Source organism: Onychostruthus taczanowskii, unplaced genomic scaffold (genome assembly GCF_017590055.1).
Source record: "Onychostruthus taczanowskii isolate IOZ18803 unplaced genomic scaffold, ASM1759005v1 scaffold131, whole genome shotgun sequence".
In the NCBI taxonomy this organism is placed as follows: Eukaryota; Metazoa; Chordata; class Aves; order Passeriformes; family Passeridae; genus Onychostruthus; species Onychostruthus taczanowskii.
Window position 1 is genome coordinate 365,348 of NW_024498474.1, and position 72,089 is coordinate 437,436.

The window sequence follows — 72,089 nt, forward strand, 5'->3', positions numbered from 1 at the left end:
TCAGTCAAGGATAAGGAAAAGGATACTGCAGAAGGGCTCAAATCCCAACAGTATTATCCAATAAAAACTTATAATAAAGAACACATAACATCCAAAAAAAACCCTTCCCAGGAAAGCACCTGCAGCTCTCTGGGAGACAACAAAAATGTTGCTGTGCTTACCTTCTTTTGTTGTTTTATTTTTTTCAGGAGATATTTGTTTGTTGATGAGGGTTTTTTGAAGGTCGCACAGCCCCAAGAGGCAGCAGAAAAACTTTTCCCAAGAATCCGGTGCTCCTTCCCGGCTTGCCAGGATAGTAACGCCAGGTGGCAGCACAGCCCCACCTATGGACGGCAGCGGGAAGAAGTAGGGGGATTGGAAAACGGGAGGAAAAAAAAGATGAAAAGGAAAAAAAGCGGTGGATGTCTAACGGGCTGCCTGCAGGAAAAGCAGCTCTGCTGTGGGAATACCTCCAATGGGATGCTCCAGCTTCCAGCCCTGGGAAAAAAGCAGCCTGAGATGCCAAAGGGCTGGCACAGAGGACAGGGATACATGGACACGGATGTAGGATGCTGACACATGTACAGGGATGCACACATGAAATACAAAGAAAAAAAATTCTTATTTTTAACCAGAAACACACATTACTGTAAATTTCGAATAATGTTATGAACTTGGATTTGGGATCTCAAGCTAAAACACCAGCCAGGAAAATGAGCAGATTTTGGTTTAGTTTAGGTCTTTTAAACTGCCTTTTAAAAGCAAAATAGCACACTTTCTGAGGAAAGCCATCCTTTGAAACAGATAGTGAGAAGTAAAGGTGATGCTGGGAAACACAGAGATATTTTCCCAGCCCAGAAAGATCCCAAAGTGAAGTGGAATGGGTTTTGCAGTCCACATGTGAGCCAGGAGGGGCTGGCTGCAAGTTTATCAAGCTGCAGGGTGAAACCAAGAAGCATTTTCTTCCTGGGATACCATTAGAAAGCCACTAGCCTAAACCACAGACTGAATCATGGAATTACTGAACAGTTTGGGAGGGAAGAGACCATACAGCCCATCTGATTCCAGCCCCTGCCATGGGCAGGGACACCTTCCACTACACCAAGTTGTTCCAAGTGCCATTCAACCTGGCCTTGGACACCTCCATGTTCTCCAGGCCAGCTTTCCCTTCACCTTTCTGGTTTTGTATCACAGAATAGTTATTTGGCTGAACTCCCTCCCTTCCCAGGCCTTTTCCCTGTCTTTGCTGCGTAACCTCAGCTCCTCCCAGCCTTGGTTTGTCCGTGGGACAGAACGAGCTGGGAATTGGCTTTTCCTTCCCTGAAATCCAGTGCCAACAAACCCAGGGGTTCAGGGATGCTGAGAGCAAAGAGCAGCACTCCAACACCTGAGTGGTGGAGCAGCCTGTCCAGAGAGGGGCTGAGGAGACTCTTTCCCTGGGGATATTCAAACCCATCTGGATATAATGCCCTGGGGAGGGCAACTCCTGTCAAGCAGGGATGTTTCTGGGAGGTGGTTGTGTCTTCATTTTTCTCATGGAGTGAGGCAAAGCATGAGGAGAAAAATGCAAATAAAGGCAGTGAGGAGAGAGTGAGGGGTCAGCAATGCTCCAGCAGTTATGGGAATATTGGTGTTCAGCTCAACTGAACTTGCCCAAAAATGTCAATAAGAGCTGTTCTGGCTCGCATGACCGGTCCCTTGCCATGGATAATAATCTCTCACACCACACCTGACATTCCTTCCCATGGCCCTGCACTGGGCAGGGACTGCTCAGGGCTCTCACCCAGCTCCAGCCCGGAGAATCAGTTGTGCTCTGCCAGGAAGTTTCTGAACCATGCACACTCGGGAGGCTGAAGGAACTCTCCCTTGGCACCCAAACTGTTCCTGGACACTGAAGGGGGGCCTCCATTTCATACAGACCATGATTTTTCAGGTATTTCAGTCTCAAATATAGTTCAAAATGAGTTTGTAGGCTTAGGCAAGAGAAATCAGTCTTTAAAAACTGACCAGAATTATACATTGCTTCAGTCCCTCCAGCCTGAACAATGATATTTTAACTTGGCCTGAACAGCCACCCACTGGTTGCCACCCACCCAGCTCCTTTATTCCCCACTCCCAAAAGTGGGATGTAGACCATGTTCCCAGTGCTGGTGTGACAAAAGGGATCTCTCATTCCAGCATCCCCACCTTGAGGGCTCCTGCATGGCCCAGGGCACCTGCCTTCTCCTGCATCCCAGGCAGGAGCAGAGGGCCGGAGATGAGGAGCCCCCTACACAGAACATCACCCAAGATCAACCAGCAAGTGGTGGGAATAGTCTTTCCTCTGTCCTGGAGCAGAATTGGGAAAATTCAGAGCACTAAAGACAACCACTAAATAGCCTGGCCAGAGGAAGGCCACAGGGGTCACCTTTTGGGCAGGACAAGGACCTGAAAAATGTGCAAGGACACAGCAGGAGCATGAGGCAGAAGTGACACAGCATGGGGGGACAGTCCCAACATGAGCTCCCGAGCCATTCCACAAACAAATTCCTCATGCTACAGGATGGATAAATAAAGGGAGATGTCACACTTGCCTTCCCTCCCTCACCCCTCAAGAATTGCCTCTGGGTTTTCTCTCTGCCAACACACCAAGGTGTGCCCTCACCAGGGAAGCCACCCAGGTGGACATGTGGTGACTCCTGTGACACAAGGAAGAGCGTCCAGCTTTTCCCACCTTTCCTCCCACACCCAGGAACAGCAGGACTGCCCAGAAACCATCCATAACAACAGATCTGGTGAGATGGTTTGGGTCTGCGGGACATTTCCTGAAGATGAAGAAATGATCTAAGAAAGTAGTAGCAAGAAAAGTGGTCACAGGTCTGGGAATGATAACCTGCCCCAAAGTTGCTCTTACATTATTTGGTCAGTGATGACAATTTGTTACTTCTGAAAAGTTGTTTTACCTATAATGTTACTTTAACCTTCTTAAAAGTTTTTTCTATACCTCCCCCTCTCATTTTTATACAGCAATCCCATCAGGCTCCCACAGATAGATGGGGATGTTTCCTGTTGTTACCTTGAGATGCTCTTCTCTTCACATCCACTAAATGCATACTTTAAAAAAAAATAGAAAAAGAAAATTAAAGAAGCTGATTAATCTTTCAGGAACCCCAAGTATCATGCACAGGTGTGGATTTGTTTGCCTTTTTGGGAAAAGCATGGAGTCACTGAGTCCTGCCCCTCATTACATGTCATTCCTCACCCATTGGTTTCTTCACTGTTCCATCTGCTGTTGGGAGGCTGCTCTGAAGGAGACAAACAGGGAATGACCTCGGGCTTATTCCCCTGGAGTTATTTTTAACCCGGATCTTCTCACCAGGTTCATTTGTGGTGCAGCTCCACGCAAAGGAGATGTGTCTGCAAAAACCAGGAGCCATTTGCAGATCATGGCAGGAGGGGTGGCCAGTGGGAACAAGTTCTTGGAAAAGAATGGATGAAGCTCTTGTACCTGAGTAACACAAGCAATGGGATCCAGGGAATAAACTATTCCCCTTGCTATACCCAACCATCAACCACACTCCAAGTTCTTATCGTTTCATCTAAAAAACCAAACTCCAGCATTCTTTTCCAGTAACAGCAACGCAGATTTCAATCATGCATCTCCCTGTCACGCTTTTCTCAGCACCACCAAAAGACCCAAGACTGCACCTTTTCCCAGACCAGAGGCTGCAGAGCCAAAAACAACAAAAAGAAAAAGCTAAATAAACATTTCTTTCATCAAGAAGCTCATGGGTGAGGCCTGAAGTATTGAAAGGTCTTATCTGTAGTGAAATCCAATGTCCAAACTTAAACCTCGGCTTGGAAAGGCTCCCTGGGGTGAGGCCACCTCCACCCCAGAGCCAACAGAGCCCAGGGAGGACAGAGAGGATGCACAGGAGCTTTCCAGACCAGAACTGGGATGGAGCTACTGGAACAGCTTAGGGTATCACCAGGTGAGTTATCCTGAAAAGCAGAACTGGGAGGGCAGGGAAATGCCAAAGGGACTCAACACCTGGCAAGCTCAGAAACAAACATACAGGAAAAATGCTGCTGAGGACAGCTGATGGACCAAAAAGGGAAGATACAGAAACATTCAGAAAAAGATGTATAAAAGCATAAAAAAGCAGCGCATGACAGAGCAGAACCTCTTTACAAATACAAGCACATGCATTAATTCCTGACAGAACTCTATTTTCCCTACAAACATATTTGCTGTCTCTGTTAAGGCTTCCTCATTGGGCATCTCCTGGATCTGAAAACTGTTATCCTTGCTGTACATATCACAGGAGCAGAAAACAGGAATTTATTCAAAGCCTCTGAGATTATCACATCCCTGCTGCTTCATTTCAAGAAGCAAAGAGCTGTTTGTGTTTAGAATGAGAACAATTTCTTCCCATCAGGCTGTCAGAGGAGTTCAGTGCATCTTTTTGCAGTGAGCTTGGACAATTCCCAGGTGAGCTTTGAGGAGCACAAGTAACACAGAGATATTCCAGAGGGTGCTGAACATCCCTGTGCCCACTGCAGCTCATCTCCAACCAGCCCCTCAAGTCCAAGCATCCTCCTGACCTTTGCCTCTGCTAGTTTTGAACACCTGCTGTAATTCTGCATTTTCTTGCAGCACCAGCACACACAAAATGCTGCTTTTATCTCTCCCAAGTTAATTATAATACTGCACAGCCCAGCTGGTGCAACACCATGTCAGGAGAAGAGCAACAAGGAATTCTTCCAGTCCTGGAAAGAAACATCTCATTGTCACCTACAACCCTCCAGGATTCCCAATCCCAGCTTCACCCACTTGTTTTCCAAAATCTAAGATCCTCTATAAAAAAAGAACACTGTCTATATTGATGCATATGTGCAGCCAGCTACACTCTTTACAAGTCACTTCCCCATTTTATGAGATCTGGCAAGGCTTTTTTCCCAAACAAATTAAACTTGTAGACACTAAATTAAAATTTTGACTGTTAGCTTGTTCTAACAAGCTTAAGTAGGTAGAAAGGTAGTAAAACATTTATAATAATATGAAGCTCTGGTAAAATCTGATGCCTGCACAACAAAATGAGGGAACCAAGACGAACAGATGAGCGTAAAATAACTGTGTCCATTACTATCAGTACAGAAATGTACAAATTGAGATTATTTCAGTCTCTTAATCTGGAGTAAAAATGTCTGTAAGAAGTTCCTTGCATTACAAGTATTTGCCTGCCAAAAATCCTGGTACTCATCTGCAAAAGTCAAAGTCTATGTTGTTTCTTGTCTTAGTAACTATTCCCCACCAGTTCTTACTCCCAGAGAAATCATAATTTCATTAAAAAATGATTAAATTTAACAATTAATGCCACATGCAGTGCAATTCTGCTAAGTCAGTGCTTCTGTTTTCCAGAGACCAGCACTCCTAAACCTATGGAAAGCTGGTGCTTGTGCCTCAAAAACCCACCTGACACACTTGAATCCCAGCCCACACTGTTCTTTTAAGGAGCAATTCCTCAACCAGCTCAGGAACAACCCAAAGAAGGTTTGGCACTCCTGGTCTTCTCTGTTCAATGCCTACTAACTAATATTGATCAGAGGGCTGACTGAAGCCTCAGTCCTGACACTGTGATGCAATCTGGAGATACACATGTATTTTTAAACCCTTTCTTTAACATTCCTCCAGCCATCTGGCTGATTTCAACACTGGCTGGGCACCAACAGCCATCACTGCTCGATTCTGTGTCTGTCTAAAACACAGGAACAATTTGCTTACTGTGGCAAAGAAGGGATTGAAATAAGCATAGCAACAGCTTGTGCTTGAACTTACAAGGAAGTCGAAACACAACAGGTATTTCTAGACATGAGGTGGATCAGCCTCATCAGGAATTTGGCAATACAATGACACCAGCAACTGCCTCCCCTTGCAAAAGGATTGCAGCACGTTTGTATCCACAGAGACTACTCAAGAAAGCAAACCATCATCTCAACTAACATCACTGTGAAAAACCTTTCAGCCCTGCTTTTGAGGTGAAGAGTTTACCACGTACAGGAAAAGAACAAAACACAAACCACCGTGCCAGCTATGTCCACCAACCTCAAAATATTTGAATTGTTTTTAAGAAACATAATTAACCATTTTCTCTTTCAATTCGAAGCTCCTACAGGAAACAGACCTACAAAAACCAGCAATATTTTTGATTGCAAATACATATCATGCACCACAGTAAACACTGAGAAGAAAAGTTGTGTGTACCCCAATAAGCATCCACATTTAAGTACACACACACGGTGGGTACTTGGAGACAACCAGCATTCAGCTGTCAAATACATATCATGCATCACAGTAAACACAGAAAAAAAGTTGTGTGTGCCCCAATAAGCATCCACATTTAAGTACACACACACGGTGGGTACTTGGAGACAACCAGCATTCAGCTGAACAAAAATATACTTCCAACAACAGAATTTCTCTATTAAATCCATGTTTATTGCTTAAGTTTTATCACAGTGGAGATTAAATTATGCTTAATCATCCGGTCAGTGCTTTTGTACCTTCTTTAATGCCAAAAAACCCCCACATTTTAAACCAAGTCATTCATACACTCGAAGTCTTCTCACCATCCCACCATTCATCGCCTCTGTGTGCTCCTGTAGTTGCCACGGGCTGCGAGATTGTAAAAAGGTATAGCTAAGAGGCTTATATTTATAATACCATTTTTTTTTTTTGTTCAAGTATTCAGAGAGCAGCACGAGTAGCTGCCCTGCGTATTAGAGACACGTCTGCACTGTTATTTATTGCTGTAGGACCGAGGCTCCTGATGGAATGGCGATGAAATTTTGCATCACTGTGTATGAAGATGAGCTCAGCATCCCGTCATCATCCCAACTCCTCCCATGTTAGTGAGCGACACAAGGCAAAACGGGCTTCCCTCCCTTCCCTTCCAGCCACGGGACCTCGAACTACAAATAAATAAAGCGTACACTCACAACGTGTGTAGTGCAAAATTCCAAGTAAACAGAATGACACGGAAATAAAACTCAAGAGTTGCCAACTTTGGTTCAGCGGGGCAGCAAGGATCCCACGCCCGGCGTTCCCGCCCCGGGAGCACGCACCGCCGCCAGCGTCCCGTGTCGGCGACAATGATTGAAGGAGACTGTGGGAGGCAGGGAGGGGGACACGAGGCCACCTCTGCATGCCAGGTGGCCAGGCCTCACCCCACACACACCACCAGCCCCGGGCAGGACGGCCGGACACCGCCCGCGGCGCGGAATTCCTATTGGCAACTACGTGGAACATGGATTGCGTGGCCCAGACTAATAGAAGGTAATGTTTCTGTTTCTCCAGATACAACCATTGAAAGAGAACATCTACAACATTGCGATTCAGAAAGAACTTAATGAGAATTAACAGGAAAGACATTCAACTCTGGGGGAGCGCTGTGTGGGGGCCGTTCCCTTCAAACAAACCCCAAGGAGTGGTTCGAGTCTTGCACAGCTCTGGGCCATCACAAAACCTTCTGCACTAAGCACAGAGCTAGATTTTTGTAAGTTCTTTTTTTTTCTTTTTGTTGCTGTTGTTTCACTTATTTTTCCTAATTATGCAAATCTACTTCCCACACAGCCGTGTTATTTGGAACTGAAATAAGACTCCCTAATGTTTTTGTGGCATAAATTCTGTATGCAGAGAAAGGCGACAAAATTTTGTCTCGGTTAAAGTTAGGACACGCTGGAGACTTACTCAGGACCCTTTTCTCCAAAGTACTGGCAGCGAGCAGAAGAGTCATGCAGCTTTATCAGTAAAACGAGTACATATTTTTGCCATTTTTCTTCAGTGCTCATTAAGAGTGTTACTATTTTTTTTAAACGTTTGTTTTCTCAGTCCACAACTTGCTATTTCTCGCATAAAGACTGGGGGAAAATCACTTTTGTTTTAAACAGCATTCTTACACAACAGGTTGAACCTTCCACAAAGGAAACACAGAACTAGCACTAGAGAGTTCTCTCAGCTAAAAGGATGGAGATATTAAAATAATAAAAAAATAAAAGGAGAACACCTCTGCAAATAAAAAGAAACCTCTCCTCGTTTGGGACACACACACTGAGCTTTTAAAAGCTGAAAATTCATAAATACGGTCATTGTATAGAACTTCAGAGAATTAAGGCTTCTAAAAACTTCAGTGCCAAAATAACCTCTCTGCATATCAGTATTAAGAATAAAATATTTTCCATTTTAGGTTGTGCTTGCCTTTTTTTTTTTTAAGACTTCTCTTAGTTCCGTAGAATTTTGTCACATAATATTACATACTGAAGGGGAGTGTTAGAACTGCTTATTGAGGTTTTAAGTAGTTGTTAGACTAAGTTACAGCGATAAAATTCGATTACTGATCTGATTCATTACTACTTTACATGGGGCTCTTGGCTCATTTCACCTTTTTTTCATGCTTAATGTGCCCGTTTCTTCTATACTTGCCATTGGGGATCCCGTTCTGGTAGTGTCCATTAACAGCGCTATGTTTGTCATTGGACCAGAGATGTTTGCTCTGCTTGCAGATTAACTTTGCCATCCTGGCCAAAACATAGTAAAGTAAGGCAGCACCCACTAGTAGGACCAAGGCAATATCCAGTAAGAAATACTGAAAGAGGGAGATGCTGTAAACAGCAGCACGTAGATGCTGGGCTCCGTTGTGGCGCAGGATGTAATTGATCCAGTACACAGTCCGGTTCACGGGGTGTCCAGGCTGGTCCTTGTGGATCTCCGACAGCCTCCGCGCCCGCTGCCGGTAGCTGGAGGGGAGGGAAGCAAACAAGGAAGAAAGGAAAAGCTGTCACCTCGTGTCACTGTGCTACTGAATCACCAGAGAAACGCACAACAGAGAGAAACCTGGGGTTGATTTTGCAATAAACCATTTCCGCCCGGGTCCAGAGTTTCGCCCAAAACTTTTGGTTTTTCACCCCGGCAGCTGATCCTGCCAATTTCTTCCTCTCCTGTCTGCAGCTTATTTACACAGGACTTGCCTTTCCACCAAGGATAATTGCACAAGGGGAAGGTGATGCAACTGATGTTATCAAGGCCGCTATCAACATTCCCCCTCTCTGCCGCTGCCCTGCTGCTTGCTCCTGACAGGAATCTCCTTTCCCAGAAACACTCAGCTGCCATGAAAGCAAGAAGCATCAATAGCACCACGCCCCAAAATTAGGGTTAGCCCAATACAACATGCTGCCAGATAACCCCTCACTAATTTTTATCTGGATATGGGTGGTATTACGAGCCAGAACAGAAAAATAACACTAAATATAATTTTTTTATAACAAAATCACAGAGCTTAGAGTCACTCTTCCTGATTACTCCCCATTTTAGATAAAACCCAAACTGTGTGCATGTATCTTGCACCAGGCCAGTGGTATTATGAGCCAGAGCAGGAAAATAACACTTCAAATATAATTTTTTTATAATAAAATCACAGAACTTAAGAGTCACTCTTCCTGATTATTCCCCATTTTAGATAAAACCCAAACTGTGTGCATGTATCTTGCACCAGGCCCTGCAGGCAGCACCATAGCCAGACTTGCTCGTGTGGAGTAATCGAAACAGACACAAAGGGACCTTGGTCTGCAACACGGAATAAGTTGGGACAGGTTTGTTTCCATAACCTCTGTGCCCTCCACATGGCAACTGCTACCAAGAGCAAGCAAGACAATTGAGTTTTGGTGCTGAGCAACTAGCCCAGCACCCACACAGAAACCTCAGCTCTTGGGTAATCTTGGGAAATAGGACAAACACCCGGACTTGCCTCAACTGTACGCACAAATAATAAAACGCAGTTTTTTCCCACTGCACAAGGGCTTCCTATCCATTCACACCCCATCACTCATTCCATACCTGGGGTCATTAATAACTTTTACTAGGGCTTCATACAGCTCACTCTCAGTCATGGTCTTCCAGTTGAGCAGGATTCCCATCCCTTTGGCCTGCACACGGGTCATGGTGTCGTAATGGTCTCCGAAGAGGGGAATGCCCACCACTGGCACCCCGTGGTACATGGTTTCAAAAATGCTGTTCAAGCCTCCGTGACTGAGGAAAGCCTTAATGTTAGAGTGACCTGGAACCACAAGAGGCACGAAAGTTACAAAATGCACTTCCATCTCCTTTACAAAAAGTTGCTGAAGCACCCGGGTACAACAAGTTTATCACCACGTTTCTATAACTGCAATTCAGGCAGGTTAGAATTACTGCAGCTTGTTCTGAAGTTCTACCTAAACTCACTCTGCTGAAATTCTTCATGCATTAAATCATTTCCTTATACACTGAGAGAGAACAGCCAAAGTAAAGAAGGAAAATTCTCATGTGTATGAGTTGTGTAAAATGATTAATGGATTAATTAATATGCATTGCCTACTCCTCAGGAGCTGCAGGTGGTGACTCCAGCAGGTTCAGCAGTACACTTGAGCAAGGGGGAGCACAGTTTGGTATGGGATATAATTTTTTTTACGGCAGGACAACTGATGTCTCACTCTCCCTAAAGTTTCACATGCCTTACTTGAGCTTAGCAAGACCTGACAATCACAGCAACAGCCTCATGTGATGGAAAAATCAGCCTGCCTGCCTCAGAGCAACGCTGTAACCAAAACAAATCTACCTGCTCCAGGAGCCACCTGCCTACTCACTCCCTTCTCCAGCTCACACACACACTGATGCTTAGTGCACTCATCAGCTCCCATCACAGCTGTTTTGGGAACACACAAACACCCAGGTCTCCCAGAAGCAGTCAAATATTCTGTGGCCTCTCAGATCTGCAAGGGGCTCAGGTATCGTTTGACAGGGAAGACAAAGAAAAATAAAATATCAAGTTTCATTTCCCCCTGAGGACATGAAGCACCTCAGTTCAACAGAATGGTTATCAGCTTGCATCATGTACCCAAGCTCTGGTAGAGATTTCTTGTCTTTATAAAACAGTATTTACAGACTCCTAAAACTTACTCTGATGCTCAGTGTCATGACTCCTCCTTGAACAGTACTTGAACTTAGGTAAAACATGAAATTCGTATGAGGGAAAGACAATTAACGGAGAGGCATTCAATTCTCTCTTCAGATCCTAATTTAATATTCTTGCTCCATGACTGCCATGACAGAAATTATCCTGGCTTCACAATAACTGCTAATTCAGTGGAGTATTTTTGAAAGAACAAACTGAACTCAAGTGAGAATAAGCAATAAATAATGGAAACAGATACTCACCAAGGAGGTCATTTTGTGGCAACCATTCGATCAGCTTGGTATTGTTGCCTAAATTCCTTGGTTTGTTTCCTGAAAACCTAAACCAGCAACATGAAATGGAAACAGTTATCAAAGCCTCCCAAGTAACTACTAAAGGATAGGGTTGTTTTGTTCATTAGAGAGGACTGGAACTGCAACTTCAGAAAGAACCAGCCACACTTTCCCAATCAAGCAAGACATGCATTGTTGGAACTCTGGTTACCCAGCAAAGAATCTACAACACATCTTTGCAACTGGCTTGTACTTCTGTATGTCAAAAAAGCCTAAATTATTTATGCTAAGTTGTATAAAAGCAATTAATTATGTCACTGGCTTGCCCTCCCTAACCAGAAGGGCATAAAATCCATAAAAATCCCTTGATTTAGCATCATGATATGATTGCCAAGCAGTACTCATCACTTTTCTGTCCAATACACAAGTCCATGATCCATGGAACAAAACCAAACCCCAAAAAAACTCCAAGTCATATCTGACTGATACTTAAATAGATAAATTTTAATAGAAGGCTTTAAATGAAATTGTTGGGTTTGCATTAAAAAAAGCTACCCTCAAAAGAAATCCACCAGATTGATTTACTACAAAACAGGGATGCTTCCTAAAAAGGCATATTCCAAGGAAAACATGGCAAAAGGACAGAAGAAAATCAGTAAGATACGTTTAGATTATTAATTAGAAGCCAAGCAGTATTGTGGGATTCATAAGAAAACAGTGGCTTACTATAAACCAAAACTATGCCACCTTTACTACCACAGATTCTGTGCCACAGCCTTAAAAAAATCACATATTTCCTGTTCTTTAGTGGGATTTGATCCTTGAACTACAGACAGCGGCAAGGAGATTCCCTAAAATATTGTGGGGAACAGGCCACCAAAACTGTTAATACAGCTCCAAGACTGTGGCAGGGTTGTGAGACACCTACTTAAGGTGTAAGACACTGAATATTTGGGAAAAAAAAATGGTTCACATAACTCCACCAAATTATATCAGTGATGCTTGGTGTGAAGCAGAGCTGAGTAAAGAGTGTTTCAATTTTCACAGAGAGTTGTGAGCACCACTCAAGATGTTTTCAGAACTAAGAACACTTCTTACTGATTCTGACTCCTGAAAATTTCTCTTCCTTCAATTTCTCACAGAGAACAAGCAACTGAAAAATGGAATAATGAAAAAGCCTGTGCTTACACATAAAAAAGGACAAGGGCCTAAAAAAGTGAGGGAAAAGGGGAAGAAGGAAAGAAAATGGAGGCTTTTCATCATCAGGATTAATTCTTGAGCCCTGGGGTAGTTCCTTCATCAAAAATAGAGTATGTCCTAAATGTTCTAATCTTTGCTTGTTTTCACTGTCCCTAATCCTTCCAAGGACACCAACTCAGCCTAGGAGCGTAACCACACCTTATTCTGCCATGAAAATAACTGCTTCTCCTTGTTACTGGGACATTGCAATATTTTCATGCCAAGTGTTTTTCAGGAGCGTCGCATCGTCTGTGCCACTCAGGCAGTCTCAACTCCAGCTTCGGTAACTCCAGTGGGAAACAAGCACGCTCCAAACCACCCCAAGCTGCTCCAACCCTGCCCTTACCTCCAGATAACCCTCTGGGGCAGCCTTGCCAGGGCGTGTGCCAACTTATTGGCGATGTCTTCCGACAGGTACTTGACTCCAGCGCCGAAGGAGACGAGGACAAAGCCGTTCTCGTGAGCGCCGTTCACCCACGCCTGCAGATCCTGCGGGAAACAAAGTCCACACTGAGCACCGCAGAGGCAAGGCACGGGAACAGTAGGCAAAGGTGGCTGAGAAAGAGCAGTTGGTGGTGCCTTTGTTGCTTCAGAAGCCAAGGTTCACGAATCCCAAGCATTCTAGAAGCCACTGTGAACAATGGCTCGAGATTCAGAATCCAGAGCAGAGGCCACGAACAGCAAAACCCTTCCACGTTTGTTTCAGCTGCACTGTTAACCACCAGTGGCTTCAGACAATTTGTCCCTCCTTAACTGAGAAGCTGACACACATTCACAAGTTAACAGGCTGCATTTTAACTCAGCAAGACATGCATACATGGATCTCATAGTACCAGCTTTGGAAGCCCTGCATAGGAGAGGTGTGAATGATCCCGGGATTCAGTTGTGTCATTTCCAGGCTTTAGCAAAGGGAGAGTGCTTCAAAAGCCTTGCTTTGCTTTCATTTGTATAAAACAAATAAACACAACATGAAAGAAGCCAGAGCTTCTAAAGACACTGTCAGTTCCTACTGCTCAAGGAGTAAAGAAAACATATACCTTTTGCTTTTTAATGCATAGATTTAAATTCTGGGTTTTTCCCTAGCAGCAGAAACAATCAAAAAAAAAACTAAAACTGACATATCAGTCAGAAAAAGAATATCTCAGGATATGGTTTAATTCTGCCCTCCTCAACTTTAAGCACAAGCCTGCCCAGCACCAGTGCAGCAATAGGAAATGAGCAAAGAGCAAATGAAGAGCTCACAATGTGCCTCTTGTCCTGGTAATAAATAGGAGGGCAGACAGTAATGGAGTAACGCCGTGCTATCGTATCCGAGCACAAAATCCAGCACGCTGCACCGGGGGCGGTGCACAAAAATATTTCCATTTCCTTTAAAATCCACAGCTCGTCCTTCTCCAGTGCACTCTTGTCCTTTTTTTTATTCATGTGGAGGGAGAGGGAGAAGGCAAAGGAGGGGAAGTGGCTCTGACCTGCCTCGAAGCTGAATCATTTATTAGGGGCTGAACTTGTGACACGAAAGTTTCCAAGTGGTTTTGTGATTTATTTAAAGCTCGTCCTTGAATCTTACTTCAGGACCTAAGGCACACTGCAAATGTCATTGTATTACAGTCACTGCAGTGCTTCAGCTAGTTACATCTTGAAATCTTTCCCATCAGCTGTTTAAAGCTAAAGAGAAAAGAACTTTTTGCGGGCTCTAGGACAAACCATCCTGAAAAGCCCAATTTTCACAGGTCCTGCTCTTCCCAGGGCACTCACCCAGCCAGAGGGGCAGATTCCTGGAGGTTTCCCAAGTGCCTTCCTGATGACACCGCCCTGCCAGAGGTGCTCAGCAAGCCACAAACAAGGTATTGGTGCTGGCTCTCCAACATACAAACGGGGCAGAGCTTGGGATGCAAAGGTCAGGGCAGCCTTGCCTGCAGTGACTGAGAGATGCAGTTCAGGACACTGAGGCAATGTGGCAGGCAACAGCAGCACCTCCTGGGCTGCAAGAAAGCCAGTGCCAGCCTGGAAGAACCCCATGAGATACAGACCTAGAAAGACAGGCTTGGGAGAGCATGCTCCAGCACCGCTTCCTCCAAGCTCAAGCATGGTCCATGCTGATAAGCAGGAGGTCATCAAAGGTGGCAGGAAGATAAACAAAGATTTAAAAAGAAAAGAAAAAAAAAAAGGAAAGAAAGAACACTTGAGTCAGAAACAGGGACAGGTGGAATATCCAGGCACTGCTTGAGCTTTCAGGGATGGGGATGTGGTTTGGAAAGCCAAAGGTAAATGGGACAAGGGACCTCATGTCAAAAAGTTCCAAGTGCTTCCTGCTTTTTTCACTTCAGCCTTTATTGGTTTGGCCTTTGGCAATGCCAGGTCCCTCAGAGCAGAGGGAAAGTCTAAATAAACTGGACACAGACTGCTTACACAGGGCCTAATAGGATGAATTCAGAAATGCCAGGTGTCTGGAAACTGGTGTGGAATGGGTGGGGAAACAGGATAAATAGCAAGTGCCACTTGTGCTTTTACAGAGGAAAATCCATGGAGCAGTCTACTCAGCCTCAACTTTATCCCTAGAAAGTGATGGAAAAGAATCCTGGACCATCCTGGCACCAGAAGGTCCTACCTGTAACAACCTCTCCTTGGCCAGACACTTGACTTCTGCCACTGGAGATGAGCCTGTTCTAGCTGAGGACGGGCTCCCAAAGCCACTGCTCCTCTGTGCTTTAGGAGAAATTCCAGGAGACTCCACAGATCCCATGTATTCACACAGTAACAATAATGCTTCATTATAGGACCACAGAGGAGGTATAAATATTTCCCTGTAATGGGATTTCTAAAATAGCATTCAAAATATCCCCATGTACAAGAAAAAATAGCTGCTAGGTATTTATAATTTTATGTAGATGAACAATAATTTTTAAATGAACTTTGTCACCTACAGACTTCTGCATTTTGTTGTGCAACAGCAAAGCAGCCTGCTCTGTGTTGTTACGGTGGTTTCATGCCCAAGCCTCTCTAATTCTTCCCTTTGAAAGTAATCCCACTGCTTCAGTGGAACATAATATGGACAAAGGTGAATTTTAAATCTTGACAAGATTTGTCCTTGCAAGACAAGATCCTACCATCAGGCCGAAAGCATGGGATTTTTTGTCACATAAAATGGGATTACATTTTAAAAAAAACTGGAATACAAAATAAAATAGTTTGTATCAACAGAGCCTTAATATCCAGACCACAGCTGGATGATGCCTGGCCAAAGCTGAAGCAGAGGAACCTGATGTTGCCCTTGGTGTTCCCTTTAGAAAGCTAAATTAGCAAGAATATAATTAATTCCTCAGGGTGAAAACTGCCCAGTGCCAACCTCAGGAAGACCCAGAGAGTTTCATCTCAGCTTGCTGTGTTTTGACATCACCTGAAAGGTTCTTTCCTATCCCAGATTCTACCTGTGCTTTACATGGTGCTGTGAGCAAGAGGAATTGAGGAATTGCTTACCTGCCCTCTGACCAGCAGCCCCTTTCCAACCTGCTTCCCCAGAGGGGTGCTGGACATCACTACTGCAGAAAATCATCTGCAGACTTTTCAGGATCAAGGTTCTTCCTGCAAACATCTGTGTCATTCCTGGCATAACACAGCCCTGATTCAAGGGGATCACTACATATGGAGGGAGTCAGGTAAAAAGCAGGCAATGGAAAACAGAGAACTTACACTCCATCCTCTTAGAGCTCCCTGAGTTTGTGATCTGCACGAGTCCATTATTCCCAGGTTCCTTAAACTTACTGTAATTATTTCTGTGACAGCTTTTTAGCATGGAATTTCTAAACAGAGGATCCAGTGAAACTGAATCCAAGCAAGTGGCATTGCACAAAGCCTCAGTACTTTTTTTCTTGAATTTTGCCTGTTCTTTGTGCAGTACTCAAGGTGTGATACTCACAGCAGATAAAGAGCAGGCTGTGCTGTTGGCACATCTCTGAAAGGGACTGAATACCTGAGCAGCACTGTGACTACGGCTATGAATGCCACTTAATTCTTGCATGTACACACCTAATGTTCACCAAAGAGAAGCTGGGAGCAAGGCTCACAGAACCAGTGACACAGTGTGTGGAAAAACACACACTGATGCCACAGAACAATTTTGTCTGCCTACAATTTCTGCAGCCTTCAGTCACCTTCCTACCTGTTCACTCACCAGGGCCATAGTAGCCCTGACATCCCCCACAGCAGCCTCGATGAGCCCACAAAAAAGCCCTCAGAGACGCCCAAGTTCATCCCCCATGAACTCACTCCCTTCTTCCCCTTAAATCCACTTACACTTTTGACCTCCAGCACATTCTGCCCCGGCGATCTAATTACTCTCTGTATGCAAAGGCACTGAGTCAGGATGAGTCATTAGAGCCGCCCTCATTAAAATCAGCATTCCCTGATCCGGCAGCACTTCACTGCTCCTGCCTCGAAGCACAGCCACCTCCTTTTGCCCACTTTAAAGGATTTCCAGGTTTCCTGTAAACTCAGGATGGTTTTCTTTAAACACAAGGAAAGGAAATTACCATTTTGGGGGTCTAACCTAAAGAAAAACAATCAGGGTAGGGAGTTTGTTACATGATGATCTGCTTTGAGCCTTCCTCAAACTCTGCTTCAAACATCAATTGAGCACAGAAGTGAGAAGTTAATTCAAACTTAAGATATACATCATCAGGACAGGCATTTCTTTAAATAGCTCTTTCTTTCAGTGACTGGAAGAGAACATCTAACCCTCTCCCTCACCCCAAAATATAAGTCATTTCCAGGTTTTCTTTAAACTGAGGCAAGGGTTTTTCCTTCTAAGCCCTAGCACAGCCAAGAGACAACATTGCCCCTCATTGAGGCTACACTGCCAACTTGACAAACCTAGCAGTGACTTAGAAACAGGCACCTGGCTTTTTCCTTCCAAACCAGCAATCAAACCTGAAGGAATTATAACCCCCAAACCTCGATGAACTTGACAGCAAAACTCCCAATAGGAAGTCTAATGAAGAATCAGAACAGACACTCCCAGAGCTTGTGCACATCACATCCATTTAAAGTGTAGGCCTGGCAAGTCTAACACACCACATTTCCCAACTGAGCTATGAACTATATTTTCCAGCTCAATTTTGGTTTTCATCCAGTTACAGCTTTAGACACGTTCATTATAAAGGACCACCTAATACACATATTATAACCAATTCAAATTTTCACTTAAATGGTTAAAGAAATAATAAATAATGCAAATATCACCCAATACCTATATAATTACAATAATGTTTTCAAAGTTATTTAGAGAATTAATTAAAAAAACACATACTGAAGCTTAAAAAATTTAAAGGGCCTCTACTTGAAACACTGTGCCCAACCCTGCTGGGTCTCTGCTTGTTTCCTTGTAAGTTCTCTGCAAATCCATGTCCTTTGGGAGAAATAGTACAGGACTCTGTGCTTGCATAGGGACAAGAGGCACTTATTGATCCTTGCAGTACTATAGGAGCGAGGGGGGAGGAATAAAGAAATAAAGTCCATCTTTTGAGCAATGTGAGACAGGAATGCTATTGTGCCAGCCCCACTGTGTGGGCTTTGTTCTGCCTGGTTGCCTAATTAGCCATTCTCTGCAGGCCCCGGTGCTGAACACACAGCTGTGAGCAGGGAGTGAGGGCCCAGCTGGCACTAACCAGTGGTGCCTAATACTGAGCTTTGTTTCAGATAAACAAAGTGCACAAATACAAACATAGCCGGGTGTAATATCCGAAGCTTTCCCTGTTCAGCTGCTCCATTCAAATGTGCAATAGCACAAACGCCTGTTCTTCGGATATGGATGCAAACCACCCTTTCCCCAAGGCAGAGCACAGGCATCCTATGCAACTTCTCCTAGATAATGCTGCTTAGAGCAGACAAAAACAGATCTATTTTAAAATAAGAAGCTACATTAAGCCATGTTTAGAAAGGAGATGCTCAATGATAAATTAACAGAAAGGTATAAAGACTTTTTTTTGAGTGTGCAAACTTTTCTGCTGTCCTCTGAATAGTACTTCTCTAGCGTGACATAGTTAAATTCCGTATTAATACACTTTTATTTCAGACTTTACTAACACAACCTATCAGAACAGGTGGTCTAAGGTCATACAGGTGCCCTTATACAACCTTTACCATCACAAAACAAACAGGATCATATAACCTCGAAGTTACAAAATCCCACAATTCCACAGCAAACGCAGAGAAACTATCACTGCAGGCAAAGCAAGCTGTTTGTATTTACTTGCCATGAATTTATAAGTCAGTCTAGAACCAAAAATAGGAGTTTTTATTTGCTTGGAGCAGCAAAGGACACAGAACAGGCCAGTGCACACCGAGGGCACGAGGCAGAGGATGGAGTCAGCCTCCCTGACTCCGCACATCCAGCTGCTTCTGCTGGCTCCGCAGCGCCCGGCGCCTCGCTCACGCTCCCAAGGTTATTTTCCACTGACTGAACTCCTGCCTTTTAACAACTAGGGCCACCAGGCAAAAGCCAGTCTCCCATTTGATCAGGACCTGCTCCCTCCCATATCACCCGTCTTAATTAAGTTCTTAGTTCAATTAAGAGCAGACACGCAGCTCCCCATGAGGACAGGATCCTCCCTAGCCCCCCATTTCCCTCTGTGTTAATAACAAATTAATTCTTCTCTTCCCTGGGCTTTATTAATGACCTCCACCAAACAAAAGCTGCATGCAGTTAATATTCACACAATTTTTTCACATTTTGTGATTCATACTGGCACAGAGCAAGGTAATTACAAAATCAATACCTTGTGCCCATTGAAGAAGCATATTCAGATTGTAGCATTAGACAAAATCCCTGTTTTCTTGCTGGCTAAGAAGAAAAAATCTTGCTACCAGTTGGGAAACAAACTCTAAAGATCTGAATTGTTCCCTGTCAGAACCTCAGCAGTACTAAGTACAGTCACCACATGTTAATCTGACAATGCTGTTAAGTTTTTCAATATTAGACACTGATTCAGCCCTGCTGAAATGCAGAAAACACTTTTGTATTTTTTAACTAATTATTTGCTGTTTATATATATACACACAGTGTTTCTGCCTTCACCAAAACACACGGGGTATGAAAATAAATTTTTTAAAAAGTCTTTAAGATCCTACAAAGCTTTCCTAAAATGGGGTAGTTTCTTATCCCGGACCTTTACTGCCTTTTCTCATTTAGCATCCAAGAGGGACAGCGAGTTTAAGTCCATTTGACTTTAAAGAGGAATTAATTCACACCCCAAACCAGAGTGAGGAAATGCAGCCCCCCAGCCTTTGCTCCCATACCTGAGCCCCCTCTGGAGCTGCAGGGATATCCAGTGAAGCTCTGGGAACAGGCTCTACCCAGAGCTAGAGGTCAACCAGGAAAGTGCCGCGCAAGGACTTCCCTGGTGCAAAAATCCATTACTCACCAGAGCTCTGGCAAGCACCCTGGGAAAGCAACCTTCCTTTCAAATGAATGGGAGGAGTGGAAAACAAGGAGCTTGCCCTTCAGGAGAGGTTATTAAAATCACTGCAGAGAGTGGCAGGTGCAGCAGAGGGATCCTCACACCCAGGGCTCCAATTAGAAGCCTTGCTGGCATTACCCCACAGGCAGCATTCTGTTAAAAAATATCCCAAAAACCACCTTCCTAAGCAGGAATGGAAAAGTTGATGATTATCAAATGGAAATGCAAACCAAGGTTTCACCAACCCTCTCAGCAGCTCCACATGGAACAACAAACTCTACAGGAGTTAAGAAAAAACAGTACTAAGGATGAAGACTGTTTTTACTTATTTTGCCTACAGAACATGAAGTCAAATAAAATTGCTGATAATACAGCTAAGACAATTGACAAGAAGCTAAATTATAAACACAGACCTCTGTATTACAGATGCTGACATACACCCCACCCATAAATCCACGTGATAGTCTCATTTACCTGGAAAATTTTGTCTGTTATTGTTCTAGTATGACACCTGTGCTCTGTGGATGGTAGGAGATAAGGATTCAAACTGCAGCTTTAAATCCTTTAATCTAATAACTGCAATTTCTTCTTCATTTTCCTCTTCAGATAAAACAGCTTTTCTTTCTTCCTGGGGTTTACCTCCTCCCTTTGCTTTTTTTTTTACAGCTTTATGAATACATGTAAAGTGTATATATATACATACATAATACCTATATATATTATAGTTATGTAAAGAAGCCATCAGTCACCAGAATTTCTTTGAAAAGCCTAAGCTCAGCTGGCTGCTGAGCCTGTGTAGGACCCACATCTTCCACCCAGACTCCCCTTGCTCAGGGTGAGCAGCAGAACACATGGCCTGCAGAATTCCCCCCATCAACAGCTCAGGAAGATGTTCCCTCACACAGCTGGAGACACCTCACCCCCCAAAGCAAGGTATTAGCCATAAGCAAATAATCCACTTCACCTTTAAGTAACTAGTACATGAGAAAAGCAGGCTTGATTAATGTATTTGGGTTTTTTTTCCAAGTCAGTAATACTAATAATTAGGCTTGCTACTCATAAATGTCAAGTTTTGAGCACATCCCAACTTGCCAAATTACAGGAATGTGGTACCGAAACTCAAGGATGTTCCAAATACCCCAGGAAAAAAGAACACCCTTTGAAATAAACTCCCATCTTCTGTTTTATGTTATGAATGGGAAAAACATCATTATTTGTCCTCTATGGAGGTCATCCCCCAAAATTTGGAAGAGACACTCAGTTAAACCACTGCAAGTTCCCAAAATGAATAAATCTTGTTAGTTTGTGTGTTCCAATATGAACATTATCAATTAGAGTATTTAAAACCACTAAGCCTGTTTACAGTAGTAGCTTATCAAAGTGGTTTTTGTTTGGTTTTTTTTGTTTGGTGTTTTTTTTTTTCTTTTTTAATGAATAAAAATAACCAAGCCACTCCTCTTGCTTTTAGATTTCAGCTTTCATCACCTGATCTGACCAACATCTAAGGTCTGGAACTTCTATTTTCCATCCCCAATACAAACAACTGCTTGAACTCAACAAATAACCAGCCTGGACTGTAATCCATGAACCAAGTAAATTTGCTTTTTGATGGACAGCACAGGCTTACTGAAGGTTTGGTGCTCCTTGGTCAGCTCATGGGACGCCAGCGTGATTCCTGGCATGTGCACCTGGAGGACCTGCCTTCCTTACAAGTTTAACTGGAGACACTTAACCAAGGCTCCAGAATCAACCCTGTGTCCTTTCCCCTGTTTCTTGCACTAAACAGATGCTGAGTCACATTTCTTCCCAAATTTAAAATGCAGCAGTACAGCAGACCAGACATGGCTCACCAGCCCGGTCCTGCTGGAGCAGCTGAGACTGGACACGACGGTTTGAGGACTGTGGGTGCCTGGAGAGCTCACACAATCCTTTCTTGTGGATCAAAACATCAAATTCTAGGGGGGAAGAAGCTTTACCTAAAATAATTTCAGAGCCAAAAGACACGATCATACAGTTGAGTACAGAACTTACGCAGTGCTGCATCATCTCCATCATCCTTAAAAGACTTTTTGCCTCCCCAGCTGACAACCATACGTATTTTAGAACAGCTCTGGAATTGCTTCACATCACCAGAAATTTACTGTCCAAACAGGTCTGTAAGAACTATTCCCTGGACTTTAAAAATAATGTTAAAATGATGGTGCTACGCCATGCACAACAATCTGCTACAGTCTGCAAGGGCTTACAGAAGTGTCCTTGAATCTGAATGAAGGAGAAAAGCCAGGTTTAAGGAATAAAACATCTCCCAACTCTTTTTCAAGATACATATCAGCTAACACACCTAGTAAACATAGAACTGTCAGCAAGGCTCAGGGAGGGAAAAAAAACCCGAGAAAACGAACCAAAAAAACCAAAATATTTTTTAGCAAAGATATTTCAAAGGCACCAATTTGCTGCATAGACTTTGATGTGTATAATAATGAGCTCAGATAAGAGATGTCCATGGAGGAGTGAGGAAGTTCCTGTAATTATCTGTTGACAGCTGCAGCTGTAAGGACAACTTATTACTCCAAACTGAGAACACCCTCCTCTGCAGCATAAATTCAGTTCCCTCATGGACTGAGTACTTCCCAAGGCAGCTGCTTGGAGCAGCCCTCAGCTTCCTGCCCTGATTCAGGGACTTACCAAGCTGATTAATGCCTAGTACACATCAACCTGGTCACAAGGTATAAATGCCAGAGAAGAGGTTTCCCTGTTGTTGCTTATAAGGGTGTGCCTTTAAAAAGCCAGCTTCATTCAGATCCCTCTGGAGAAATGTAGTGAGGAAGAGGCAGAGGAGCCTGTGGTTTTCCTAATGGCCAATGACAGTTATCTGAAAAATACTGCCAGGGAACACTATGCCCTCAATAGTTTAAGGCACTGATGCCCTTAAGGACCCGATAGCCAGTCTCTAGCTTTTCATCTTTTAAGGCTAATTCTGTTCACACTGTCCTCTAAATAATTCAGCATATGGTTTTGTGAGATACGTACACAAATGCTGGACTCTGCACCCACCAGCCATAAGCAAATAAAATTTCACAAGCACGTGGGATAAGTCACCTTAACCATCTCCTTGTTTTTAACTAAGCAGCACAGCACACTTTGAGCAAGAAGCACAGTCCAAACTCAGTTTAACCAGTGAAAATGTCACACTGGCTCTCACAGACCACAACCAGAACCGCCTATGCAGAGCTTTGCAAAGCCACCATCAGCCCTCCCAGCACGGCAGAGCACAGCGACAGGGTGTGCTCGGCTCCATCCACCTGCAGCAGGGATCCGAAGGGACAACGTGCCATCCCCAGGCACTTCAGCCACTGCCTGCCCAGCCCTGCCGAGGAGGGAGCCGCAAGGCACCGCAGGGAGCCGGGCAGAGCGGTGACCTCCAAAGGACCCGCTGCTCCCGCCGCTGGCTCCCCCTCCTTGGCACGCCGATCACTGCGACTTCCCGAGGGACACTGCGCCAAGCGCAGCCCGACACCAGGACACTGCCCGGGAGGGAGAGCAGCGAGGAGGATCGGAGCCTTCCCGAGGCATCTGGGCAAGCTGCGACCCAAAGGCACGCCCGCGGTTTGTGTGCCACAGCCGGGGGCTGCTGCGAAATTGCTACAGAGCTCAGCGGCGGCTGAAAATCATGCTTGACACAAGCTAACTGCGGATCAGCAGGGACGATGTGCCCCAGGATCGAAATATTAATGCAGATGGGACAGCAAAGCTGGGTCAGGTTTTATATATTTATATATATATATATTATTAACACAGGTGACCAGCAAAGCTGGATCAGGTTTGTTTCCCCTCACACTGTTACATGACATGAATATTCAGCACCCACTGCTACGTGCTACCTTTAAATCTGTGCTTTTCCAACTTTTCTTTCAAGAAGTTCGGGGAAGGGCTGCAGAATCTGAGCAGCCACAAAACAGAGCTACCCCATCCCCTGGAATGAAAGAATGGCCACCATGTAACACCTTAAGAGATCTTGACCTTTGTCTCCTCATTGACCACTTGTTACTATCTGCCTCTTCATTTTAAGATGCTGCTTATGAACAGAAAGCTAGAACTTTTATGTGTAGGCATTCCATTATGATTAAACAAACCACTTGGTTATTTTTGGTGAGGGGGGGGAAAAAGGAAAAAGCTGTTGACAACACAGGGGTGTCACTACTGAGGTGCCCCAGGTAGTCTGAGCAGGTATTTTGGACTTGAAAGAACACCCCTGGTTTTTTTTTTTTCCCCAATACTTTTCTAGCAGACAAAGTTAGGCTATTTGCATGCAGTTTTGGAGAATTGAAGACCCCTGAAAGACTTGTAATAATAGCTTTAGTGGGCAAATTTTAGCTGCTATGTCCTGCTACGTGCTCCCCTTTTCTAATCATCATCCACAGACAAGAAAATTACTTGAGAGAGCTGCTGAAGCATCACCAGTTCCAGCCCAGCACAGAAACATGAACTAGCTCTGCTTCTGGCTCACCTTAATGCACCAAACCAGAAGCTGCAGAAAATAAATTAGCCAAGGCTGCTGCCTTGGAGATGCAGCAAGAGCAGAGAACAGCCGCAGCACGCGCTATCCGCACTCGCGGTTCTCATCTGCCAGGACACAGGGACACTTCGGAATTTCATCCAATTGCTCAGCAGACACAAAATGACTGCCCAATAATTTACCTACAAAACACACCACAGGGGTATGTGTAACAGCTTAGGCATGGACAAATGACAGGATAAAAGAGGAATGTGCTCACTTGGTCCCTCTCTCCTGTTCAATGAAAACTCATGCTTTGAAAACTAAGAATGAATTGCCTGATAGAATTGAAAAGGTAAAAAATGTCTCAGCTCACAAATAATTCTAGGTAGTTCCTTCCCCCCTCTGTAACAAATAATTGCCACCATTTACTTGACCTACAGATCTGTTTCAAGGTCACTGTCACTCCTGTTACACAGAACATCAAAAGGCACAAAACAGACAGTGTTCATCTCATTGTCCATATTGATTATGCAAATACCTTTTTTCTCTAACAGAAAAAGGAAATATCAGTCTGGAAAATGAAGGAAAAAATCTAGTTAGCAAAGTTTTCCTGAAGAGAAAACAGGGATGAACTTCTAGACAGCACAAGGGTACTTTCAGTCTGCTTTCTCAGGGTACCTGACCCTTCCTGAACACAAACACACCGATGCCCATGTGGAAAGAGCCAAATAGAAGCAGCACTGCTATGGCAATCTCTGATGACACCCTGGAGAACAGACAACAGCACTTGCCATACAAAAAGCAAAGGCTGAAACAGCCATTTTAAAAAGCAAGTTGTTGAGCACTGCAGGTCTACCTAGCCCTTTTTATCATCCAGCATCCATTAAAAACGCCCTCCAATTCAAGATCTATTTGTTTACGTGCACCTAAACAGAAGTGCAAAGGACATGGTTTTCTGGGAGATTGTTCTTCCTGTCACTCACCACAGTATTGCTCAACAGAGTCATTCTTAGGTGTAACATATCAAAGATCACTGACCTAATCAAACTTAATAATTAATCTGTGCAGCCAGGATTTCTGCAGTCCAGTCACTATCACTGTTTCAGTTTGAAGTTCTGAGCCTTGTGCACGTGCACAGTGAAAATACATATCTGAATGCAGCCTTAGAGCTTTCTTTGCCAACTCTTATCTCCATTTATCGCTCGGTACAGTCTTCCCAGGCTTACGTACACCTGGAGTTAGAGTCATTATCAAACCTAAGGGAGGCACAAAAACAAATACCATAAAAACACCCATAGCATGAAGTCACTCAGCATAACCTACCAGCAGGCTTCTTTTAGCATGAACAGTATTCATCCATTCTACCTCATGTTCATTTTAAACCATGTCTGGTTAAAAGCTGCTGATGTGATTTCCAAGGCAGAGTGCACAGTTTCTCACCTCTAGCACAGCATTTAGCACCTCACTCGAAAGCAAAATACTTCCTGCATCCAAAAATGATCAATTTTGTTGAATTTGTGACCAACAGTTCCCCTCACCACCACACGAAGTGATTTCCACGGAATATTGCACCAAGCAACAAAAGAAAAGGTCCCACCTGAAAAAATCTCTGCTTAAAAACAGCCACTCATGGCATGAGGTCAAGCAGAAAGCACAGGAATTACTGTAAAACTCAGCAAACCTTACTTCTGGCAGAGGGCTGGCCGGCTTCGTTAGGATTCCTCCCACATAAACAACGTTGGGTAGCGTAGGTCTCGGAAACTCCAGCGCTACATCAGTACAAAGCATCCACAGGCTGGATCCATGGACCAAGTCATACATGGACCGCTCTGGAAGAACCTTGTGTTTCTGCATTATCCTTTCATATTTTGGCAGAACCAAAAAACTGACTCCAAACCTTGAAATAAGATAAACAACAGTGTTTTTAATCCTCTCGAATAGGTTCATGTGATCCGTCAGCAGCGAGTTAAATTCTGGAACGTAGGACAGGGGAGCTGGAGCGCCCACTTCTGCTGGATACCAGAGGCCGGTGGAAAACACGGCGTACTTAACCCCTAAAAGATGGGCTATAACAAATCCACACATCTCATTGGGATCTACCAGGAGCAGGTCAAACTTCTCCTGTTTGAGGGCACGCATGAGGTTTCGGTTGCCAACGATCATGTCGCAGTTCTTGGAGTAGTGGTCCAGGATATCGAACAGTTCGAGGGCAGTCAGCCTCCCCGAGAAGATACTCCTCATCTTGGACTGCAGGAAATCATCCGAGGTGCTGCTGTTAAAGATCCCTGGGTAGCGCTGAAGTCTGTAGTGATTAGATGGAGGAATCTCTCTGCCCTCAGAGAGGAGAAACACTGTCTGGTGACCTTGGTCGTGCAAGGCTGAGGCCAGAGTCTTGAAAATATAAAGATGGCTTTCAAACATAATTGGCGGCACAACAACGATTTTGGCAGCCCTCGCTATCCCAACAGCACTCCACAGGAGAATGAAGGCTGGAGCGTACGGCTTCATAGCTGCAAGGAGAAATAAGAGCATTACATCACAGACAACAGGACTACATTTTGCGGTTCGAGCACACCACCCTTTCCTTTGCATGGTTAAGAGTGCTTCCACTGAGTCCTTCTCCAATAGATACCCACAGGCTTCGAGTTGTCCTCCTTCAAGCTGCAACTCTGCTCTGATTTTAGCATAACGTTTTCATCGGTTTTGTTTTCACATAAGCTAACAGGACAGAGAAGATTGAGGACTTTTTTTCCTCCTAAAAGGACATGCATATTCACACTATGTTTTTCTTTCGTATCAATGACAATCAGATACATAGGAGCAGAAAGCAAAAAATCAGGCAGCAGGATGCTTCTATTGACTTAAACCAACTTTGAGCCTCCAAAAATGACATTCTGCTTACAAGAACAAGAATAATAACAGGACTTAGTACTGCACACATGAACAACACTTGAACAGGTACTTGATTCTCAACCTACTTAAATCAGCACAAACACCCATTTGAACACCAGTTGAAAAACCCCAGTGCCATCCTGAAAGCACTGCTCCTGAGAGCAGCACACTGCTGGGGAAAGGGAAAATACTTTTTACACGTGGTTGGGTGATCTGAAATGCTGTATGCAGCAGAGGAAAGCAAAGTGCCTTAGAAGCACAACAAGGACATGTCAGAAACTCCTCAGTCACCATCACCCTCCTAGAAGAGAGGATTGAGTACAAGCCAAACCGAACAAACAATCTGCTCTTTCCTCATGCCAAACCAATCCAGGTGGAAGCCTCAGTCTGTTGCAGTGTCCTTCATAAATAAAAACAACAGATAACGCTGCTATTCAGTCCTTATCTCCCTATGGTATAGCCATATAATGCTCCTACAACCCTCCTCCCTCCTGAGACTGCTCAGGACTTTTTCTTAGTTAATGTTACATGGGTTACTGGCTAACAAATAGAGCATCTCAGATTTTATACAGCTATTTATAAATTACTATATTCCTATACACTTTTTATGTAAAAAGTTTGAGGGATTTTTTGAGTTCTATTACTCTGTAGTAGGTTTTCTGAAGGATGTCCTTTTCAGGTAGTTGTAGGCAGCAGTTAGATCTCCACTGAGCTTCTTTTTCCCCCAGCTCCCTCAGTTAATTCTCACAGAACTTATTCTCCAGATCCTTCACCAGGGCAGCTTCACTGCCCTCAGCAGGATGTGCTCCAGCACCTCCATATTGTTCATGAGGTGAGAGGCCCAGAAATGAACACAGCACTCAAGGTGTGGTCTCAAAGGGCCAAGTACAGAGGGAAAACCACTGCCCTGGCCCATGCTCAGTTATCCTGAACAGGACTCTGCTGGAGGGTAACGCTCCAGTGCTAGGAAAAGTAAGTAAACATGGTTCACCAATGAAACATCCAAGAAAAATGATGAATCAAACTCAGAAAAATCCCATTATTGATTCCATCTCCCCATGCTAGAAGCATTCCCACGGTATTGAGTTACTGCTCCTGTCAACAGGAGCAATATTGCAAAACCATGAATGGAGGTGCAGGACTGGGAAACTCAGTTATGTTTCTATCAGCAGCAGAAATCAAAGGTTACAGGAGCCTGAGGGCTCCTGGGGATCCCACACGTTGCCACAGGCTGGCCCTACTTACAACTCCTGATCCAAGGCCTAGAGCACAGCACAGAAGACAATCCTTAGCCCTAAGGCATATTTTCCATGGCAGGGGTGACACACATGCCACCAAAAGCCATGGGAACTACAGCTACCATTCCCTAGGATGTCGACAGTGTTTTCCCACTGCTTTCTGTCCCCACACTTACCTGGAAGCCAAGTTTTAAACAGAAATCACATTGGACATTCTACTCCTTGTGAAGGTATTATAAATACTAACATGAAAACCTGGCAATACACTTAAAAGCATTTACCAAACATTATTTTTTATCCTCTTGCAGTGTATCAGTGTCAAGAGATGACACAACACACTTTGCTGGCAGTCTGTGCCTTGTGGTATCTTCAGAACTGGTAAAACAATAATCACTTCTCAAAAACCTATTATGCAACTCCCCTTTTCAACATAAGCACCTTCCACAGGAGCTGGAAAATATGTGTACAGGACCTGCCAAGCCATAGCGATATGAAACACATGATGCTATTAGAGCAATGCCAATTAAGTGACATTTTTACTGGGAAAAATTGCATTGACCTTCTATTGAACTTCTGGCAGGAACCTGCAGCCTCATCATTTCAGACCCTGGCCAGAGAGAAGCAGGGAGCTCAGGTTTGAATTCCGCAGGAGCAAGGGCAATAGGTTACAGCATTCTGTAAGCCAATAAATCATGAGCCCAATTCCCATTTGGCAGACTGGGACTGGGGAATAGGTGGGTGCCCGGTGCCACCAGCAGAACATCAACACACAACCACCCAAGATCAGCTCCAGCCTCTCCCCCAGACACTTCCCCAGTCCAACTGCCCTCCCCCAGCACAGCAGGCATTTCCCCCAGGACACTTTGCCTATTCCAGTGGGAATTTCTGATTCAGCTCATCTCCCAAAGCAGCAGGCAGTGCCCAGGCTCAGAAGTCTTTACAAGTGTCAGGACAATGCCAAGGTGGTGCTCAGCTGGAAGCCAGCTACTGACAACTAGAGCTCAGGGATTCTTCCTACTAACTCCTAGCCACAATGGAGCTGTCAACTCCCAGAACAAATCACTGGCCAAAATAAATAAAAAGGATCAACGTCCAATGCAACTGCCTTCTGTTTCTGCACACCAGGAGAATGAAAAAGAATTGTTAGGTGTCCTGACAGAAAAGAGGAAAGAAAAGCCCAGAGACACAGAATGATGCACTTCTCTAAGATGGTTAACAATATAAAACCATTTTGTACCTCTGTCTGAAGTCCTTCTTCTTAGGATTTGCCTCCATTAAACATGACTGTTTCGGCGTCTGAGCTGGCATGCAACATTCTTTTATCACAGAAGGTGGTAAAAAGGAAAATCCCAATTTGCTAAAAAAACCCCAAAACATAACACAACCCCCAACCAAACAACACCCACAAAATGATCACTGAATTGAAGCCATTCCTTTCAGCCAAAAAAGCCCCAAAAACAAAGCTATGGAGAAGAGCCAGATGCAGAATGGCATTACAGTAGTGAAACCAACTACTCATTGTAACGGGTTCTCTTATTGGAGCACAGCAAGAAAAAGTTAAACATTAACTTCTTGGTATGCCTTTAACTTTAGGAGTAGCTGTTGGAGTAGGTTTAATGACCTCCATGTGGGGGTTTTCAAATGAAAGAGGAAGTGTGAGTTTTAAAGGGTTACAGAAAATCAAGCACACTCCTGGACAGTCAGACTGTTGGAGCAGTTTTCAGCTGACCAAAACATTTCTAAATCATGGTTTATTTCTTTTAAGAAAGTATTTTTCCATTCACACAGAAGGACCAAGCAGGACCTACAACAAGTGTGACTACACAAAAATTAAATGTGACTACACAAAATCATGATTTACAGAAGAAAAAAAAAAAAAAAACAAGAGGGCGGGTCTTCCCCCCCTTTTTCACAAAGTTGTGATACTTAAAGCTCCATGTGGGGGTTTTCAAATGAAAGAGGAAGTGTGAGTTTTAAAGGGTTACAGAAAATCAAGCACACTCCTGGACAGTCAGACTGTTGGAGCAGTTTTCAGCTGACCAAAACATTTCTAAATCATGGTTTATTTCTTTTAAGAAAGTATTTTTCCATTCACACAGAAGGACCAAGCAGGACCTACAACAAGTGTGACTACACAAAAATTAAATGTGACTACACATAAAATCATGATTTACAGAAGGAAAAAAAAAAAAAAGGAGGATCTTCCCCCCCTTCTTCACAAAGTTGTGATACTTGAAGGTTGGGCAATGTGGAAATGAACTGAATGACTTGGAAATAAGCACAGGGCTAGCTGACTTGTAGAATACTAATTTAAACATTAAGACTTAATGTCATTTATATAAACATCAATCTTAAATTAGTTTAGATAAATTCCAAGTAATAATTGGTGTAACAGTCAATTACAGTCCTAGAACACGTACCCAAGATTACATTTAGATTTGCTGCCAATCCTTAATAATCTGCTAATCACTGCTAATAGAACTTTTTGGCATGTTTGAGGCTTTTTTCCTGCTTTACACTCCTGGCTGCCTACCTGCTATTTCTGAAACTCAGAAATAGCTATTTCCATGCCAGCAATACCATTATGCATATTTTCCTCCATCACAGAGGGATCCAGAAGCAGAGGAGCCTCTCACTCACCTCCATCCAGCACAGCCTGAACGCAAACTGCTCCCACATTCATCACTACTCAAAAGATTTAACAGTTCTTAAGCACTTACACGTAAGGATATAGAGTTCTTTTTATTCACTAACCAAGAGCACTCCTGATTTCCAAACCAGCAAAGGAAGTTTGACAGAGCTTGAGTTCAGAGATGCAATTGGCTTTTTAAGTTCCTCCCTTTTGTTCAGCCTTTCTGTAGATCTGCTAAGGTTTGCTGAGTTTACCTGGGCAGTTTGAGCAGGATCTCTGTCGGGAAAGGTGCCCTTCATCCCAAACAGCAGCACTCCTCTGACAGCAAAGGAGCAATCTCTGAGCTGCTGATCACTCACCTTACCCAAAGGGCTCAAATTACTCATTACCATTTCACAGAGACAGCACAGGTTAAAGGAACAGGCTGCCACCTCTGCAAGCCCAAATCTGGGAGCTGATTAGCAATGAAATAACTATGTCCAAACAGAAAGCTAATGTGTGCATCCCAGGAATATTATTGTTTTTTAAAACAGGGAAATGTGAGATTTTCATGTAATTCAGCAAGCTGTGCAAACGACCAATTGCCAGAGTTGTGGTGCACACACACTGATTTATTCTTTCACCTTGCTCCAGTATTGTCCCCCTCCCTTTACTACACCTCATTAGATAAAACTCCTTATTTTAGAAGGAAGAACACAAACTCTGCTCTTGGAGTTGTGTAAACTCTCTGAAACTTCACATTAGTGTCTGAGCCAAGTGGAACAAAAAGGCAAAACCACCATTTTTAAATTTAATATTTTTTTCCAAAAGAAAGATGTATTTAATCAGCACCTAAACTAGCATTAAAAGCTGCAGATCTGATGCAGCTTTCACACAGGTAAAGGGACCTTGACCACTTTACAGTTACATACATCAACCACCCATGCCAGGCTCCAGAGCCAGCTGCTTTTCTCCCACTAAGGCATATTTGACCTCAGCTATCCCAGCTGGGGTCACAACACTGGAACCATGAGCAGGGCAGTGCCACCTCAGGAGCCAATCCCACCCTACCATGCCCAACTGCAGCCTTCACCAGAGATAAACACAAACAGGGTGTTTATTCCTCTCAAGATCAGATGTAGTGTAGCTGTAGGAAGGGACACGTGGTTGAAAGCATAGCAAGAGAAATGCTGAGGGAAGCTGCAGAAGAACTGGTCGTGGAGAGCACTACAAACTACCTCTGGGGAAAAACCAAAAAGCCAACATAAGCAGCTGCTGACTATGCTTTACTACTGCTCTCAATAGAAAGGGAGCATTAAAACAGGGAAAGAAATGACCACTGATCAAAGATTATTACCCTGACATTACCCAATTCAGTGCCACTCCAGCCCTGCCCACTCCAAACCTCATTGACATGAATGCACTTTGTGTGCAATTCTGTTTGCTTTAGCTGCTATTAAAAATGGTTTTACAAGTAAAACGTGATACCCATCCTCCAGAGGCTTGTGAACACCTCAGTTATACAAACACAGAGCCAAGCCCTACAACCCAGATTGCCCGACCAAAGGCCCTGCAAGCAAAGCCTTTTATCAAGCCCCAGATAGCCAGGAGTGACTAACAGAAGGCAATTGCAGCTAGGTATAATGCTGAAAGACAAATAAAATACTGCAAGACAAAGAGAAAGTTTCACTAATGCAGAGTACAGGATGATTCTATGTTAAAAATGCATGTACTCAACCCAAATCTCAGCTGTGCCAGCCAAATACATGCAGTTGATAAGAAAGACAAAATACAAATACATGTACACACAAACATACATGAACTGCATTGATTCCAAACTAAAGGAGTGACCAAAGAAAAACTCTTCACTTGTACACATCCCTCAACATGTCTAATTTTTCACATTCCTCATGAACATTTTAAGATTTAATAGCACTCCACATCAGCATTTTTTTGCTGAGCACCCAGAAATGCTACCTGTGTGAGGAAATGCACTGACCAAATCATGTCTGACAGCAAATCTCAGAAAATAATTTTATCATGGAGACAGGAAGATATTAATTAGTGGCATAACAGATGACAGTAAGGAAGACCATGATCTTCAAGCAAAAACTTCCCTCCTTACCCTTCCTTTCAGCTGGGAAACGTAAAACCTGTTCTTAGCCCATAATACTATTTGCTGTGCTGCACCTCTTCCACAGGCAATCCAAAATACCCTAATCCTTTAGGACATTACAGTCAGCATTACACAAGCTGACTCGAGGCAGCAAACTGCAGTTTAAGATTAGGAAGCACTAGGTACTAAGTGACCTGCATGCAGAAAAGCAGCAAAAAAGCACCAGAAATGCACAAACATGCAGAGTCTCACAGCAACAAATCAGGAAATCATCTGGGAAGAGACTCTGGTACCTGGCATTGTACAGCCTTTGGGTTTATGCCCTTAAATTTTCTCTATCACACATCCTGCTGCTAATTGCTGAGGCACAGTGTGTGCCCTGATTGCTATCCTGTGTTGCAATGTTTTAGATGAGTGGTGTGATTTGGCTTCCAACCACAGGCTCCTTTTTTCAACCAAATGAATAAATTAAGAAATTAGTAAGACACGTGTATCAACAAGAGCAGGCTTTTGCATTTGCTTTGTACAGTCTCCCAAACAACATCTCCTATCCAGTGACTGAAGAGCTTCAATGAGTACAAGAATATCTCATCCACAGACAAAAGAGGAAGATTTATAGGCATTACAATCCTCTGTCAGACTTACTGTGTCAGCTATGCAAACAGCAAAGGAGCTATTAAGAGGGAGTCAAAAGGATATACAATTTATGAAACCACTTTTAGTAACCACTTGCTGTATGTGCAACAGGTTTTGTCCAACATAGAAGGGTTTTACCTAAGCTTTTGTACTCAACCATAGTAGAAAAAGGATTTCAGAAATCCTCACTTCACAGGTAGCATGGCAGAAGAGGCACTTCTCCAAAATAAAGGTCCTACAGTTTATACACAAAATATTTTCAAAAAGCATTCTAGTAGATGGATCTTTGAGAAGTTACATGGGAATACAACTCTTACACAAGGCATTCTGTCCTGTTGAAATAACTTTATAGCAAGTGGCCAAAGTATAACAGCCCTGGGAACACTTCACCACTGGCTTTTGCACAGAAGTGCTCTGTGATTCTTCATGGTTACAGAAAACTGCCCTAAACTTCTGAAAAGACTGATCGTATCTAAAAATATTAAATACTTACAAATATTACCTTTATAAAAAGGTTATGTTCTCAATCTACTCAGGATTTCCAAATTTACTAATACCAATAATTTGATCTTTTTACCAAGTCCCTTATAAATGTGCATGCTTTGGAGTCATAATGCTGCAGCAGAGACTGTATCAGCCAAAATCTGATTTCCCCAAGAGTAAAGGATTCAAGTCTAATTAAATATTTTCACAAGGTGAACTCAGTTCCAACAGGACCAAGGACCTTCCACTCCACATGACCTACATTCCTTAACACCCCATGCACTAAAACTGTGAAACAATAAAAATTATCAACTTTACTAAAGGTCGGTATTGTACTAGCATCCATATCCCAAGTTCAGCCCAACTAACTGCATGGAATTGAGTTCCATCAAGATGTTGAAACCTGTGAAACATTAACCTCTGTAGACCTACCAGGTAGGGTAATCAAAACAAATCAGAAGACATTCTTGAGTCATTTTAATAACTCAAATAAAAGCAAATAGAGCAAGAACAGCCACTCCTTTTTGTCCTGTTTTGCACCGGGCATCTCAAACGGGGCATTTCAGGATCTCTACAATTTGTAACACTTTACATAGTGACCATTAGCAAAGCCAAGCACTCAGACACTGCTCCAAAACCTGCGAGCCTTCCACTGAGGACAACGTGACTCGGTGCGCCAGCAGCTCGGATTTCTGCGCATCGGCGCTCTCCGTTACACAGCTCTGCTCCTTGCTGCCCGTGGTTATCCCACCCCTGGCACCTTGGAAAGACAACTGCTGCCTGCACACAGCCAAGAGCCATCTGTTTGCAAGTGAGACACGCACGCTCCTGGTGGAGAGATTTGTCTGCTTCATCCAACGCAACAGGAGAATCTTTCCTGACAAATTACAGCTCTTCCTTCGCAGCTAGCGGGAACTCGCTCACGACACGGTGTTTTGGCAACAACATGCAAGTCCCTTGACAAAGTCTCCTCAGCTGCTGGAGACCTTCCCTCCAAGTAGCCAGACCTGAAACCCTAAGTTTCTCCACCTGTTGCAGCCATTTTACATCAGAAATAACCAGAAATATTGCTGTGACATCAGGGCTGGGGGTATCAACAGAGAGAAGCCAACAGGTTATTCCACATTTCCAGGGGACACCAGTGCTGGTAAAGATGTTTTTTACCAGCCCAGCTCCTGCTGTGTGACCACCATGCCCTGAAGAGCCCAGGAACAGAATAACTCACCACAGGACTAAGTGCTGAAAATAAAAGGCAACTTGCTACCTGCAGAGGGGACAAGGCATAAGTGCCACAGGAGTTGATGGAGACAAAGATGCCTCCACTGAAGGGTCAAAGCTGCCTGTGGTGCCTTTGGTCTCACACTGGCATCAAAAGACAGGCTGAAAGAGCAGCTGAATGAAGTGCTAAAAAGATGGAAAAAAGAAAAAACCTCACTGATTTTCAGTACTGGAATTAATGCCTGAATCTCGTTTGCTATAATGACTCTCTGAAGGAGGGGCTGGAAGAAATTGCAGTGCACTTTGCTGTGAGCCTAATTCATTGGTGCCTGTAGTTATGTGCTACCATCACCCAAGCATGAATTTTGGCTCATGAACAAGCCTCAGGGCCTGAGACAACATTAGTTTTAAACTGAAACCCATTTGACTGGGATTTTCACTTAACTTCAATAATTATTGGGGGGATGCTTTGCTTTTCACTCCAGCTGGCTTCAGCTTGGTACAAGCTCTCCCTGGTCACGCCATCACATGACACCCAGAAGCACTCAATGAATTTCTTTGTTCTGTTTCTGACTTCATCCTATAGCAAATAAGCACATTTTAATGAGCCACACAAACACAATCACAAGGGAAACTATCACAGGTTTGTTTCAGCAGTGGGAAATGCAACCTGGAATAAAGTGAAAACACTGCATTTCGTCATGTTTTGCTGTAATTCAGCCCCATTAAAATAATTGCAGCAACACCACACATGCCAAAAACATTTAGCTTATTCACTCTGTTAATTAATAGCTTCTGTTTTGAAACTCACAGGTCGGTTTTCTTCAAATTCTGTTGTCTGTTGTTTTCAGATTTGTATTTTCAGTGCCTGCTTTGAACTATCTCCTAGTACAATCTGGGCCTAGAGTAAGGATAAAAGTGTAGTCTAACAGTTTTTCTGTACAGTTTAATCCTGAGATTCTGATTTTAAGAGCAAGACCACATCACTTACCTACAGCTACAGGGGACGGAAATCAACTTGGGAATCTTCTAGAAGGTGCAAAATGCACTCCAGGAAGGGTTGGGACTTTTTTTTTTTGTAGCTGTATAAAAATCTTTAAGTGCACATAAGCTTCCTGCAAATTTCTAGCACCAGCAGTTGAGTAAGACTAAAGTATAATTCAAAATCTAAAGACAGGGTTTGCAGATTTTCAAAGAGAGTCTATGACTTAAGTACAATCTGCTAATCCAGAAACATTAGGGAAAAGAGAAAATAAACCCAAAGGTTACAAGGGGTCAAGACAAAGATGGCTCCCACCTCCAAGACAATTCCCAGAATCATAAAACCAAAACAAATGAACAATAACCCATCCAGGCACACCCCAAGTGGTTCTACACATGCACATGTCTGTTCCTACCCCCAAAAATTGCACTTCCCAGGTATTCCTCCACTTCTGGAAAGCAACTACAACTTTCTTAACATGAACACTACATAGTAATAAATACCTGACAGGTGTTTAAAACAGAAATAACTTTATAGCCTATATCTGTAGTTATTTCACTAGTAAGCAGTTTAAGGCAAAACTTATTGTCTAATAAAAGTATAGTCTGAGATAAAACGAATTCGGAATACTCCAATCCTCAAGTGTACTTCCATGAAAATAAAGCTAATTGATAAACGAGCAAAATAATTACCCAAGTGCCACAAAGCACAGTAATTAATGACTTATCATTAGGAGTGGTTAAAGAAAGCTTTACTCCTATATTTTACACGCTCAGATTTGCTATTCAAGATTTTCAACTTGAAAAAAAAAAACCTCAGATACCATCAACCGTCCTTGAGCAAGTTTCCACACAAGTCCTCACAAGACTGACACCAACAGCTCCCATTTCCTTTTAGCCTCACAAGTCATGGATGCCCCAAGCACTAGACTGGCCTATCCAGACATGTTATTGAAATACTACAAGTGGAATTTTCCACTCTGTGCTGCTGGGAAGCAAAATGTGTGCAGACAAAGCTTCACACGAGCATTTTAAGCTTGATTAAAGTGATAAAGTTTTGTTCCCAGGGCCCAAACACCACACACATCACCACACACCCCCCAAAGCTCAGTTTTGGGAAATAATTTTCTTCTAAGGTCCAGCAAGGCTTCATCAGGGGTGTAAGCTCTCCAGCAAAGCTTTGCTGGCGTTTACAGTGCATTGATGCACAGGTTTGAATTGAGCTGTGGTGACTTTGGACCACGCCAAACCCAGCTCTCCAGGGGCAGCAACCAAGAACACTCCTGAGAAAGGTACTGCTGCAAGGCCCACCTCAGCACACCATGCTGTTAAAAATCAGGACTGCTTGAGCAGATGTTTGAATGATGAACATTGGCACAAGCAGCTTCCCAAGGAAACCTAGAACACATAAAATCCAGCTCCTTGCAAACAGCAGCTATGCTGTCTAACAAATATCTCACTTTAAAAATCCCTAGCTCCTATAAATCTGAAGCAGCTACTACAAGAAGCACTAGCACAGCTGTGGGGCTGGCCAAGGTTCTGCTGCCACACTTCCCACCTCACAGGCAAGCTGTGCTTCTCGTGTTGGAAGCAGCACTCCGGGCACAGCTCCTGCTCCTCACCCCCACTTCATTGACAGAGAGATGCTCCTTTCATCTCACTTGCAGTGGCAGCCAGAAAACCTCACTCTGCAGTGTCAACCAGACCTCACTCGGCCTCCAATTTGAGTATTTCCCAGCTGAAGCGTTAAACTGAGAAGACAACAATGATGTCCTGGAAATAAAGCTAAGAGGAAGTAATTAAGTAACACATCAGTACTGGCCATGTGTTTTATTGAGGCCTTCTTGTTTCTCTTTTTGTTTGCTTTGTGCTAGCTTTTTTGTGTTTTATTTTTTTTAAAGCTAATATATAATTGTTGTTGAAAGTTCTTTCAATACTTTTAAAAATGCGTATTTCATTAACTGGTACTCCTGGCATTAAAACACCTTATTCATTTGATTTAAGTAAAATAAGTTTCAATAGATGGAGGGGGCTGCAGAAAAAACCAAAAGCAAATCAAATACAAAATACGTAACTGCATTTTAATCGAAAATCCTGTATGTCTAAATTTAATGTTGGAAGTTTTGGTTACACTTATGCACTCCATCTTCAGGTATAACAAATAAATGAAATAACTTTTTCCAGACTGCTGGTGAAAATAATTTCTCTAATGGAATATAGTCTTGAATTAAGAAACTTGGAAGGCCCTCCAACTACTACATTCACACTGTTACCTCCCTCTAAGTACACTGAGATACAGCCTTAATATTTGCATTTTTTTTGAAGCATGCTCTTTCTGCAGGGCATCAAGGCTCCCTTCCAGCTCAGCTCAGAATCAGAAGCTGACTCAAGACTTCCCATTAACTCTCCCTTTAGTTACTGAGTAAGAAGGGAAAATAGTCTTAAATTGCTTATTTTTTGTGAAGCTGAACCATCCATTCATAGGAGGAAAGAACAGCAGAGAGCAAAGAAGAAAGCTATGCTTGTTTCCCTATACAAATAAAATTATGGGCATGACAAACCAGTTTATAGGCACAGTTTGGGCTACAAGCCATTTAAATGCTTTCTTCTTACACAGAACACCAGGACCTCACACCCTGAGCATTTTAACAGACATCCAAGTGTCATAAAAGATGAAAAATAATTCATCAAATGTTCAAGAAACCTTATGTCACAAGTCTTGGAAATTGCCTCCCAGCAAAGCTCTCCTGGGGGAAGGACAGAGAATTCCATTAAATGTTTCCAGTGTACTTTACTTCCTGGAAAATAGGAAGAAGAGGCCTCTACAATACCTATTCACAAACACTTGAACCTGTATCAGAAAGTCAGTTTTCAGCCCAAAGATACTTTCTAAAACAACAATAAGAAGTCAATCCATGCTGAAATTTTTCTGAGGACTAGAAATACCAACAAAGGAGGTGAATGATGTCAAATGCTTCTCATGTGTCAACATTTCTCAAACACACTTCTGTTCTCTTCACAAATATGACTTTGTAATCATCAAACAGAAATAAAAATATTTGTTGAAAGTCTAGAGCTGGAGGAAAAAAGTTATTTAGTTTGCTAATCATCCCACAAATTTGATCTCACCACAAACAACCCAACAGGCTTGAATACTGCAGTGGGATTTCTCTTGTGAGTGAAATATAAGAGACTGGACCCATAAGGAATCAACCAAGGTAAATTCTTGTACTGGTCTGAAGGGAGCAACCTGGCTAAAAATGTGGACAAAAAGCACTTTAAAGGGCCCAAAGTGGAAAACAGCAGGAATGTTAAGCATGGGCAATAAACTCTCGGCAGTTTAAGTCAAAACTAATGTATCTCATGCTCAAGAGCACCAATTAGAAAATAACCGAGTCAGTACAGACATTGTTACACTCTTAATTACCACAGAACACTTTTCAAGTAGTAGGAAGAGAACTCCAGCAGACCATGTCCCCTGTGCAAGTCTCAACAGGAGCAGGAAAGGCCCCACACACACAGAGCCATGCCAGCGAGGCACGGTAGCCACGCACCCAGCTGCAATTGCCACAATTCCATCCACCAAAACCAGCCCACCGCTCCATTAGCACTTACTCAGCAAGCCACCTCCCTCCGATTCACTCACACCGGCAAGGAGAGGACTCAGAGCTCAGGTGACATCACCCTGCACAGGAGAAGGATGCAGGATCATTTCAGACGTCCTCTCCTCCAGTCGGGGTTAATCCCATGGGTTTCCCCACCCAAATCCTGCTTTAGAGCAACCCAAATGTTTAGAAGCACCCTAAGAAAATAAAATCTCCTGTTTACAAAACACTGACATGATTCTCACCTCTGAGTCTCAATATTTAACAGACACCTCACAAGACAAATATTTTCTTTTCTCGGTTCTATAAAGAGCTTCTGTTAACAGGAAACACCCAAAAAGAGGAAAAATAAATCACAAGCATTTTGTGCTAAATACTAATTTCCCTGTACTTCAACCGAAATATTTTCACAACAGCATGAAAGCTGCCTCGGAGCACAGGACTCCAGCAGGAACTGGTTGGTCTTTTGGAAAAGAAAAGCCACTGCAGTATCCAGTGTTCGGCCTGGATCAATGACTGAAACACAGGAACAAAAACAAGGAAACGTGAAGCAAAGGTTAATTGCACACTAGGTAGTGTCAGTGCTTTAATACTGGCTCAGCTAAAAATCTAAGTGACCTTGTCTGATAATTGCTTGGAAAAGCAGGTAGCTTCAGACTGGAAACGTTAACAGAGAAAATGTTGGCAATAAAAGTCTGGAAATAAGTAATATCACGTGAATTATTCCCAAAACTAAGTCATTTGGTCGTAACATAGGAAAGGAATCAAAACACATTCATTTCAAGGTGTTTGCTTTGGGGGAGGAGACCTTCAAGGATGCCTACTACTAGAGTTGCTCCCTGCTGTCCATCCCCAGGGAACTCTGAAGAGCACGCAAAACGGCCTGCGCAATTCCCAAAAATTCCCTGCTGTTCCACGGCCAGGGCTCAAACGAGTAGGTTATTTAGAGAATAAAAAACAAGATGCCACTCGATATCCGCTTAAATACCGCAACTTCGGCGATGTGCCGCCCGAAAAGTTCACGCTTCGCCGTTTTCCTCCTTTTTGAGCCCAAACGGGAGGCGCAGCAGCAATTACGCAACGCTCTTCCTTCAGAGGCAGCTGGGATGGAAACGGAGGGAATACCCAGGGAGGGCACTGCATCCCAGGCGCTCTAGGAGCCATCCCAGGTCTCCGATGTCCCTCACACCGCGTCCCAAAAAGCCGGCAAACCAGAAAGGGGGGAGGGGGGGCCTGTGCCCACACGCCGCGGCGCTACCCTCGCTGACAGCACCGCGGGCCGGCTGTCAGCGACAGCCCCTCACGGTGACACCAAGCAGTAAACGGGGACCCGCCGAGAGCGGCCAGAATTCGGTGTCCGAAAAGCGGCGGCTTCCCTCCCGCGTCCCCCCCCGCCACCGCCGCCGGGCTCCCGCCCTCAGCGCCCCGCGCGCGCCGGGCACCGCGCGCGCGCCTCCCCTCAGGGCTGCGGAGCCGCCGCTGAGGGACCCCGCGGGCGGGCGCCCCCTCAGCCACCCCCCGCTCCCGCTTCCCTCACGGCGCTCCAACTCCCGTAAGGAGCGGCGCCAGCACCTGCCGGGCTTCCTCGCCCTAGCCGCTGCGGCCCCGGACGACGAGCACGCCGGAGCCCGCTTGATGAGCGCCCGCCTGCAGCGCCGCACAGGTACCTGCGCGCCGCCGCCGGGCCCCTCTTGTCTCCCCGCGCGAGCGCCCCTCACGAAAAGGGCGGGAAGGGACGCGTCCTTCTGGCGCCCCTCAGGACATGGCGCTCCCCCACACCCCTCAGCTCCCTCCTCAGGTCACACCGTCCCCTCGCTCGGAAACACCGCATCGACGCGGCTCCCCTGCGGCTTCTTCTCTCGGCTCTCCACCTCAGCTCCCCGCTTCTCACCCCGACTTCCATGGCTCTTTCCCTCAGCCCTCCAACCCTCATCCCCCTTAGCCCCTCAACTCTCACCCCCCCATCCCCTTGAATGGCTTTCCCTCCTCCCACTACACCAGACCCTCCGCGGCGGGCACCCTTCCTCTTGTGGGAAGGGAAAAGGAAGAAGGCAGACTGGGACAAGCAGCGAGGTGGAACGACATCCCCTCTCCACTTCCCCACCCCTCGGCGCAGCAGCCGGGACCCCTCGGTACCGCCGAGGCCCCTCACCGCTCTCCCTTCAGGGCCGCTCCTCCGCGTCGCTGCCTCTGGTAAGGAGCCGACGACCGCAGCTCCGCTCGGGGCTCTTGTCCTTCAGCCGGGTCCGCCCGGCCCGGGCTGCGGCGCTGCTGCGGCGCCGAGAGCGCCGGGCCCGCCGGTGCCTCCGCCCGGGCTCTGCTGCACCTGCTGCGGGGCTGGGCTGCCCTGCGAGCAGAGGAGGCTCCCTCGCTCCGTCCTCCCTCAACTTCGCATCACTCCGGGCTGCCCCCGCTCCGCCCCACCGCATGCACCGGCGCTGCCGCTCGCCCCCGCGTCCGGGGAAAGGCTCGGCTGCCTTCCCGCCCCATGCACTGCCCCGCTGCCGGGACGGCGGGCAGCTCCCGGCACAGGGCAGGTCCCCTGTGCCCGCCTCCCGCGGGAGGGACCGGAGCCGCCTCCACCAATCAGCCCCAGTGCGGTGCTTTTCGGCTCCAGCCCTTTGCCGTGGGCAGGGGACCTTCGCCTGGACCAGGTTGCTCTGAGCCACGTTCGACTACTTAGCTAATTAAGCACTAACTAAACGTAGTTATCACGATTTCGCTCCCCCCACAGTCTTTAAATACAGGCGCTAATTAGCCTTGATTTTGTGTGTGTGTGTGTGGATCTGGGTTCTTTTCTCGTGTTATTTGCTTGTTATCTAATAATGATATGTCAAAATATAACAAAGCTGTTATCTCATAGCTGACAGACAGTAAAGTTCTTTGACACAACAAGATTTGCCCCTCACCTCTCACACACTCTAAAGTCCAAACTTTCCCTGTTCCTTTTAACTTACACGTTCCCTGGAGTTTTTGCAATGAGCTTTAAAGGACAAGAAGAGTCAGATTGTCTTCATGATTTGACAGATCGAGTTACTCTTTTAATAAAAGTGAAGGTTTGAGTTTCATCGGACAAAACAAAAAAGTTAATGAAACTGGAATGATAGGTTAATGAAATAGCATGATAAGAAAAATGAACACAAGCTTTAAATTGATTTCCATTTTAGTCAAGATGGCTTGCAAAAGAAAATGAAACTCAACTTTCTCTCTAATCCAATTTATTTGGGGCATATAGTTTTCCTCTATATTCGTTATAGAGCTTTTAAAGAACTTTTCTGTTTCTTACACATGGAACAAATTATTAAAGTTTCTCAAACCTCTAAAAGTAGCAATTGATGCAGGTAACTGGGGAATTCTATTACAATTATTTACCAGACCTTGGTAAAAAATTAAAGGTTTCTTCATGGAATGTTGTACTGAAGATATCTCACAGTGGTGCTAGCACTTTGAATTTAATTACTGTGTGCTATTTAATACTCAGGAGTGAATGTTACTTCTAAAAGCTTCTATACTATTCCCCACTCACTCTCCTGTCAGCACAGCAGACCTGCTTGATTTTGTCATTGTTCTGCCTTCCCAGTTTCCTATGTTGAGCAGATGAGAATAGGTCAGACACAACGTTTTACCAAAAATTAATGTGTTCAAGAGCTAATCACTTTCTCATAACATCCTACACTTATTGTAATGGTACTTACAATTATTGTAATTTCCTTGCCTTGTCATGGCAACTTGCCTTGAGTTTCCATCAACTCTAGGTACATGTACATCATAGGGACCTGTCTTTTCCTGTTACAGTTCCATGCTATTGACAAATTGATTTTATTTCAAACTCCAGATACAAGTACAATTTTGTATTAAACAATTTTGTGTTTCTTTCAAAGTAAATACGAAGCATTCATTATTAGCTAAACTATGATTGTAAGGTGTAGAATGTATACAGCAAAATACTGAAACAGGGATTTTTTTGCTCTCCAGTATATTCCAGACCCTAACAAAGAAATTCAATTTTACAAAAGTTTTGGAGTCTTGGAATCTGAAATTGTGATAAAGAGATCAGATTTTTTAAAAAATCACGGAATGCTATAAATATGAAGCATTCTTAATTTTTGTTAAAGTTTTACAGAGTTAATAAACACACCAAAGCACTTTTGAAAAACCTTCAATTGTTGTCTAAAGGGACACCTACATATTGTTTTTCAAGGGAGGAATTTAATTAATTTGCTTTTAATTTGGACAGTGATGTCATCAAAGTTATTTTTACTGGCTGAGGAGCAAGAAATGCCTCTTGACATGACATATATTTTTCTGAGGTTGTAGAGTGCCTTCATCCAAGAGAAAGAGGTTAGAACTTGTTGGAGGAAGACAACAGTTCTCTGTTGCATCTTCATCCCGGTGGAGTTTTTATCATGCATGAAGAACTACTACACTGTTAATTCCACATTTGTGATTCTGCAAATCCAGGTAATTGAACGGGGCAATATGTGTAAGTTATTTTGAGGATTGTGCCCCTTGTGCATTTCTACTGATTTGCGCAAGTCTGGCCAAAGAGGAAGGAATTTCTCCAGGAGATTTCTGGATCGTGATGATTCACATCCAGTTCTTCAAGTGTTTTGTCCTCAGCCTCGATTGTTTTGGCTACACATGCACACACCTCAAGAGTTTTTACAGAGCAAAGTACAACTATCACCTTCCTTGTAACTCAGATCCCAAGACAGTGTTAGCTGCCTTTGCTTCCTAATTGATATGCAGTCACAGCAGCCAAAATAATTTATTTAAATAGGGTTTGTAGTTCTTTGGCCTTTCCAATATGCCAGAAGGAATTGATCATCTGAAATGTATAGTACCCAATTTAACTGCAGTGTTACCAGACAACCACCACTTCTGGGTCTGCCTGCCACATCTTTGGAACCTCCTCACAGATCCCCACAAAAGCAAGAAAAATGTACAAATGAGTCTGCCTTTGCAGTAGGCAGCTGGTGGCCTTATTTTGTCCCACAAGTGACACTAACACACGAGTTAATTCTACCTGAATGGGTGAGCCCGGTAACTCTGTGTTACAGCTGTAAATGACGGCTCCCAACAGAGAACTAAAGGGATCACCCCATGCTTTGTGGCTCCCGGAGGTGTGAAATGGTAATTTCTAGTTGGCTGATGTCATTTGGGTAGCAGCAGACAGTTTTTCTCCTAGGTGAGAAATCTGTGATGAGCCTGCAGTTGTTCTTTCAGTGCAGCCTGTGTAATTACAAAACACAAGGTTCTATTTCCTGGGGCAAAAATTTTAACAAAGGAGGAAGGAATCCTTTACGGACAACTTTATTTATTTATTTATTTATTCCTTGCTTGGCAGCAAGTTTCTGAGGAGGTTTATTGAACATGGGGCCAGGACACTGGAACGTAGAAAAATGTTAGAACCATAAATCTCACTTTGCTGTGCCTCGTTGTAAGGGAGGTTCTGTGGTTAGAGAAGGCACAGGGAGGAGCACTTAAAGCATTTGAGCAGATCAAGCAGCTGTCCTATGGGGAAAGACTGAAGATTGTGGAACTCTTCTGTGTGGAAAGGGAATAGCTCAGAGCATTTGGTCCAGATCTGCAAAACCACGAAGTGGGTAGAGATGACAGCTACACAGCTGCTTTTTATCTGTGATTCCAGAACAGGTGAGACTAACTGCAGCAAGCACCAAAGCAGGTTGAAGAGATGAGAGGAAAATATTCATGACAAACAGCTGACCTTGATTTCCTTGATTACCCCGAGAAGTTAAAAAGGCAGGCTGGGTGAGAGAGGTTAGTTATGGAGTGAGCAGCTTTGGCCTTGGGGTGCTCTGTTTCAGCTCTGGGGGGTGGCTCTGACCCTGTTGCTGTGCAAATGCGGTGGCTGAGCATTGTGGGGGAGTAAGGAGGGAGGTGGTTAGCAGAAGGGGGTTATGCTGTCTCTCAAGGGTGTCTTGTTTTCCCACTGTTAGATGCTGAATAGTGGCTTGGAAGAACTTTGTCAACCCTCAGAGAATTTGTTGTGTTGAGAATTGTAGTCTAGGGAGTAGAAACACTCAATAAGTCATTTTTTTCTGAATTTTTTACTGCTTTAAGCAGAGTTCTGAATGCAAAAATGTTGTCAGAAGATTGAAAGACTCTTTGAGTGGTGTTCCTGTTAGTAAGTGGAGATAGCATGTTTTTATAAAAATTGCTTCTGGAAACTTAGGCTGTGTTTATCCCAGAACATTTTCAGCTTCTAGGGTAATGCTAAAACATAAGTAGGCAGGAAGTGTTTGGTATGGTGTAGGCACTTCTTAGCTGACTAGGTTTGTTTGTCATCTGTTCTGGTGACTTTTTGATCACTCGTTGTTTTTCCTACACTTAATGGTGTTTTGGGGGAGGAGGTTCTAAACCTGTGCCACTCCCTGTTTCAGTCCTGTCTTTCAATACTGTTTCTCTCTGATTGCTTAGTCACTTCTTGAACTGGGTAGTAACATATTCCTCAGTGTGCTTTTAAAAAGGAATGTAGAGATACAAAGACTAAGGTTTCTGTTCATGGTTTGGTGAAAGTTGTTTTAAATTCAATTTCATAAGATTAATCATTAAGTGTGTAAAAACCCTACCTGTGAAAAATGTCTTCTTAGTTGTGGTTAAAAGTGTTTGCACACGTAGTTTGCTATTTTGCAGGTTTTTATCTTAGCAAATAGCACCATGTACAGCTCTCCTAGTCACCCTTCAAAGAGAAGCACATCATCTCTTTAAAGCTGAGGAAAACAACATGAACAGGTATTGGTGGTGGTCTTTTTTCAGCTTAAAATACCAAAAGGGAGTCCAAGTCTGTTACCTGATGGGGGTTGCTTGTTCTAATTCGTTCATTAGACAAGGAGGAGTAACTACAAAAAGCTACTAGAGTGGTTTTATTTTATGAGGCAAAAAAGTTTCTAAAATACCCTAGCTTGCAGCTAGTACTAATTTTATATGCAGGTTTTGCAAGAGGATTTTTCAGACCCCACTGACGTTGTGTGCATCTTTGAACAAGTACTGAGTTCAAAACCTGGCTGCAGAGAGAGCGAGCCAATCCAACAAGGTGCTTGGTTGTGTTCTGTTTTTTACTTGCTTGTGGGTGGCTTCAGGAAGCTCTGCTCAGTTTTGCACCTGTGGTTCAAACTTAAATTATCCGTAATAATAAGCTATGGTTTATGTATCTTTCCTGTGTAAGCAGAAAAGGTTAGTTTGTGTGTAATGAATAAAATAATTTATAGTGCTTGGATACTCTACTGGAAGGTGTTGCTGTTTGACTGAAAGGAAAAAAAAAGCAGTAAAACAAGCAAATGTATTGCTCCAGCAGTAGTGTATTGTGTTTGGTTCTTGAACCATTGCTTTTTGATGAAAGAGCTCTTGCCACACCTATCAAGAAAACACCAAATGCCAAAGCTCTGTGCATCTTGTTTGTTCTCCTTAGTCCATCTGGGCAGTAAGGAACAGAGTGAGAGGGCAGCGCCTCAAAGAGCTTCAAGGAAATAGTTAAATGAATTGAGATCTGCTTGGTAATTCCATAGTGACACAGGTGATAGGGGTGTGGTGTGTGCAAGTTTGCTTTTCTGTTTCATAAATTATTGTAAGACAGTCTTCATAGTCTTGGCTGTAGCGTGGTAACAGCTTGACAAAAGATGAGTTATGAAACTCTGTAACTGAATTTCTGCATTTCCTTTGTGTCTTGTGCAATTGGCTCCTTTTCTCTTTTTCCTTCTGTTTTCTTTTTTCTTTTTCCTCTTCCTGTTGTCAAGCCCTACTGGGCTTGGCATTTTGGAGTCCTTTCAGTCAAAGATGACACTACAGCAGTCTGAAAATATATGTTAAACAGTATTAAGAGTCAGCTGAAAAGGCATCATGTCCTTCCTTCCTTGGATGTGTTCTGTCTCCTCAGGTAGTGCTAAGCTCTACTTGGTAAACTGAATATGACCCCAACCTGTTGTGGCAGTTCTTGAGTGAGAAATCTTCCCTGATTTTAGGATGAATTTGATGGGTCTGTAAAAGCCACTGTAGGTCTGGGTTCTGTGTGAGTTAATAGTCCCAGCCCAGGAGGTCCCTTTCAACCCTGAACTGCTGATCAGATATTTACGGTAAGTGAGAGACTAAGAACCAGACCAGGGCTCTCCAGCCTTCTCTTTGGGATGTCTGGGACCAGGGCAGAGATCTGACTTTAAGCTCCAGTGACAGATGACTGATAGATGTACACTTACATACAAAGCTGGGAGGGTTGGGGACAGTGACTTCCAGCAATGGGTAAGAAGCAGAACAACCCAAGTCTGCTGAAAGCCATCTGCTACAGGAATCAAGTATGGCCACGGATGTGAGTCCAGAGAGGGGAGAGAACATGACATTCCAGTTGCCACAAGCATATCTCAGCTCTGCAGTGCTTTGGGAAGCCAGGAACTTGTAGTACTGAACTTATCATGCAGCTGTAGGTCCTCACCAGCAGTGCTGGTTCATCTTGTAGCTCTGCTGTTGGGGGTAATGGGGAAGCAAGCCAAAGCATGCCAAAGTCACTCTATGTACCTACCACATGCCAAGAAGTTGTTTCCCAATGCTTGGGTAGCCACCACCACATCCTCATGCCAGATCTTCCAAACAAGTTCCTCACTTGTGTGTCTGTGTTTCATTTTGCAAGCATTATGATACCGAGACTGTCATACTGAAACCACTGCACCCACTATCAGAGGACCTCTTTGTGCTTCAGGTGGAGGAGCAGGCTTCCCAGGAACTTGTTCTGTTTTTCTATTTGATCTTTACAGTAATGGACTTGCATCTTTGTGCATTCCTTTCTGCCTTACAAACTGTTTTCTCTCTTCTGTGCTTTTTAAGTAGCCCTAGTAATAAAAGCATTCTGACAAGCTCTTTTCTGAATGCTGCAGAAGACTTTTTTTGCTTAGGTCTCACTTCTGCCCAGCTCTAAGAAATGTATCCCTACTGTGCAATTCTACCATCAGTCTGTTTAAGAGACCTCAGCCTTTTGCAGCTGAAGTAGTCTTGTTTTTATAGCTACACCTTTTAGAACACCTGCTGGGTCATTTTATATTGTCCCTTTTGTGGCCTTACCATTTCCTACTGCTTTATCTGTTTTTAAAGAGTGTGTCCAGTACCATTTCCTACAATGTCAAGTTTTTCCTTGTTGTTGGTTTCAATTATTTCATGCTGTCCTTGTGCTTAAGGCAAGCAGAGAGCTTGGAGGCCTGAAGTGCAGAATGAATCATTTAGGGCAGGCGATCGGCTTTGGAAGAGAGAACAAATTGAAAGTCATTTTATCTCCAAACTGCTCTTGGTAATTTAGTTCCCAGTGTAGCCTTTCTTCTTCCCTTTTATTTAGAAGATGAGCTAAATATCAAGAGAAGGATGGAAAGACACTTCTAAGAATGTCAGGAACCCATTTCTATTCCTCCCAAAACGGGAAAAGAATAGCCTTAACGAATTAGAGCTCCAACAAGCTAAAAAGAAATTGTTAATTATATATGTAGATATTAGAAATCTGTTGGTGTGCCATGTCATACCCCTGATGACATACTTGTTTCTTTCAAGTCAAAGGTCTCAAATGAGCCATTATATGTATATTTGACCAACTTCATCAGTTTCTTATGTGCTAGCTTTTGAACTTTTCGTGCATTTAACAATTTTGATGTAATTCTGAATAATGTAATGTTCAAGGCTGCATTCAAATAACAGTATTAAATAGAACAAGGGAAATGTCTTTAAGCAAGTAGCAAGTTTGTACAGAATATAGAGCAACATGATTTATACAAAATCTAGGAAGCCAGTTTTAAGTAATTGCAGAAAAAAGAAACTATTATTTTTTATTATTGAAAATCTGAAAGTCTGTTCTCTCCTTTTCAAATAAGTATTTTGTCTGCTTTTATTTTCTAGGAATCTTTTATTCTTTTCTCTTCTTGGAGGGGAAATTTGCCTTGCATTAATCCTCTGTTTATTTTCTTTACTTTGTTTTTCCATTACTACATTCTCAAATAGTTGTGTGGAAATGGAGCTAACTAGCTTGTGTGCTGTGTCTGTGGGTGTCTGTGTAACCCCATCTGTGCTTATGATGCAGCAGGTATGCCAAAATTGGCTAGGAATAACATAATTGCAGACAGATGTGCTGGCCCCGACTCATGACATGGGGCAGAGCAGACGCTGTTTCTCAGTACAGAGCTCTTGCATCTCTCTGCAGCCTGGGGCTGATACCATCACATAATGATGTGCTTCCTGTGTTTGTCTCCTGCTATCAATGATCTTCCTCTGCAGGACCTTGTCCTTTACTCAGCCCTCACTGATTTAATTGAAGCTATTGTCTCTTGCTGAGTACATCCATGTTAAAGCCCTCCTAGGAATGTTGAATAATGCATTGAATGATTTGTTTAGGGAACCTGGATCTTATTTCATATCATGAGTGTGTTAAACATAGGAAGAGCATGAAGACTTTTGGAGCAGTGAACTGTTACTCTTCCCTTTGTCCCATTATCCAATTACTCTAGCTGTAGTGACTGAACTGCAGCTGATCCAAGTGTATCTTTAGGGAAGTAAAAATCTGCCATTTCATTATTAACTTCTCCCCTTATGCTGTTGTTTCACCAGCAGTTTTGGAGGTTGGTTCTTTTAGTGATAAGGCATGGTAAAGCTTGATCAGGTTGTGCTTAATGTAATTTTTTCCTTTTGTTGTGGTTGGAGGGGGCTGGGTTTGATATTCTATATGTGATTATTAACTGAGACTAAGATTTTTGATCTTGTGTGCTGTGAATGGAGCAATGTACTAAAATCCATTACAGAACTGTCATATGTGGAGTTCAATATTTGGGAGCCTTAGTCCATCTTCCTTCTGTAGAAGTCTGCTGCTTGATGTTGCCCTTGTAGGATTTTGGGAGCACACTTTTGGAGATGATTGCTGGCTCCAGTTACTCCAGATACAGGCGTCCTTGAGCATGGGAATCCTAAAATAATCCAGGAAGCTGTATCTGGAGATCTAATCCCACTCCTGGCAGGAATTGATCATATTAGTTTTGGGTGCTTAGGGCCTGGCTACTTCAGTCTGGAGCATTCGAGTATCAGTGTTCCACAATGTATCTGGGCAACCTTTTTAAGTGTTTGACAACAATGTTGGTTTTTCCAAGTATCTAGGCAGCTCTCCTTGGCCTTTGTGTCCACTGCCTTTCATGCTATCACTGAGCACTTCCCAAAAAGCCTTGCTGTTCCTTTACCCAATCCCACTGGACAGCTGAGGGCAGTAATGAGTTCTCCCCTCAGCTCTTTGAGATATAGAACACTGGAGAATCTATTCACCTGCATTCCTTCCATCTTGCCAGAGCGTGGATTTTGAGTATGGAGATATCCCTCCACACCTACTGAAATCTTGACTTGTTTTTAAACTCTGGTGCTGTGGGGTTTGTGTGGACCAGAAACAGTGATTCCCAGAAAAAAATTGTTCCTGATTGGGATTAGATCTTGAAATCTGCTAGGGCTGGAGGGAAGGCAGAATTGGTTCCTCCCTTTGGTTTTGTATCTGTGAAATGGCTGAGAACACACTTGGGAAGGAACTCATTGCAGAAGAGGCAGCCTGACAGGTGGAGTAAAGCCAGGAAAAAGATAGGATTAATGAAAATGAAGGCATTGGTAGCAGCAAAACCAAGAGTTAAATATAGGTGGTGCAGATGCAAAAAGCAAGTTGGAATTGTGGTGGGCAAGGGATCACAAACATTACTGCCTTAATTGGCTCGGGCTTTCTCTTTTTAATATCACAGTGATGTGTTTGTGGACAAGTGAAGAGTGAAAAAATTAACACAAATATTGCAAGAGAGGCATCGTGGAGACCATGGAGTTTGGTTTTTCAGGAGTGGAGAGGGGAAGATTATTGGTTGAAGGGGGAGGAGTTGTTCTTCTTTTTCAGCCACTGCTTTGAATAATGAAATATTTATTCCCTTGGAGAAGAACAGCTGAAACAATAGAGCTGTGTTTATAGAAAAATGGTTATTTGTCCAGACTCTGATTTCTGGTTCATCAATACCTCTTTGTGAGAGGTACTTCCCTCAAATATGCCTTTGTTTCCAATGGAATGCAACCAGGGGCGTATAGTGCAAGGAGTCTCAGTTGGGCTGGCTTAAACAAACAATAAAACAGTGCAAAGACTGAAATTAAAATGTATATATTTGTTCTGTGCCATGTTCCATTCATTACCTGATTGGAGCATGAGGCAAAACAAAACATCTTGAAGCTTCCAGCTGGCTGAGCTGCATACAGCAATGTTACATGTGTTTTAAAACATGGTTAAAAAGGCAGTTGCCAAGCTTTTGTTATGGTTTGTTTAACGAGCTTCTGAATGGTGGAAATAACCAGTAAAGCTCTCAATTAATGCCTGTTCATAAGGACAAACACCAGCTTTTTTTTTTTTTTTTCCCAGACCACTGAGCCCAGTGATCCAGTCTTATGCTTGGAGGTTCTCAATTCACGCATGTTCATAAGGACAAACACCAATTTTTTCCTTTTTTTCCCAGACCACTGAGCCCAGTGATCCAGTCTTGTGCTTGGAGGGACTGTGACAGGTGGTAAGTGAGAGGGCTTCAGGTCACTTTGAGTGTAATTCATCTCTTTTCTGAAAATGACATCTGCTTGCCCAGAGGGTGCTCGAGTCTATTTTCATCTCTCCATGCCCTGGTATCCTTTGCTGGAAGCAGTTGGGAGCTTGGAATATTTATTACCACGTCATTGCTCGTCATGTCCCTGTTGTGATGACAGGGCGTGTTAAGGCTCCCTTTCTCTGCCAGGGAACCTCAGCTTGGCCTAGAACACAAGTTTAATAACATAAGGCTATGTTTTCAGTTGGATTTGTTGTGCTTTTTTTCTCTCCATTCTGGTGTGTTGACCTTGCTGCTTTGAGTTGAGTTGTTTTGTTCTCTTGAAAGCACCATCTAGTGGTACAAGCTCATTAAGGAATAGGTTCTGTTACTTCTTTTTGGGGTAAATCTGTCTCTTGTTTTGTCTTTGCTAAAAATAAGACTCAGGAGCATTTCTCCAGATTGCCTTCCAGCCTAACTCACTTTGGGAAAGATTTGGCTGCATCCCCCCACCCCTGTGGTGCCTTGTAAAAATTTTTTTACAGGAGCTGAAGTCAAACGGATTGATCTCCAGGAAGTGATCAATGATCAGTATAAAAGATGGTTGCTGTGTTAGAGAAACAGGTGGCACTGCACCGTGGTCTGCTCTAGAGGCAGAGATGAGTCTGCAGGAGGGCAGGTGGAGGAGAGCTGCTGTCCTACCAACTGCTCGGGGGTTTTCCCCAAGGGGTGTTGGCATATTTTGGATACAGCCAAGTAGTAAGATGTGAGGATATTGCCCTCTCTGCAGCAAGAAGGGTGGCATTCCAGGAACAAGGAGTGCACACTTAAGCATTATGTGAAACAAGGAAGGCAGCTGCAGAGAGACAAAGACAGCTTCTGCCTATTGCAGAGCAAGCAAACACCATGGGATACAGGGATGGAAGTGACCAGGAGCTGGAAATTAAGGAACTGAAGGAATGATAAATCATGGAGAATCTGAGTGTGAAGTCAGTGAATGAAAAGTGCTGAATACAACAGTGCTGATGTGTAAAGAGTCCATTGATAAGTCAGGACAAGTCATCAAATCATGTGTGAAATGACCTGCATGTGCTGGTGACAGGGCTGGCTGTAGTTGCTGTGTTGTGTCCATGTGACAGCTTGGGTTTAACAGGATGGACATCGTTGTGCCAATAACTTATTTGTTCTGGTCACTGAACAAAACACAAATACATGCAGCACTGTAAAATGAGTAATATTTCATTCTAGACACCAGAAGACATGTTCATGAACAGCTAAATTCATTACCATTGACAACCACAGTGATGGGCAGATGGTGTCACACCTTGCTGTCTTGCCTGGATCAAATACTTTGTGTGACTAATAATGGGAAAAATCTCTCTTGGAAGATTTTTCTCCCTCCCAGGTTAACACTACCTGCCCTTTTTTCTGTCCCCATATTGTAGAGTAGCAGAGGCATCATTCAATTTCCTTAAAAATATTGAGGAAGAAGTGTTTACTGATGCCCAGTAAATATGTGAATATGCAAGGGTGGCATCTTGACAGATCCCTCATAAAAGACTTGTCCTGTAGGGTGATACAACCTGCTTGAGTATTTGGAGAGCAAAATCTGAGCTTGAGCATCTTTAAATAGAAAAGGGTTTGAACTCTTGTGGTTTTTAGCCCATGAAAACGACACACAACTATGAAGATGAAAATAATGCATTTAATGTTTTTGGTTCTAGAGGTATTTTCAGCCTAACTTCATTCAGTTTTCAGCCAACTGATGTGAGGTTTGTGGTAAAATCAACAATCAGAAATGAAAGAAAAAAAGCTGCTTGTCAGAGTTGTGCTTCCCTATGAAGCTCTTGGTTACAACAGAGCTGAGATGGTTTTTAAACAGGCAGCTTAGCTTCAAAGATACACTTAATAAGCAAGAGGGACCAACTGTTTTGACTATAGAGGGAATGACTATAGACTGATAATGAAGGTGAAACAGATGTATTTTTTGTGTGTCTGAAGTGCATGGCAATATCACTACTTAATGCATGGCATTAGCAGCATAAATTGCTTCCTGTTTTATTCCATAGTGTGACAGTGTATGCCCAGAAGGGAACACAAACTACAGACTGAAACAGCGAGGACAGCGGGCAAATTGTGGAAATGCTTCACGCCTGGAATGTTGCTGGGGTAAGTGAAATTTAAGAATGTTAACCTTGCCAAAATAAAAGTTACTAGCTCCTATTCCAAAATTGCAACATCCTGGTAGATGAAGCGTTTTGTAAATAGTGACACAACTGGAAAGAAATGAATGCTGAAGGTTGGGAGATGTGATGGGATTCAATTTGCATTAAGGAAAGGGTCATGAAGTGATGCAATATCAAATTATGTGTGAGAAAAGGAATTGATTTAGATACCAACTCTGTGAGATGGGAAGCTACAGTTCATGCTTGGAACTTCCTGTTGTAGACAGGTTGTATTTGCCTGGTCAAGTTTGAGAACATTTGGGACCTGGAGCAGTGCAGGTTAGCCCTGAAAACCAAATACCTCTTCTGGTATTCTGCTCTTGGTATACCACAAACACACAAAAACTCCAAACAAAAAAAAAAAGTCTAAATCCAAATATTAAAACAGAAATTAAAAAAACTAAACAACCCACAAAGGTAAACACCACCAAAAAAACCACAATCAAAAGAAAACCCCAATCAACAAAACCAAGAAACCCACACCAGAAAAGCCCAGCACCAATTAAACAAAAAACCAAAAACAAACAAAAAAACCAACCACCAAAGATACCAGATAAAAAACTTGCTTTGTAAGGTGGAATTATTTGTTCTAGCTGGCACTCGACTTACTTGCTGATTCTGACCAGATTAAAGACTATGTAAAACAAGTAATTTTTTAATGCCTTTTATGCCAGTAAGGTAGTAATCACTGCTGTGGTTTTTGGTTGTGTCTCTTTGCAAGTCAATCAATTAATGTTTTTTGATTTCATATTTAGTCTGAGTTGAATTTCATCTGTGTGGTGGAATTTGGAATTTTCAGTGTCTCACTGGCATCTGTGCCATGGTATGATAGTTGATGAATAAGTGTGTTTCCCAATCATACTTGTATTGGTCTTTTGGGGTTTTTTTTCTTGTCCTTTCTTGAGCTGTTCTGTGTAATGGCTGTCAAATTATTTTCTTTCCACAATGCTGCTGATCTCCTTTTGGAGGGGAAGATGTGACACATGCCCCTGATTTCCCTTCCACTACAATGCAGCTGGGCTAACAGAAGTGTTGACTGTCCACTGATCTGGCTGTGTGAGCTGATAGCTTTTAAAACAGTGAGTTTATTGGCAAAGGGCTTCCCAAATGTGGTTTTAGTGGTGGCTGTGTTCAGACTGACATAAAAGGTGCATATATTGATATTTCAAAGCACAATCATGCAACATATCTATACATTTCTATTCAACAATGGGTGGATTTCCAGAAATAGCTTGCAGCTATCTGCCATGTAATGCACTGAAAACATGTGTGAGCAGCAAGAAAGTTGCATTTGTGCCATGAGAATTGGTAAGTAAGGTACCATTTCTGAGTTGTGGGCTCCTGAAGCAGTTTCAGGTTTTGTACCCAAAAGCCTCCTCAGATAGATGATATCTTGCACGTGCGTCATTGCGTGCAAAGGGTTTCATTTTCCAGCTTCCAGAGCATCTACCTATAGGCATCTGTGGTTTTATTGTGATGCTGATGGGACATGAATACTCCTTTTTACATACAGGGCAGAGCTCACATGTGGCCCCATTACTAAGTTTCACATTAGGCAATAAATTTTTGCATGCTCAGTCATCTTATTCTGGTGGTTTTCAGTCTGTTCAGTTGAGTTGACAACGGTGACCTTCCACTGAGTTTTCTGTGACTATGTTCCCAAGAGTTTGCCTAACAAGACTACCTGTCCCTATGAGCCTGACCTCTCTTAGATCACCACAGCTTTGGAATTGCTATCTCAATTTATTGTGAAAATCTTTGATTAGCACAGCTTCTGGGATGCTTATCTGCATATCTAGCTCCAAAGATCCCATTAGCTGTCTGAGGCTTTGCCTTACAAGTTCATGGCAATTAAGGAGAACACAAAAATTAACTTGGAAGTTTTATTAGGTTGAACCAAGGGATTTGGGGCAGTATAAGTTGGTTCAGTTTTTGGGGAATGCACTTTGCTCATTAGAGTAATATTAGGAACAGAACTCTGCGATGGATTTATTAGTGCAAGAGTTTCCAGCATGTAATTCTTCAGGTAAGCTTCAGGTAAGCCATGGTCATTGTCTTTAGTATGTGATGCTCTCACATGTTTTTAGATGTACTAAAGAAAAACAAAGCTTTTCAAGGGAAAACTGCAAGTTTTGTGGGCTTCCTGCTTCTTTCTCAGAATGTCTCCAGTCAGAGTTGTCGACAATATCGTGGTGTAAATGAGGAAAATATCTTCATCTGTTCTTATTCTCCTTAAGGGGAATGCTGTGAAATGTGTGAAGCATTGTCCATGGGGTTTCTTTTTATTATACTCTGGGATAATAAAGATATCCCTGTATTATAAGATATCTCTGTGCCACTTGCTTTTTCCTTGGTCTGTTAATTCTTCCTCCAGCTCAACCCATCTTACTATTGCTTCCATTTTAACTTGTTTATAATTCCTCTGTCAGTTACAAATTATAAATGTGTGTAAGAATCAGTATGTGTATATATTTAAGATGATCTGGACCCAAGTGTTCCATCTTTCCCCCTTCGTTCTGAAACACCGGTGAGTTTCAGTCTGTTCAGTTGACTTGACAAAGGTGACCTTTCAACTGAGTTTTCTGTGACTATGTTCCCAAGAGTTTGCCTAACAAGACTACCTGTCCCTATGAGCCTGACCTCTCTTAGATCACCACAGCTTTGGAATTGCTATCTCAATTTATGGTGAAAATCTTTGATTAGCACAGCTTCTGGGATGCTTATCTGCATATCTAGCTCCAAAGATCCCATTAGCTGTCTGAGGCTTTGCCTTACAAGTTCATGGCAATTAAGGAGAACACAAAAATTAACTTGGAAGTTTTATTAGGTTGAACCAAGGGATTTGGGGCAGTATAAGTTGGTTCAGTTTTTGGGGAATGCACTTTGCTCATTAGAGTAATATTAGGAACAGAACTCTGCGATGGATTTATTAGTGCAAGAGTTTCCAGCATGTAATTCTTCAGGTAAGCTTCAGGTAAGCCATGGTCATTGTCTTTAGTATGTGATGCTCTCACATGTTTTTAGATGTACTAAAGAAAAACAAAGCTTTTCAAGGGAAAACTGCAAGTTTTGTGGGCTTCCTGCTTCTTTCTCAGAATGTCTCCAGTCAGAGTTGTCGACAATATCGTGGTGTAAATGAGGAAAATATCTTCATCTGTTCTTATTCTCCTTAAGGGGAATGCTGTGAAATGTGTGAAGCATTGTCCATGGGGTTTCTTTTTATTATACTCTGGGATAATAAAGATATCCCTGTATTATAAGATATCTCTGTGCCACTTGCTTTTTCCTTGGTCTGTTAATTCTTCCTCCAGCTCAACCCATCTTACTATTGCTTCCATTTTAACTTGTTTATAATTCCTCTGTCAGTTACAAATTATAAATGTGTGTAAGAATCAGTATGTGTATATATTTAAGATGATCTGGACCCAAGTGTTCCATCTTTCCCCCTTCGTTCTGAAACACCGGTGAGTGAAATTAGGATGATAATTCAAACACAGAATTCTAAAGTTGATGGTGGCTTTTTTTGTGAGGGGTTGCAAGGACTTCAGTGAGGGTTAAATGTGGGCTTAATTCTGGTTTGGCCCAGAGGCAAGCTTCCTGCAGTAATCCATTGTTTTGAATATGTCAGACTCTGCAGGGGAAGGCAAGGGTTGATATGTGACACTGTGTAAGGAATACTACAGCAATAAGCTCCTGTGAGCCAGGCCAAGCATTCAGATTGCCTGTACAATCCATGTTCCAGGACATCAGGCACTGGGTACCACGGACATTGCTCTGGCTTTTCCACTCCTGTCACCTAGTCTGCCAGTGGAACTCACTGCACATCACAAGGAGGTTCTGGGCAAATATTTCAGTTTCCTTTATTTATGGTATGGGAACAGAAGCACGCTGAACACATTTCTCTTCATCTTCACGCTTAGTGTGCCTCCTCTTAGGCAAAGCTGCTGGGTTGTGCCGTAGCCTGGCAGTGGCCTTGGCTGGGTTGTGCCCTAGCCTGGCAGTGGCCTTGGCTGGGTTGTGCCCTAGCCTGGCAGTGGCCTTGGCTGGGTTGTGCCCTAGCCTGGCAGTGGCCTTGGCTGGGTTGTGCCCTAGCCTGGCAGTGGCCTTGGCTGGGTTGTGCCCTAGCCTGGCAGTGGCCTTGGCTGGGTTGTGCCCTAGCCTGGCAGTGGCCTTGGCTGGGTTGTGCCCTAGCCTGGCAGTGGCCTTGGCTGGGTTGTGCCCTAGCCTGGCAGTGGCCTTGGCTGGGTTGTGCCCTAGCCTGGCAGTGGCCTTGGCTGGGTTGTGCCCTAGCCTGGCAGTGGCCTTGGCTGGGTTGTGCCCTAGCCTGGCAGTGGCCTTGGCTGGGTTGTGCCCTAGCCTGGCAGTGGCCTTGGCTGGGTTGTGCCCTAGCCTGGCAGTGGCCTTGGCTGGGTTGTGCCCTAGCCTGGCAGTGGCCTTGGCTGGGTTGTGCCCTAGCCTGGCAGTGGCCTTGGCTGGGTTGTGCCCTAGCCTGGCAGTGGCCTTGGCTGGGTTGTGCCCTAGCCTGGCAGTGGCCTTGGCTGGGTTGTGCCCTAGCCTGGCAGTGGCCTTGGCTGGGTTGTGCCCTAGCCTGGCAGTGGCCTTGGCTGGGTTGTGCCCTAGCCTGGCAGTGGCCTTGGCTGGGTTGTGCCCTAGCCTGGCAGTGGCCTTGGCTGGGTTGTGCCCTAGCCTGGCAGTGGCCTTGGCTGGGTTGTGCCCTAGCCTGGCAGTGGCCTTGGCTGGGTTGTGCCCTAGCCTGGCAGTGGCCTTGGCTGGGTTGTGCCCTAGCCTGGCAGTGGCCTTGGCTGGGTTGTGCCCTAGCCTGGCAGTGGCCTTGGCTGGGTTGTGCCGTAGCCTGGCAGTGGCCTTGGCTGGGTTGTGCCGTAGCCTGGCCGTGGCCTCGGCTGGGTTGTGCCATTGGCAATGAGAGCCAGCGTGGCCACAGCAGCTGGGCTGGTCCTGCCCCAGACGGGTGTGGGGATGTCAGTGCACCCATAGGCGTCTCTGCTGGAAGCATAGCCCAGCTCAAGCAGCATCAGGGGAAGGCTCTGAGTGTGTGCCTGTGTCTGGAGCACTGCATTCACAGGTACGCTCTGGAAGCCATTTGTCTGTGTGCCAAAGCATGGTGAGGGCTGAGAGCAGAAGCCTGATGTGCTGCTGTAGTACAATCACAGCTTGGGAAAGCATTAATGTATTTCTGGTAGAAGCTACATTATTATGCATAATTCAAACTGCTGACTCCGTGTACTTCTGTGTATGTTGCCTTTGGAATACAAATGGTAAAATCAACAAGCTTGTAGCTTAAGTTCAAAAGACTTCACGTCATAACACAGGAAATAAAGTTCTGATTTCTTCCTTTGCCAAATTTCTGTGACTCATTCAGATTACTTGGTCTTTTACTGTCTCTATTTACTGCCTTGTAAATTAACATAAACCCACCCATTTCTTCCTTAAACTTTCTCCAGCCATTGTTGAGGCATAAAAGATAATGACTAATTTCAGATGTTCTCCCCCTAGATTGGGAAGGAATGCTGTTAACTTTGTTGTGTCATTCAGAGAAGTTACTGAGGAGACAAATGCCAAAAGTAGAGTTTGTATCATCATCTGCATATTGCATAGTTATTATTATTGCTGTGCAACAGGAAGAGATCCCCAGAAATCAAAGGCTATGTAAACTTTATGGAATAGACCTTTTGGAGGTCTGCTTTCAACATTAGGAGATTATTTTAGGTATGTAGCAACTTCATATTTTCAGTGCTAAATGGCTTTTATTTGTTTAAAATATAAAGTGGCTAAAATTAAGAATCCAGGGTGTTTTTCAAACTATTTTATTAGAAAGCAGCTTAATGCTAAATTATTATGTCTTGGACTTTTTCTGTTGAACTATAACGTTAAGGACAGATTTTTTTTAAATTTAAAACCTGGTTATGAATGTGGTTGAAAATGTTAAAGCTAAGTCAGACAATGGTAGTCTTTAGTATCAGGAATCCTCCTGTGTGCTGGCATGCTTTAAGAAAAGTTGACTTAGTTTTACACACTTCCTGTACAGAGCCATTCCTGTCCTTTTAGCAGTTTTTTTCCAAGGTGTTAAGCACTGGTGGGACTGTGCATTGGATAATGTGGTTTCCTCAGCACAGGGAGACATGGAGATACTGTAGAGTGTGCAGCCAAGGGCCAGGAAGGTGTTGAAGGAAAAGCACCATCCAGTCTGCAGGGAATGGCTGAGAGCGCTGGGCTTCTTCAGCTCAGAAGAGAAGGCTCCAGGGCATCTCATCAGGATAAATAGTTGTAGGGAGGGTACAGAGGAGACAACTTGGCCACCTTTTCTGCCTGGTGCCAGAGCCCCTGGGCACAAAACAAAGCAGGGGAGTTTTCCTCTGAACATCAAGAAACTCTTTTTTGCAGTGAGGGTGACTGGGCACCAGCGGAGGTGGGCCAGAGAGGCATGGCATCCACTAAGTCACAGCCAGATCTGAGAGCAAGCCTGGGACAGCACCAAGTACCCTCCACAGGCATCAGAGCGTAACTTCAGGAGTTCCCTTCCAACCTCAGGCTGTGATGATGTTAATGATTCCTGAACAGGGGCATCACAGGACCAAATCAGTTATGCTTTGAAGGTTTGAGCTCTGACTCTCTGCCATAGCTCTACTAAATTGATGCATTAGTGTAGGAAATTGTGACCTAGCCACTACCCATAGCTAAAATGGTACTAGGGCTGGGAATGTCTAGTTAAGTTGGTTCACTTCTGTGAGTTACATTGTGTATTTATGGGCAAACACTTCTAATGATGCTTATCAGACAAAAAATGAAATTTTTTTGTGTGAAGAGGGCTGGTGTCAGGGGAATTCAAGGAACTTCTGTTTGGAGGTCTGCAAGCTTTTCATTAACTTGTGAGAATTCTAACTTGTTCTTCTTGCTGCTATAAATTGTATGCACTCTTTAGGCCTATGAAGAATAATTGTAAGAGTTGAACAATCCAATGTGCAATCAAAATCTAAAATCCCACCTGTGTTACACTATTTTACATTTTTCTACTCAATGGGATCTTTTTTTAGTTTATTTAGAAAGGCTTTCGTTGTATCTGTCTGGTCTCTGACTTCACAATGTTGTTGAACACTGCATTCCTTAATAGATACAAGGAAATAGCACTGCTCAAGGTTTTCCAAACAACACATGTATTTTAATGTCATTCATTAACCAGTCCTGTGAGACATTAAAAGGCCACTTATCATTTTCCCAGCACTACTTCTCTCAGCAGGCCTCTGAGAAACTTGAATTTGCTTTAACTATGGCTCTGCAGAGCAGTCTGTGGTGTTTGTTCTTGGTGGGGGACAGGTTACTACATGAAGACTACAACCTTAAGTGTTTGTGAACATAGGAAATAATATGCATTAATCATGCAAAATAATAGGAAATTATACGTATTATTGTTCTGATCAGAAAACCCCCAGGAGATGCTGTTTTGTAGTTAATGAAGATCATGGTTTAGTTTTTCTTAAGGCAGTTACTGTCTGAGGAGTATTGTGGTAGTGCTGCCTTAGGTGCCTGGCTTCATGATTTCATTCTCATATTGCTTCTTATGTAGTAGGTTTTTCTCTGTTACGTGTTACAAATTTGGGAGGCCCAAGAACGGAATTGTTTACATGGAGTCCTTCATACTTGCACAGATCCCAAACTGATGGTGATTTAATCCCTTCTGGAAAGGGACATAGCACTATGTCATCCCAATATCATGGGAAAAAAGGGGGTTTCTCTTCTGTTTTTTTGACCTTAGGAAATGATTAGTGGGAAGTCATTCAGCTGATCTAATAAAATTTTTCTGTGTAACAGCTGTGAAGTGGCAGCCCTGAAGATTTCCAAATGAATGTAAATACAGATGAGATGTTTAGCAGCTTCCTCAAAATTTGTTCACTTGGAGAGGCACACTTTGTGGGACAATGAACAAAACAGAGAGATTAACTACCTGAAGTTCTTAGCTTCTCCTTGTTTCTGAGCTTGCCAGGAGGATTCCAGTGCAAACTGAAGTGAATGATGGCTGTGAGAGTCAAGCAACTTCAACCATTGGCTGCTTTGGTAGTGATGACATGTCAGCTATGCTATGGGGAAATCATTATTTATGAAGAGAATTTATGACAGCAAAACTGGGATCATAAGAGGTGAGACTTTGGGATTTTATCAGTTTTCCTTATTACAAAGAATTGCCCTTCTTTCAGGATATTTAGGAGCAGCCTACCTGGTTTTAGTTTAGTCATGTTCAACGCATACAAGACCACAAGCACATTTGGTCTAGACACAGCTGAAGCACTGATTTTAGCAGCAGATCATCAGAGGGAAAGGTGTTAAATAATCTTGAAGATTTTGGTTTCTTTAGGCTTAAGCTGTGTGATTTTTCACAGCTCTGTGTCTCTAGGCTTGCATTAACTATTGTGAATTTTGTGGTACAGAGAAGCATCTAAGAATGTTGATATTAAGGTTTTCTCTCCTTCTATAGATAGATTTCAGTACTGTAGTCTCAAATACTCTGGATCCACTAAAGGAAAATCAGTAAAATCATTTGTGTAATGGAATGACTGTTAAATTTAAAAATATTTGTCAGATGAGCTTAAAACAAAATAAGAAATACCTATTTCTCCCCAGCAAATTAATTTCTTATGTGAGGTCTTTATGATCTGGTCTCCTTGTAATTAAAGTATTACAGATGTTCAGGGAAAACTTAGGTAGCATGCCCACATACCTCTTAAAAGAGTAACAGGCTTGTGGGATGGTAATTTGGCAGTAAAAATACCAGCCTGGGAATAAAGCTAAATGTGATGAGGAGTTGTCCCAATGGCTAAAAAAAAATTTAGTTTAGCATCTTTTTATTCTAAGCCATAATTTTAGTGATTTTTAACTTTCTCATCTGCTCAGTCAATTTGACTGTTTAAGGACACTTAGTGTTCACCACAACTTCTGACACCTGATGGTCATCTTGACTATTGGGAAAGCTCTGTTCCTCCCTCCAGAAAAACAAAAAAAGAGACAAGCCATATCTGTTCACCTTAGCAAGGTTTCTAAAGCTCTCCCTGTAAGTATTAGTATTTCCTTCCCTGCTCAGGATTTAGAGCTGTTGGAGGGAAGAAAATCCATACTGTGGCTTCCAAGGTATAACCTGAACTTAACTGTTCATAAACTGGAATTGCATGGGTGCTGCCCACTACACAGCAGTGCAAGTCCCTAGTGGATGTTCTCTAACCTCTTGCATTTCATTGTTAAACTGTACCCTCCTTTTCAGGTCTAGTTCTCAGAGTTATCTGAAATAATGCTATCTCAATATCTGCTTTAAAGATGGGAATGTAGATATTGATAATAAAAAGGTGATGTTAAATCCACACACATTGTTAAAAGTTTTGGTATTGCCCCAGGTTAGTGGCACAGAGCCTTCCTGTGCTCCTGCTTTGCTATGAAGTAAATTAGATTCTTAGATTTCAATATAGTTAAGGAGAAAAGTTTAATGTGCTCTTAGCTTGAGCTGTTTTGCTGTTAGACCTGTAACTACCACTACTTTTTTAAGTTGTTGTTCTCTGATATGGTCCTGAAAAGATTTTTAAAGAGTGTAGCTCTGATGAGCAGGGCAGTCACGCATAGTAGCGGAAGCCCCACTTAAACATGGGATTCTTCTGAATAATGAACCTGCACTTTGCATTTTTCCCCATGCAAACAGAAAGTACTGTTTGTGCAATAGAACTAATTTCATTTTCTGTTATTGCTGTTGGGAAGTATGACTGTGTCCCCTCTATACAAGTCCCACAGTGGCCAAGGAGGTGCTAATGGCTTGCTGAGAGTCCCAGGCTGTTGGCGAGTACCCCTTTTAGGCATAGTTTTGTGGGAAAGAGATGCAGAATGAAATAAAAAATTAAGCAGGGACGACAATCACCTTCTACCTTTCCCTGTCCATGGAGAACGATCAGATTTGGGTTTATCTTCTGTGAACAGGGTCTGTTGTCAAAACGGAGGTGAATCCTGCTGGGACCACAAGCTGCTTTTAAAACTGGTAAGCATTAGAATATTGTGGTACAAAGCTTGGCTTTCCCTGAGTGCTGTCTCGCACTTGCCCTCAGGGACAAGGCAAGGCTGATTCCAAAGGTACAACAGTGAAGAAGGTGAGGCTGAGGAAAAAACCGGCTTCATTTCTTATGCGTGAGCAAATGGGGCTCGTAATACACTCTGCCGTCTGTATGGAGCAGCAAGCGACACCCGGGGCTCCAGGGCATGGAAACTGCAGTCTGGGGAGTTCCTGCATCCGCCTGAGCTGCCGGCACCAACTGAGAGCAAGGACTTGCCTCTGAGCTGCCCAGGGAGTTCCACATGCGGGGAGAAACGGGCGTGAGACTCGGGGGATGTTTGGAGGCACTGCTGGGGCACCCCTGCTATGGGCACATCAAAGACAGCCCCGTCCTAAAAGGGAGTTTTATTCCACAGAGGAAGCCATGTGTTTAGCTTAATTGCAGCCAATTTTTATGATGATGGGGAAAGAATCAAGTTTATAACCACAGGGCAGAAAGTGATGGGTTTTAGTGATGCAGTGCTTTAGGCAGGTGGCCTGTACAGCTATAGGAAGGCATTTTGTGTTTGATGAACTGCATAGATTTAATTGTGGACTTTTTCCTTGGGGTTTGAGGAATTGAATGGGGTGGTTTTGGGAGGTTATGTGTAAGGGTAAGAAAAAGGGCAAGATAACCTTAAAGGTGACTCATTGCGACAACAAAACTGTTTCTACTTTGTTAGTTTCGTGTTGTTTTGGTTTTGGTTTTTTTTCTGGTACTTGCTGAGTTTGAGATGTTTGCATTCCCAGCAGTGTTAGTGCTCAGAAATTGGGCAGAGATGTTATTACACCTGAGATGCAAGATGTCTTTTAATGAGTAATTTATTGTACAATTTACAGTTATTAGCAGAGATGACTCTATCAGTTAAAAGCCAAAATACAGCTCCTGGTTTTCTGTGTGGCAGCTCTGAGTCTCTGATCTCATACTAGACTTTTAGTTTTACTGATGAGCTTAGTTATTTCTGTGTTCACCCAAAACAGCTTTCTGAATGGCAAAATAATTTCTGAATGGCATTGAGTGACAACAAAATGCAGAAGTGTTATATTATTTTTCTACAGTCACAGGTGTCTACCATGTTCAGTTTTGGGGAACTTCAGTCTCCAACCAGAATTCAGTTCATAGTGACAGAGGTACTGTGCCATATGCAAATATTACTTGTGTTGGTACAAGGGGAGGGAGGCAGGTGTTAGCTCTTGTTTGGAAGAGTAGCCAGAGGAACATCACAGATCTAGGTGATTGCATCACAGAATGTATACCCTGTGTGTGGTGTACTGTATTTTATTACTGGTTAGTTTGGGGAAATAAAGAAAGAAGAGCTTTCTGTGGAATATCTTCAATATCATATGTGAGAAATTGCTGTCTGATCCCAGACAGAAGTACTAAAAATGCCTCATATTCCCTCTGTTGTGAGTTGGTCAGCTTCTGAGCAGTGGTCCTTAATTTATGGTCCAGAAATTTTCCTTACTATAGCAGTTACTATAAAACCAGTGTAGGTCAAGTTGCTAGGAAATGAGAGGTACAGCTGCATTCTGGTTCCAAGCAGCAGCAGTAATGTGCAGGATAGTGAAAAAATGATGCATTTTGGATTTGGAAGTCCTGGTTGTTTCCAAAGGGTCCACACTGAAACAACAAATACATCCCTTCTGAAAGCTCAGTCAGGCATGCACTGGGAACTGCTGTCACAGCAAGAAGAGCCTAATTTGAACAGCCTGAGTAGCACAATTGCTCACAGCATTGCAGCAGCCTCGAGGTCACTCCTCAAGGTCTCACAGCACCATTTGGTGCAGTTGGGCTTTTTCTTCCAAGGAGTTATGATGTGTATGCAAGCTCTTCTGTATTGTTGGTATTAATAGCAATTGGAAAACTTAGTTTTCAGAAAAACTATTTGCACAGAAATGCAATTCCTCCTTCACTGGAGTGTGTATCAGTGCTTCCAGTGCACAGAGAGTCTGGCTGCGGGAGCAGGGAGGAGGACTGATGGTTTTAAACTGATAAAAGGATAATTTTAGGTTAGATGTGAGGAAGAACTTTTTTATTATGAAGGTGATGAGACAGGGTGCCTAGAGAAGCTGTCAATGCCCCATCCCTGGAAGTGATCAAGGCCATGTTGGATGGGGCTTGGGGCAGCCTGGTCTGGTGAAAGATGTCCCTGCACACAACAGGGGGTTGAAATGAGATGATCTTGAAAGGTCCCTTCCAACCCAAACCATTCTGTGGTTCCGAGGACCTCAAGTTGTTCTAGCCAGCCTCTGGGCTGCCTTGCTGCAATTGGATTTTCTCTCTTTTAATTACAAGCTTTGCCATGGTGTCCAGTGTCAGGTACTTGGGAGAGGTCGAGATCGTGATTAACGCGTAATTTGTATCTATCAGCAGCAATCACTGACATAATTGCATTTAATTATTTCTGCAATCATGTGGTATTTAAGGACTTAGCATGTCGCAAGGTAACAATTAAATGGAAGTTGTTCTTCCTGTAATTAAATAGCCAGTATTACACTATTAAGTAGAATTTGAACTCTAAAATAGAAGCATTTCTTCTCAACTGTGTTTTTGTATCTTAGCAAAGCAGTATCTGGGTTCTGGGAGTGTCTGAAAACGCAAATGAGAGCAATAACTAATTTGTTTTGCTAAATAACTAATCAGTTTTAGAGAAGCGAAGGTATGATGTTTGTCTTCATTTCATTTTTCAGCAAAAGATGTTATTTGAAGAGTAAGCATACTTAGTTCACATTTAGGAGACTTGAAGGCTTGAGGCAATATGATCAAGTTGTTAGTATACCAAGTACTTAATCAATGTAAATGGTTTAAAAAATTTAATTATTTTTACTAGCTGCTTGGTTTATTTTTTTCTGCACCATGTTTCATAGGCTTGCATCTTCTTAATGTTATCATTGCCGTAATAGCAGACACAGTTCTTGTTTCCTAAAAATAAGTGGTCATTGCAGAGCTAATACTGTTCTGTGCTCCCATGCAAATTTTGTTTCCATAACTCCCAATCCGTATGGGGATGTCCAGCTGAAAGTTAAATGGCTGTGAAACTGAGAAAAAGTGACATCTTCTCAGGTTTTCTTGCTGTTAAACACAATGTTTGACATGTTGATAAAAAGTGATGCCCTGTGTTGTCTACTTTCTGTTCTGGCAGTGGAAGAAGCAAGTAAAGGAGGCCCAAAGATCTTGCTGCACTGTAAATGCTTCACAGCAAACATGTGTTAGCTGCACTTTTAAGATCTAATCTGTTCCAGCCCAACTCAGATGGAATAGAGGCTGCTGAGGAATAGGAGTTAACATTGTAGTTAAAAATAACAGCTTGTTATTTTTACTACTTTTGCCTCTTGGATAGGAAAATGACTGTCATTCCAAAGGGGCTGTGTTGGTAATATTCTATACACAAGTACTTGTCTGTCTGTACACAAAATATTGGAGATAATACATAGTATAAAACACGGCTTGCAGGTTCTAAAAGGAAGCTAGGATGGGAGTGAAGGTGGAAAGCTTCTATTTCTGTAAGGAAAAGCATAATCTACTGGGCATCACACATTTAGAACCAGACAACCATAGATAAAATTATGCAATCTTTATTTATTGAATTGATAAGTTACTTGAGCTGTAATGGAAGCCCACTTGTGTTCTTCTGACTCATATTTAATCCAGGCTAATTCATGGTCTCTAACTGTGTAGAGGCCATAGCAACAGTTGAAATTGTGCAAGTGTCTTCTGGCAACAATGCTATTATACCATAAGCATGCACTGCACCCAGCTCCTGTGTGCTCAGCATCAGCCCAGAATTCCTAGCCAGAGCCTCTGTTGCTGATAGAGCCCCTGTGTAATGGGGAGGTGAATGTTCTCAGCTGTAACCACAATTCATGATGATTTCCCAGCGCTGTTTATAACTGTGCCCTTAAAAATGGTTAGTGGCCAGGACCCAAGAGCTGTTCTTCATGGTTCATGATCAGTCAAGGGGAAATTGGGGTCCCAAGATGAAACTTGTGTAGTGAATGGCCCTGGAAAAGGAAACCTGCAGATAGAAGTGGGTAAGGAAAGCTGCATGTTTGTCCCCATAGAAATTGGGGATGAGATTTGCTGTTATTTGTGGGGGGTTACCTGAGGTAAGCTATCTGGTGTGGGGCTTTTCTGGCTCTTGCTGTCATTCTACTCTGATTTGACAAACAGATTTCTGATCAATCCTATCTCAGATTGTCCTTTTCTGCCTTTTATTCCTGTTGCAACTTTGACCAGCATAGTCCAAAAATAGCTTATTAGCTGAAGAACTGTTATGTATAGAATGATGTACTTAGTCCCTGGAACTTGCAGAATCTATTTTTTACAGCACTGTGTATGAATACATTTCAAATTACTGATACAAAATCAGTTGGTCTTTTTTTCCCTGTTGTATTTATCACAACCATGTAATTATGGAAGAAGAGTTTCATGAAGTGTGGCATGTCAGCAGTACTACTTTATTAGGAGTAAAAATGTGTCAAGCTCTGAATAATATGAATTAAATAGGAGATGAATTCTGCAAGAAGCTGGTCCATCCTGATAGTCCCTGATGCAGTTCTCTCTGTCTAATCATTTGAGTGATGCTTGTGATTCAAGCTCTAAGTATAGGCTGGGATTTTGGTTTCTGCTCCTTAGATGATGATGGGAACATCTGAGTAACAGGACGTGCTGGTAGAACGGGATATTTCTTCATTCCTCCTCCCTGCCATCCCCCAACTACACCTCCCCAAAAAGGACACCCCAAAATCCATGTCAAGCATAGAAGTAGAGGGTGAGGCTATGGAAACAGTACCATTGACAATCCCTGGGCTATGTTCCTGCATATCCTGCTGGGTGTCCTTGGGTTGGGCCTTCTTGTGTCCTTTGGGAGTAAATCCTCACTGGAAGTCAGTGTGCTCCATGCACCACAGCTGGTCTGTAGCCACGGGACCTGATAGAGGAAGAGCTGAGCACTCCTTGTTTCACTGCTTTGTGAAAAGCACCTTCTGCTAAGCAGTTTTATTTCAGAGAAGGTGGTGCCTCTCTACCACAGTTTTACTTTGAAAGAGACAAACCTACACAGAACAAATTTTGGTTGCAATTGTGTGAGAAATTTGTTTCAACAGTTTTTTCTGAATGCTCTAGAGGAGAAGAAAGAATCAATAGGCTACTTCATTTACATTTGGAAATATCATAAAAACCATGGGTATAATTGTTTTATTTAGTTTTAACACCTTCCCACTTTAATTCAGGTGGGGGGGGGGGGGGGGGACATGGACGCAGCAGGCGGGACGCGGGCCGGGCGGGGGGGGGGAAAGGCAAAAGACTGAGTTTCTTGAAAAGCTCCAAAGCTAAGAGGAGAAAAATAAATGAGTGTACTCCTATTTTGGTTAAATCCACCCCATGTCAAGAGTTCCAGCAAGGCAAATTTGCTCCATGTAGTTGATTTCAGTGTAATTTTTGAGACTCCTGTGTGATGAGTGTTGAGGCTCCTTTGTGTGGCAGGGTTAATTCCTCTCTCCAGAAGTTCAGGATTTAAAATCTATGCTAAGTGCAAGTAGCCTAGAACAAAGTGCTTTGGTTCTGTGCTGGATTTTCTTTTTTGTCTGACAACAAAGAAACACATTCATTTTATGGAATGCATTTCTCTAACAGTTCTGGAAAAGCTCATTGTTTATTCATGAAGGAAGGTAAGGCTTGGATTAACCAGGCCATTCTTATTTCTAATTTATTTTCTAAAAGGGATGACTCTTGTCTTAGCAAATAGGAAGACTCCTAGGGAAAATGTCTGTGGCTTGCAGAAGGGAAAACAAATGGGAGATGCAAAGTGGGTATCTGTTTAGAGGAATTTTAATTATCAGAGCAGGTTGTATTTTTCAATTTTTCTTATTTTTTGATCACTGGCATCAATACTATTTGCATTTTAATTTTATTAAATGGTGATGGGTGAAGAGATGAAAATTATACAGCAGGGGCTGTTGGTGTGCTTTACCACTGTCCATTGGGAGAGCTGGTTCTGAACCTCTCCTATAGAAACGTGATCCTGAGGTTGCACAAAGCTGCATGCTTTCAGTAAGTCAGACACACTGATTGCCCTGTGCAGGAGGGAAGAGGTGTATGCAGGAGATGCCATGGCCTCCAAGCTGCCTGGCACACTGCAGTCTGCTGTTTCCTGAGCTGTGACTGTGATGGATGCACACATTGCCTTTGGATTTGCCCCTGATGTTATTTATGTGGCAACTGACTTAGCCTTTTTTTTACAAGTTGCTTACCTTGTGCGTTGCCCTTAAAAAATTAAAAGGCCTATTAGATAGTTTAAATAATTCAGTTGAAGAAATTAAAGGGCCAGAATTTTTTCTCATTCTAAAATAAAACACCAAACTAAAGCAAATTTTGGCTCCCCAGCATTTAATCCTGACAAGGTTCTAGTACACAGTGACAAAATTTTCCATTCTCAATTATTAAAATGCAGTTAAGCAGCAATTCACAACCATTGCAGATCACCATCTACTGCTTGTAACTTGTTTATAAGAGAATGCTAAGGCTTCAAGGTTAATGGAAATGTAGCCAATAAATGCTGATTTATTTGATTGTATTTTTAAGGCAGCACTGAAGCAGTTTCTTATTGACATTGTTAGTGCAGCTGCCTCTGTTTTGATTTGGAGTTATTGTTCAGTGTAGCTGAGAGAGTGAACTGAGACACTGGCAGTGTGGGAGCGTGCTCAGAGACAGAGATATCAAGTGAGTTATTTGAGCTGCTCATCAATTGTTAATTGTCTACTGATCCTTAAACCAGATACCTAAACTGAAAAGACCACTTTCAGCAACAGATGCAAATTATATGGATCCTGTAGGTGTGCGGGCCCTACAACATAAGTGGGGTGCTAAATTTTTTATTACGTATTGTAGCTTTCATATCTGGGCTGTTCTAATGTGGGCCTCCAAACCTAAAGTTGCTCTGAACTCATTTGTGATGGGAAGGTAACACCTGAACTAAAGCTGGATTAACAGCTGCATGTTGGCCAGTTGTCCATAA

The 72,089-nt window shown here is 43.2% G+C and overlaps 1 protein-coding gene across 1 annotated transcript; it reads right to left on the reverse strand.

Moving 5' to 3' along the window:
• Positions 1 to 6,435: 6,435 nt before the first annotated feature.
• On the reverse strand, positions 6,436 to 42,707 carry UGT8 (UDP glycosyltransferase 8). The gene is made up of 6 exons (XM_041396846.1): positions 42,360 to 42,707; positions 26,114 to 26,937; positions 12,822 to 12,964; positions 11,207 to 11,283; positions 9,851 to 10,070; positions 6,436 to 8,754 (listed from the first exon to the last, which is right to left on the reverse strand). Exons 2-6 carry the CDS (start codon positions 26,933 to 26,935, stop codon positions 8,391 to 8,393), a joined length of 1,626 nt encoding a protein of 541 aa, XP_041252780.1. The 5' UTR covers positions 26,936 to 26,937; positions 42,360 to 42,707; the 3' UTR covers positions 6,436 to 8,390.
• Between the last annotated feature and the right edge of the window lie 29,382 nt (positions 42,708 to 72,089).

Excerpts from the sequence above, each read along its gene's own strand:
- UGT8 (XM_041396846.1), bottom strand. The coding sequence starts at position 26,935 with ATGAAGCCGTACGCTCCAGCCTTCATTCTCCTGTGGAGTGCTGTTGGG. Across the intron at positions 11,284-12,821 it reads CCCCAGAGGGTTATCTGGAG|GTTTTCAGGAAACAAACCAA; the intron begins GTAAGGGCAGGG and ends TTGCTGGTTTAG. Across the intron at positions 8,755-9,850 it reads AAAGTTATTAATGACCCCAG|CTACCGGCAGCGGGCGCGGA; the intron begins GTATGGAATGAG and ends CCTCCCCTCCAG.